This window comes from Nelumbo nucifera, chromosome 1 (genome assembly GCF_055504915.1).
Source record: "Nelumbo nucifera cultivar China Antique chromosome 1, China Antique-T2T, whole genome shotgun sequence".
Taxonomy (NCBI): Eukaryota; Viridiplantae; Streptophyta; class Magnoliopsida; order Proteales; family Nelumbonaceae; genus Nelumbo; species Nelumbo nucifera.
The window spans coordinates 167,646,638-167,718,726 of NC_142649.1; the positions used below are offsets into that span (position 1 = coordinate 167,646,638).

The 72,089-nt window shown below is 38.7% G+C and overlaps 2 protein-coding genes across 4 annotated transcripts; both read right to left on the reverse strand.

Annotated features, from left to right (window-relative positions):
- Positions 1 to 9,039: 9,039 nt before the first annotated feature.
- Positions 9,040 to 24,931, reverse strand: LOC104596611 (chlorophyllase-2). 3 transcript variants are annotated; one of them, XM_010257870.2, is made up of 4 exons: positions 24,110 to 24,931; positions 13,513 to 13,634; positions 10,706 to 10,943; positions 9,040 to 9,867 (listed from the first exon to the last, which is right to left on the reverse strand). In XM_010257870.2, the coding sequence occupies exons 2-4, from the start codon at positions 13,581 to 13,583 to the stop codon at positions 9,175 to 9,177; spliced, it is 1,002 nt and encodes a 333-aa protein (XP_010256172.1). In that variant the 5' UTR covers positions 13,584 to 13,634; positions 24,110 to 24,931; the 3' UTR covers positions 9,040 to 9,174. The 3 variants fall into 3 exon arrangements, with proteins under 3 accessions (XP_010256172.1, XP_010256170.1, XP_019053139.1); XM_010257868.3 differs by lacking the exon at positions 13,513 to 13,634; XM_019197594.2 differs by lacking the exons at positions 13,513 to 13,634; positions 24,110 to 24,931 and having other exon boundaries at positions 10,706 to 11,101.
- Positions 24,932 to 29,166: 4,235 nt separating this feature from the next.
- On the reverse strand, positions 29,167 to 30,780 carry LOC104596676 (chlorophyllase-1-like). Its single transcript, XM_019197626.2, has 2 exons — positions 30,099 to 30,780; positions 29,167 to 29,989 (listed from the first exon to the last, which is right to left on the reverse strand). Exons 1-2 carry the CDS (start codon positions 30,345 to 30,347, stop codon positions 29,327 to 29,329), a joined length of 912 nt encoding a protein of 303 aa, XP_019053171.1. The 5' UTR covers positions 30,348 to 30,780; the 3' UTR covers positions 29,167 to 29,326.
- Positions 30,781 to 72,089: the final 41,309 nt, after the last annotated feature.

Sequence of the window (72,089 nt, forward strand, 5' to 3'; positions counted from 1 at the left end):
TTCGCATCAACGGAAAAGGGAATGCCAAAGACAATCACCTAACACTTAATAATCGGGTCTCTTCACCTAAGGCAAGTGTCGAGATTTGCGTCAAACGGTGGAAGGTAGTAATAAAAATAAGTGTGCGTCTCAAAGTTTTAGGGTAGAAATCCATTGTTAGAAATGTAAGAAGAGTACCTGTCCGATTTTGAAATCAATCTCATATTTTCTTGACAAACTGCAAATGGAAGAGTATACAAGATTTTTAAGTTAAGTTTTTGAAATATTCAAATCAAGACAGTTTTAACCCTTAAGTCCAATACTGATCTACTATGGGAATGACTTCTTTCTTTACTCAATGTAATTTTAAGGTTGCATTGCTATGGGACTAGCAATGGTTAAGCTGGGGCGTGATAACTTTGTATTTTGATGCCTTAATGGACATCATTTTAGGGTTACCTAAGCCTTAGAATAGTCAAAATGTGCCATTTTCCCAGTTAAATTTAATATTGTGACATCTGATGGTCCCTGTGCAAATCCTAAGAAAACTGGGGAAGTTTCATGGCTGAAATGCAGTTTTTGGGAAGTTGGTGTGAATTCCAAATGAGAGAGGGGGTGTTTCTGTGAAAAACTAAGCACAGGAGGGCGCATCCTATCTACTAAACCCAGAATGGCGCCCCTCCTATTGTATTAACATACTCCCCTCTCCTTAGCAAACCCTAAGGCACCTCCCCACTCATTATTTTCACCTCTAACAAACCCTAGCTGCCCCTAATTACTAAATCCTCACCTTTCATTCCTTTTGATATCCACCCTCCATTTTAGGGCACCCTCTCTTTAGCATTCTAACCTTAGGGCGCCACCTAACTTCTAATCCCCACCATTCAGCCTTTAGCCACTAGATCTCAACTCTCTATTTCACTCTCTATCTCAGCCATTCACTCTAGGGTGGCACCCACTCCTTTTAATCTCCACCTTTCAGCCCTAAGCGCTTAAATCTCCACCATCCAATCTTAGGAGCCCAAATCTCAGCCATACATAATATTGGGTGCCCTCTCATTCTCTTCTCAGCCTTAGGATCATCTTAGAACAATCATGACCCTCCATTCTCAACCCTAGGGCACCCATACTTTTGCAAAAACTCAGCTACCGCCCCCCTCTTTCTCTCTAATCCCAATTACGACCACCCTTCTCTATAAAAAGGACCCTAGAGGCCTTGGAAAAGGGGTTGGTCAATTCACCCAATTCACAAGGCTAAGGTTTTCTGAGGAGTTCAAGGGTTGTAGAAGGGAAGGATGCCCATATCTTGTTAGGAGGGGTTCCTACAAGCAGTCCAACCAATCTGCAACTACCGCCATTGGATTTGATTAACAATCTCTTTCGTTTCTTTATTTTCTTTTATGTTATTTTTATTCTAGCAATCTTTTAGATTTAATTTCTGTTTGTTTGTGTGTTTTGCATATCTGAATTCGTTCGGTTCAAGGCTAAGGTGTCTCGAGGGGTTCGAGGGCTGAACAGAAGGAGAATGCTTGTATTTTTTCTTCTCAGATAGCTACCACCACTAGATCCAAATTTTTGATCATTTTTATTTATTTCTTTTGTTGATTTTAGTGTTCTTTAATTTCTGAATTTTAATAATTGCCTTGTTCATTTTAGAACATTTAATTTCATCATTAATCAATTTTATGTTCTTATTTTCTGCAAATCCCATATCTATTTTCCTTTTATCTGTCTGGAACGAAAATAATAATTTTTTCCTCGCTTCCCTGTGGATACGACCCCTTCCTCACCATGTACTAAGTTTTTTAAGGTTATATGAGGATTGAAAAAATTTATAAATCTCTAAATTGGTGTTCCAAATTGGTTAACGACACGTTTCCAGACACACCTTGGCCCCCCATGTCACCATTGTTCCCACTACAAGCACCAAAATTGTGAACCCCCATGACAAGATCAAGCTATTGATTAGTAAGATGCTATTGATGTGCTTGCATGACAAGATCAAGCTAGGAGAATATGCTACTTGAATAGAGGCACAAATTCAATCACATGCATCATAGGAGCAACCACATTCAATCTGTTATATCTCTGCCTACAAAAATGATGCACTGCAACGTGTTATATCTCTGACCCAAATAATGCTCGATCTCCAACCAGTCTTAAACTTTCAACAACAAATTGAATAACCCTTACACCGCTGTCGAGTTTATGACTTCCAAGGATGGCTTCCAATGACAAGACTTCAATGCAGATTCGTCAGCTCTAGCAATCGTCTCCATTCCAAAACCTAGCAGCGATCAAAGTTGTAAACAGTAGGGCAAGCGGAAGTGGGGAGTCGTGATTTTAATGTGAATTTATAAATATATGGTAGTCGTATGCAATAAGGAGTATGGGCTTCTTCGAAGTCTCCTCCTTGAAGGACGTCGACTCCGACATGGACTCTACAAAGCAAGCTTAACGGCTATTAATCCTTACCCAAGCGGAAACGGATGAAATGCTGATTGACCTCACCAATTGTAACAGTATGGTTTGTTAAACTGTCCATCATCATCAGATTAGAAAGCCTGCAAGAAAATGCAGGTGTTCCAAGAAATTACCAAAAGAATGATGTATGCAAATACGAAGCTCCATAGTAGAAGAGCCCTCATGTACCACAATTCTGAAACTTCAGTTTTCGTATGCTCGAAGCTTGTTAACTATGTGAAGCTCTTCCTAAGTCATCTGGAACAATCATCCAACATGGAAATCAACATCATCGAAGACATCGGCATCGTACAGAGCTCCGTCACCTCATCCTCGATGGGGCATTTGTAGACATGTGAATATTTAAGATAAATAAAATGGGCTTAATTTACATGATAGCCTTCGAATTAATATAGGTCCTCGTGGGCCCAAGGCCCAAATCTACATAAATATGTCTATGTGGCCTAAGGATCCAAGTGTATTAAGTCCAATCTGGCCCATCTCCTATTGTAATAGTGTGGTCCTATTGGCAAGACCACTAACTCCTACATAATGGTGCATGCATGGGAGTTAACCCTAATCCAATACCCCACTCACATGGGATTGGTTGGCTAAATGGGCTGAGGTGGCAGGTTTAATCCTTGGCTATAAATAGCCTTGCTTAGGAAGAAAGAGCCTTAGCAACCACAAGTTCCTACAAACTCCAACAACTGTAAGATCAAGATAGAAGAAAGAAGGGAAAAACTTCTCCATTCTCAACAATACACTTGGATTCAAGCTCTCCCAAGAAGATCAAGCCACCGCAAAAGGGCTCTTCTTAGAGAAGCATCCTTCATAGCTTATCAAGCACGAAAACCGGAGTGAAGAAATCTACATCAAATCTCCCAAAGCACCAAAATCAAGGAAATCTACATCAATACTTCAAGAAGTATGAGAAACATGCCCACATCCCTCGTCTTCACCGAATTCGACCGTTAATCAGAGGTTGCTCACATCATCGAGTAGAACTGAAAGAGAGTTCAACTCCCTTGTATTTTTTTTTTATTACAAATTCATTTTTGTAATTTGTCTCTATATTTGTATTAATCAAATACATGAAATTTGTGTCGACACTTAGCACTAGGAGTACGAATTTTGGAAATGAAGCTCCCATAAAAATCTAGGCTCAAATACCAAGCCTTTCATACCAGGGGAATTTATGTAGAGAGGATAATTACCAAGGGAACTCCAACCCAAGGCATTTCAAATTTAACTTCAAAGAGATAGTAGGGAAGCACCCCTCTGGTCAATGGCCAAATCGGTCTTGAGAAATAATAGCCAATAGCAATCTGTTTTTCAGCCCATAACATTTTGGGATGATTTGAGCAAACGCCCCAAGCATGGTCCTAGAAAACCACTCACTGTCCTTAAAGAGCAGTATCCTAAAAAATATTTGCCTCCTATCCTACTGGAGGACATGCATCCTACCAATGGCATTTTGTACAATAAATTTAGTATGTGTTTGGTTCTATTTGCATTTATTGAGTAAACGCTGCCACATAGACACCCCACCAGTAAATGCATCATTAATTGCATATATACGTATTTTGCAAACATCGATTTCTATGCATCTTTCTCATTTCAAGAAGCTTCATTTTGGAGCTTACTAAAACGGGTAGATGTTTATTGGCACTTTGCTGATGTGGTGCCTAATGACACCTATGTGTCATAACGCCCTCATTAATTGCTTTTCTCGATTTTACAGACACACAAGTATAAAACGTTTACTCAATAAATGTAAACCAAACACCCTCTTAAGGTTTAAGGTTAGGATTTAAAGGTTTAGGGATTTTGGCTTTGAAGTTTAAGGGTTTAGAGTTTATATTTTAAGGTTAGGGTTTAGGGGTTTAGGGATTTAGACTTTAAGGTTTAAAGGTTAAAAAAATTAGATTATATAGTTTATAAGTTTACAATTAGGATTTTTAAGGTTTAGGGTTTAGGATTCAGAGTTTAAATCTGAAAAATCAAGAGGTTGTAACCTCCAATGAGGTAGGAGACAAGTATTGACCCATGTAAAACATAGTGGCTAAAAAAACCACCCCTAGTAAGTAATAGTTTAGGAAACGGACTTTTAGGTAATTTGTGGATGGCAGAAAATCCCACACAAGGAAAATCGTTAGAGACAAAACAAGGCATGCAAGGAGAAGAATGGAAAGATGAAACAAAACAAAATTCATGTTGCAAACTCCATAGAATAAGGCTTGGATGATGATGTTGTGTGGCGGCCAATACTTTTATCTCTATTTTGACTTACATGTTAGTCAATTATGAAACTCACCCTTTTGAAGGGTGAAGAAAGTTAAAATTTACGTTAGTGTTTGGATGAATTACGAATTTATAAGAGCACTGGAATTCTGAATGCCGCTTCCCCCACTTGTGCAATTTGAGTAGTTTTAATTTTCTTGGTGGGTGTATTGTGGGTATACTGTAAATGTTTAATTTGGAGATCGATATATCTAACTATCAGTTACATCTAAATTGCAAATGTCTTTCAAAAACTCTAGAACTGAAGCCAAGTTTTGGGTGAGGAGTAAGACAACGCACTCTGTCAGCTTGTGGGCTGCCTTGTTACCTGATCTGGGAGTGAATGTAACTGATCAACAGTTACGAAGGTGGTTAAACGGATTCTTGCAGGAATAGATGAGTACGAAAAGGCTCTAAGGAGGATTTGGGTTGACCTTCAACAAAAAATCAATTAGAATTTTTGCATCACATTCAAAAATAATAGAATGAAGATCCAGTTGAAAGGCTAGTTTGATGCCTTCAAAGAGCGCTAAGGCTTCAGTAGTAGACGCCGAATTGGCCACAATAGAAATATCTCGAGCCACCTCTACTTCTCCTTTATCATCCCAAACAATCAGACCAATCCTAGACTTAGAATTAAATTTGGCCCCATCAAAATTAAGTTTCAGGAGTCCCGAACATGACTTTACCCAATGGTTCTGAGTTGATCGGGTAGATGCAGTTTGAGGGTTTGCATCTGAATTCTACAAATTAGGTAGACTCTGGCTTAAAAAGAGCAAGTTTGCGTTTAAGTGTCATTTTAGATGATAGGGGCCTAAATTGTTTCTTTGAAAGCCCATAGGGGGCCGTAATCATCTCAATTCCAATAATCGAATTTAGTGATGACAATTGGGTGGGTTGGGGTTTGGTTTGGGTTGAGTTTCAACCCAACCCATTTAACCCGCCAACCCGTTAATGACCCATTTATATAAAATTAAATGGGTTGGGTTCAACCCAAACCCACTTTAACCCTATCCAACCCGCCCAAACCCATTAATCTTATATTTATGTACTTAAAACAAAATCTAACTTCTTTTTAACAAATAAGTTAGTCATAGCTTAGTGGTAATAGTAGTTGTTATTTATACAAGTGGTGAAGGTTCAAATTACATTGCATGCATGTTATTTTTATACATTTAACTATGTTTGGATTTCGGATTTGACGAACCACATAGGCTCAAACCGGTCAGACCAACTTGAACTATCTAATTGGATTGTCTTCGAGGTAATCACATCAAGTTCAAGAGTGGTTGAACCGTTTAGATCCAAATCAGTCCGGTCGGACTAGACCCCACCTGAACTGGTTCAGTCCGGTCAAACAAAACCCGATCGGACCAGACCCCTGACCGGACCGGTTCAGTAAAAATGGTGGATTGACTTGGGTTGACTCATATCAGGTTTGTGCATGGGTTTGAGGCCGAACCGATTGGCCTGAAGCGGATCAAAAGAAGTAAATCGGATCGGGCCAGATTTGGGTCGTGTTGTATGGATATGAACCAAACTGGGCAAAGCAAGTGGGGCGGTTTAGGGTTGGACCACACCCGGTCCAACCCGTTTCAGATTCGGGTCGACCCAAATGACCCAAACCGGGCAAAGCAAGTGATATCGAGCCATCCCATTCGATGTCTATTTCGGATTCGGGTCAACCCGGATCAATATATGTTTGATTGGGTCAGATCGTATCGAACTGGTCTGGACTTGGGTCAAATTGATTTGGATTTATGTTGGATGAAGAGTGTTGATTAAGACAAAACTAAATTTAATCAATAATTAATAGAAAATTAATGCATTAATTATAAACTATTTAATTCAAATGAAGAAAATTAAAAAAAAAACTAAGGAATTAATACTAATGTCTGCAATGGTTAACCCAACAGTTATCCACAACCCAACCCAACCCAACCCATTTAAATGGGTGGGTTGGGTGATGGGTCGATCACACTACCCGCCAAGTAAATGAGCGGGTTAGATATTGGGTGGGTTAGGTGAAAAATTGCTACCCCTAATCGAATTTAAGTTCAGATACACTTCAGTTGTTCTAGGCGGTGTTTGGAATCGATGCCATTTTTTGAGAAAACAGCGCCACATCAAAAAAATTGGTGCTTCAAATAATTACCCCTTGTTTGTTATCGTTTTTCCAGAAAAAACGTTGCTCTAGACCACGCTTTGGAAATCGGGAAAATGTGGTCTAGAGCAACACCAAATTCAATGTTTTTCTGAGAAAATGTTGTGTTGCTGCAAGCAATGCAATGATGTGGCATCATCTTGAACGTTGGACAATATAGACCATGTTGAAAGCGTTGTTGCCAGCATTGGTACCAAACAAAACCACTAAGATGGTGTTTGGAAGCGTCTGGCATTTTTTGGGACAGATTTTCAAGAAAAAACGCCCATGCTTCCAAGACCTGTTTTTCATAAAAAGAAAAAAAGAAAAAAAAAAAAACGTTAAACGCTTTGATTTTGTTTGGGAGTGTTTCTGCCAGTTGGCAGTGAACAACACTATGTTGTTTGGTAAGGTGATTTTCATCATCGTTTTTAATCTATGTGCTGACACGTAAGCACCACATAGGATACACGTAATCACCAATCAGTCAACCATTGGGGGCAACGGTTCACTTGTGCATGAAACGTCAAACTTGGCGTTTCATGCATCAGTGGGGTTCCGATTTACGAGGCATGCCCATGGTTCAAGCGTTTTTTCAAAAAATGCGCATGAACCAAACAATCATATATATTGGCATTTGTTGAAACACCTATGTGGATCCGACGTGGCACCATTTTTCAGAAAAATGGCCATGGTTCCAAACATCCCCTAAATCAGTGCTGTTTTATCAGAAAACAGCCTATGGCAGCACCAATTCCAAACAAAAAATAAGCACCATTTTTTTTTTATAAAACAGTATTTACAACTCTACATGCCCAATACAAATTTTTGTGATATTTCCATCTCCGATGCCAAACACCTGTTTAATGGCCTGGAAAACATTGAGTTTGTTAAGATTTTAAATGTGGAAAAGGGAATGGAATGGCAAAGCAGGATTATGTTGCCGATCCAACTTTTTTAAGGATATAATATAATGATCCATCCAACTTCAGCTTCAGCTATTAAGAATCCCATATCCCCCATAAAAACTTATTCACCAAAAGAGAAAGCTTTTGAATTCATCAACTTCAGCTGTTCTCAGACGGCCCCTAAGATTATAAAGATGATGAAATAATGGTTTTCAGTTTCTAATTTATTTATTTCATGAACTTCTTTACTGGTAGATATTTTCAGTGAAGCAGTTAGAAACGCCACGTTTTAGGACATGCGATCCAACTAGCCAAGAGTTAACTTCACATATGTCCCTCTCTCTTGCTGGGGACTGGGAAGTAACAATGAAAATCCCAAGTTGAGAGAAGCGAAAACATTCGAGCACTAACTAGGGCTCGGTCCAATGGGTCGGGTAGGTTGGGCTGCCCTGTTTACACCCCTACTTTTGATTCAACAATGGGGATGAAAATATTAAATATGGATACTAGTTGGGCAATTTCTTACAGCGCAAACAATGATATTTTACCTTTCAAAAGAACCACAATTTTGACAATACTACGTAGAAACTTTTCAAGCTAGCTAGCATGTAATGAAGGTAGCATCGTCAGTGTTCAAATCCCGATGGGCTGAATAATTCGAAAGCCCCATTATTAGGATCATTGGGTTCTGTAGAACATGCTCAGTTCCCGGCTGGCTAGAGGCTAGTGCAGCGAAGCCTCTTCATAAGTCATAATTATGTGCCCATTCGCATGGGTTTCTTTCTGCCACACTCACATGGCTTCTGAGTTCTGACGTTCCAAGCTGGGCTTCATATGGGCCCCATACGGCTCAATTAACAATTTAACACAACGCATCCTATACGCAACCAAACCGGCTCGGGCTCCACATTTTAATGGGCCAGTGACAGGACACCACGCCTATCTGTCGTTAGAGACAGAAAATTGGAAATACCCAGCATTAGCTTTCTTTTTACTTGTTTCAGCGATATAGTGTTTGCCAATTGCCATCATACATTTCAGGTACATGATTGCTAAGGCTAGATTTGAGCAGGTAAGGATGATATGGGCCCTTTGAGGTTTAGAATGGCCGCCAAATGAATTGTGGAAGCAACCCAAATAAATAAGTTGAGCGTGAGGTTGCAGCACCACCAAATGTTTTGTTCAAGCCCAAGCCCAACACCAACGCTAAGTAGGCCTGGTTTGTCAGCCTGTCCATTAGTAGAAATAAGAGGGCTCTGATTCTTTTTGTAAATTTTCTTTTGGGTGATTTAATTCATAGTGAATAAGCCATGCCATACATCAACAGTTGAACATCTAGCTATAAGATAATTTACTCCTCGATCAGCTAGCTTAGCTACCAGGAAAAATGTATAATCTTCAAATAAGAAAATCAATGGTCTGAAGCTGTACTGGCGGAACTTGGCTGCCGTCCCCGATAGCAGTCAAGTCAGCGGCATTGCCTTCCAAATAGGCCCTCATGAATGCAACGACGATCCCGGCTACAAATCTTCTCATGGGTTCCCTGGACTTGCCATTTTTGCAGAGACAATAGGTGGCTTTTCCTCTGATTCCCTTGGTATCATCGTCCAGCATGTCTGCATGACCATAGTCTTTAACCACAAAATAGAATGCTGGTGGGCGGCATTCATTGAAGAAGTCCTCGTGGTTCACTCCCTTGGGAGCACAGGGAGGAAATAGAGGGTTCCTCTTCACTTGGCCCAACCCCGACCCCACCACCAACACTCCCATGTCCAAATTAAAAGAACGAGGGACATAAGTGAGGACTGGAGGTGGGGTCTGCTTTCCTTTGCCCATTCCATCCACTGGGTCAATGCCCATCAGGGCCGAAAATTTTAGACTACTACTAGTACTAGTACCACCCGTCACAAGTCCTAGAGCAAGCGCAAACGCGGCCTTGCCTCCACGACTGTGCCCAGCTAATCCTAGCTTGCTTAGACATGGCTGAACATGTTCAGGAAGTACACTTTGCAGTCCATCTGCCAACCAATCTGTTATTGCAGCAGCCGCTTTTATCTCTTCGCTTGTGTCGGGTCCGGCAGCAGTATATAGCTATACACATATTGTCCAAACAGGAAACCATTAATCATCAGGACCAATGGTATAAGCAAGCTTTCATTAATACACACAGCAATATGTAGCCCGAATATTTGAGGTGTCCTTACTACACTGCAAAAAATAACTTTCATGGGTTCAACACCCCAGTAGGAGTGTAGGACCCATTTCCGTCGTCATTCAGTCTCAGAGAATACAAAAAGCTCTCAGTCTCTTTCTCTTGGTGAAGAAGAAAAGGAGAAGAGACGAAATCTGGAGAAATTTATATGGTCACAAATCGCTCTTAGGGGTTGTGATGTTGAAGGTCCGTAATGCACATTGTTTATCTCTGTGTTGGTATCAATAAGTTCAGCGTGGTGGCGGGCCACCTCTCTGTTTGTCGACAGCTCAAAAAGAAAAAGTAACACAAATCGATCTGACCATCTCATCAATATATTTTCCCCGTTTCAGTGGTTCGTTATTAGGCCCATTTACTGACTTACCCTCGTCCGTGTTTTCTAAATTCCAACCTATACCAACAATAATGGCTATGTTATCAAGACTGAAGGACTCGTAGAAAAAGCAGAAATGGCTAAGACAACGTTTCCTAAGGCTGTGTTTGGTTTAGGGAAAGAAAGGAAAAGGCAGGCAAACCTGTACAAGGTTTGTAGAGGTTTCCCTACGTTTCCCTTCCTTTTCCTACTTTTTCCTTCAAATCAAACATACCCTAAAGGCTTGGGTTATCTAAAACAGTACTTTTAATGTCGCGAGAAGAGAGAAGAAATTAAAAGTGTCTCCGTGAGTGTTTGTGTTTGTGGATGATGAGTTAAAGACAGTGATAGTGAAGGTGACTGACCTGAGGAGCGACGACGATGAAGCCATGAGAGGCGATGTGTAGGATAAACTGAGAGTAGAAAGAGTTGTAGAGAAGATAACCGTGGAGGAACACAAGTATCGGGAATTCTCCTGCAGCAGATGGTGTAGCGATCAAAAGAGGCTTCGGCGGAGCAACAGACGGAGAACGAGTGGAGCTGGATATCCCTGGCTCGATCCTCAGAAGCGATGCCATGTATTTTCCAATTTCGAATACACTCCTTGAAGAAGAAGAAGGCGGCATGGTCAAGGCGGAGTTTTTCTACGCTAGCAATAACATGTACAAATTTGAACGCTCCTATATATAGTCTACTCTTCCACGAGTAAAGAGATAAGTCTCATTTATCTGTGCATTGTGTGGTCTTTGTGGTCTCAAAGTCCTCAAAGTATGAGATGAGAGCCGATATTTTACGTTTGGAAGTGCTTCTGCAGTTTATTGCTTGTTAGAAGTCAAAAACACCCAAAACATCCAAAAAAATGGCATATAATGGAAAAAGCCCCCAGAAAAAGCTTTTTGGCCCCAGAAAGCACATCCAGAATAAGCAAACAAAAAAAAAAGGGCTTTTGGCTTCTTACGTTTTGAAAAGCCATTTTATAAAGAAAAGTTTGTCCATGATGTCACACAAGCACTAAAAATTTGTTTATTTACTAAGCACTTGTTCAAAAATCCCATTTAAAAAGGAAAGCACCCCAAACACTGACTTATTAAAATGGATAGGCCCAGCAGAGACGTGGATTCTAATCCCGCTATTACCACCTTCGTTGAAAAGTTAGTGTGTATTGCGTTAAGTACAAAAAAAAGTTGGCGTTTGAATGGATATTAATTTTCAAATGTTAATAGTGATTTATAAATTTGTTTTACAATTTTAATTGCCAATATTTCTAAAACAGTTTTAAATTATTTAATATAATTAAAAAAGTGACGTGTTTATATTATTTTTAAATACTTGTTGAAGGACTTTACAATTAAAATAAATTTTAAAGTTTTAATTATTTTTATAATTTAAATCGTATATAAGTACTCTGTGAATTTTAACAAATTTTATTAATTAGTTTGAAACCTTATATTAATGTTATTCATTCAAAACTAATTAATAAAATTTATTAAAATTCACAGTCTACTTAAATTCGATTGTCTAGTTAATAGAAAGTTTATGTCAAGTTTATAATGTCTAGTTTCCAGAACTAACAAACATTGTTTGGTTTCAGAAAAATGAAGTAGAGAGAACAGTGGCATTTGGATTCTTTGTATGCAACAACTCGGCATTTTCATTTTTATTTTTTTTAATTAAATTTGTTCGACTGGACATTATAGACAAAATTGTCATTTCTAGGGGCGGCAATTTTTTACCCAACCCACTAACCCACCCATTAATTAACGGTTTGGGTTATAATCAATGTTTTCGATTTGCCACTGACCTAGATGATCGGATTGTTCTGACTGAAAATCATTCAAGCAACTGGTTCCGTTTTACCCCAAATCCGATCCCTAATAAAAAATCGTTGAGTTGGTCAATAAACCATTGATTTGAGTGGTCGAATCGTTCAACCCATTGAAGAGTTTTGATCATTTTTTTATTTTAATTAGACGGGTTATTCATTCAAACTAGACGGTTGAACCATCAACCCAGAAACCAGTGGCCAAAACGCTTCTGATTATAGATCAGTTTTTAAAACATTGGTTATAACCACTTGGCTTGGGTCACTAGTTGGAAGTGCTATTTAATGGGTTGGATTGGGCTGGGTCACGGTTATCCAATGGGTAACCACTATTCCCCTATCCCCCCCCCCCCCCCCAAATCTACTCTTTCTTTCCTATAATTAAGTCTTTTTTTTTTCCGTTCAACACTGAAAACAAGAGTAGAGGTGTAAATTGGGTCAAATTGTCATTTCTCTTCCTATAATCAATTTACTTTTCCTCTTATATTTTTATTATAGGAAAATTTCTTAAATTACTCCTAAGATTTAGAAAATTGACTAACCATACCCCTATTATTTCAATATTGTCTTAAAGTATTCTTATTGTTTCTGACAATAACTTTCTGTCACATATTTACACATGATTTCACATGTTTGATTTAATGTTAAATTATACCCAAAATACCCTTTAATATTAAGAACAATATTATCACACCAACTGAACAATACCTTTTAACTTTAAATCTGAATATCAAAAGGAGGATACGTAAATCAAAAACCATCACACCATAAATCATCCGCCACTTGAAGGCAAAGTACAAGAAGAGTAAACCAATAAGAGAACACCAACAACAGCAATAACTGCAACTAACCCATATCAGAATTCTTCATAGGGTCAAAAAGCTTCAATTCAAGAATACGGGAACTAATCAAGGATCAATCCAGTCCAGCTGCTTTACAAGAAGGGGGTTGAAAGAAGAAAATGAACAAACATTCCATATTTGCATCTTCTTCCATCCTTTTTTTCATCTTTTGTCTTCCTCTTTTTATTATTTAGCGGATTTTTTTTTTTTTGAATTATAGCTGATAAGGGAAACTTTTGGGCCCTAATATCAATAAAGATAATATTTTTAATAAAATTTTTAAAATAGGTTAATTTTTAAAAAATAATATTAAATAAGGACAAAAATACTGTTCATCTTCTTCCACTTGCAAACTATTCATCAGTGCCGCCGCCTCCAAAAACTTTCGACAATACCTCTATCTATCTCCGCCACCTCCGCCCACTTTAGACAACACAACCAAAAGGAAAATCGCCCTACCAAACTCTCTATCTCACGCACACACAAAACAAGAGTGCAGAGTGCTTACAAAAAGTGTATCACTGCACTCCAGAATTCCAGCTCCTCCCGAAGCAAAGCTGGCTCCACCCAGGTATGCATTGCTCTTTTTGGTGATACCAATGATTATTGTCGGCAATCCCAGCTTCTCAGCTGTCCAAACCAAATCAAGATGATAAGCTTCTACCTCTGTTACTCTGTACAGTGATACCAATGGTTATTGTTATAGTTACAGTTGAGTTTCTCAAATAATGGGACGCAGAGGCAGAGCTCCTGTTTGCCTGGGTAGGGTATCTCAAGTAAGTAATCTCATTGCTCTCACGTTTATAGCGCCAAGACTGTATAATGGGATGAAAACCAAAATATCTGATCTGATTTCCTCAGAAAAGACACGCCTACAGTTATATATATATATATATATATATATATATATGCCATTTAATCTGCTCTGCTTGCTCAGTAGATTTAGCTTAATTATTATGTTAGATAAGATACCCTATGAACGTCAAGAGTTCATCCAACTATCCAAGTTGATGATTAGACGCTTTTTAGTAATGTGAAAGAAATAAAAAGTAACCGAAAAGAAGAGTTAAGGTTGTCTACACTAGACACTCTGTATTGATGTAGTTTCACGTACCCAGAAAGTCTGCTGCATTCCTATCATTACTGAACCTGCCGGTGGGCTTCTCTCCGGGAAAATCAACGCCATTGTGAGGGAAATCGGCCTTGGCAAGTGAAAGTTTGAGGTGATTGTTGTTGCCCACATCTACTAGGGAGTCTCCAAACATGAATATGGCCGGGACAAGTTGAGCCTCCGTGTAAATGAAGCTGAAGATGAAAAGATACAGAAGAGAGATCCAACTGGCCATTGGACTCTCTTTCTCTTTCTCTTGGTGGTGGAGATAGGCGGAGGTGTTGCGGCGACGCTGATGAATAATTTACAAGAGGAGTGTTTTTGCTCTTATTTAATATTATTTTTGAAAAATTAATCTATTTTAAAAATTTTATTAAAAATATTCCTCCTACTCCTACTCCACCTTTTTTCTTCTATTTTTCCTTGGGTTATCAATTCTATTCTCTTCCATGGGGTTTTTCGGTCCTCTATGGATTGCTGTTCTTGTTGGAATTGTGGTTGGATGGTCTTGGAAGCCAAAATGGGCCAATTTTGGGAGAGACAAATTGGATTCTTCAATTTCAACTCTAGCGAACAGAAAATGCCACCATGTAGCAACTATATGCTTTACAAGAAGGGAAAAATAAACAAAGAAAGAATTTACAAGATTCCTGTCATGGATCAACCCAGTCCAGCTTCTTTTCATGCCTCCTCTTTTTTCAGCTTTTATTTACTTTTGGATAACATCTAAATTTAGGAGGTGCTGCTGCATCTCTTTTTTTCCCAATTTAGAACAGAGAATCAAGCATACCTGCTCAATATCAGTTCTGGAGCTCATTTCGAATACTGGGTGGGATTCAACTGCATGTACGGATCCTTCCGCATATTAGTCTTCTGCATACAAACGCAATAAAAGTCGCACTCATCCCAAACCTGATTATAGTTGTGATCAGGTTCATAGTAGTAGTCGACATCGCTATTAGCTAGGTTTAGCCCACTTCAGCAGACAAAAATCGTCTGCCACTTGAAGACGAAGAACAAGAAGATAGGGCCGACGGTGATGACTGGTAATATTGACAGTTAACAGTGTATAGACCATTCAAGGCTGGCAATATTGACGGCAGGATTTCTAAATTCTAAGAGATGATGGTGATAATTCATTCTTGCACTGCCGGACGGAAGTTGCAGTGGTTGTCGTTGCAGGCGACATGTTCTTCTCCACTTCCGCGGTGGGGGTAAAAACTCCTTTTCGTGTGTTTCTGTTAAGATTTAATGATCGCCACAATTGTTAAAAACGGGGTATTTTAAGATAATACTGAAATAGTAGGGGCATAGTTAGTCAATTTCTTAAACCTTAGGGATAGTTTAAAAAATTTTTCACTTGACTTATGGGAGAGTAGAGGTATAAATTGGGTATGCTGGGCCATCAAAGCACAACTTTATTGGCTACCAATGTTTAGTGGGTCTATGTGGGTTGTGCCTGCCTCCATTGGGATCCTTAAGAGGTTAGGCCTGACAGCCCATGGCATGAGCCCAAGCGGGCTTGGGCCGGGCTTTGGGTTTGGCCATAAGGGGCTTCTTTTTAAAGAATTGAAAAAATAGTGAAATTTTTTAAATAAATTAATAAAATAGACAAAAAAATGAAAAAAAAAATCTTAAAATTTTATTTTATATGAATTTGGATGTGTACTATTGTTTATATATGAAATAATAAAATGAAATTAAAAAATTACAATATAATTGGAATAAAATAGTATAGTAAAATTGAAAAAAAGATTATATAATAATATATTATATATTATTATATAATTATATTATATCTAATTATTATTACATACACACACTCACAAACAAATAAACACACATAAAAATATATATGTGGGTTGTGCTAGGCCATGTTGTGGGCTGGTTTGCGGGCCTATGGCAGCATGACCCACTTTTTCATGTCATGCCATGCCATCCTAGATGCCTGAAAATTGAAGCCCGACACAACTTGGAGGTACGGGCTGGGCTGCAGCATGGCCTGCGTGCTACACTAATGGGCTGGGCCCGACATGGCCTAATTTACACCCCTATGCAAGAGTCTTCATCAATTGGTGTTGAATAGACATATTCATGGGTTGTGTTTTGTCTGGTTTGGATCAAACTTTGCCTCTTTATAAATAGAAAATGTATAGCCCCGAGTTCAAGCCTAATCCTTATATAAAGCCCAAAGCCCAGTTTGAACATAAAAACTCTTGCATATGGTTTAATTTTTGTTATTTTTATTTTCTATGTTTGTTTATATTCTTTGTTATACTTTCCTATAATTTTTGTTATTCTTTTTTTCATTTTCTATGTTTATTTATAACTTTTGTTATATTTTGTTGTAATTTTGTTTTTATGTTTTTATAATTTTGTTATATTTTTGTAATTTATGTATGTAGGATTAATGGGTTGGGCAAGTTGGATTGGGTTGGGTTAAGGTGGTGTTGGGTTGAACCCAACCCACTTAAATTTTCCTAACTGGGTCATTTATAGGTTAGTGGATCAATGGGTTGGGTTGAAGCATAACCCAAACCGAATCCAACCTAACCCGCCCAATTTCCACCCCTAGTCATTTCCTCTACTTCATTACAATGAAAGGTCAATTAATTAAGTAAATAGGTATTATAAGGGGCATTTTAGTAAAATGAAAACTATAAGGTAGGTTTTAATAAATCTATAAAATTAAAGGGTTGTTTTATAGTAAATGACCCAATCAAATTGTTGGAACCAAGAGCACATTAATAAGAAACAAAATCTTTCATGTACATGTGTATCAAAAAATTAAAAATTTGTGACATGCATTTTATAAAATGGGTTAGTGGGATTCACTTTAAAGTAATGTTTTAAAAATCGATTTGGAAATGGAACTACTTTGGCCTTCAGTTTTTAGGTCAATGATTCAATTGTTCGGCTTGAACAGGTCAAACTAGTAAGATTTAAAATAATACAAAGATTTGCATTCTAATCATCATATTAGGAGGAGGAGGGGGAACGTGAGACTTTGAGAAGGGCAGCTGGTTAAAGTTGAAAAAGAAAAAGAAAAAGGAGGAAGCACTGACAGTGTGTCGTATTCACTGTTAATTATTAGTTGCAGCACGGTTTTCTTGAGAAGAAGAAGAAGAAGAGGGAAGCACCAATAACAACTGTTGCCATATTCATCATCAGCACTATTGAAACACTGTTTATCCTATTAAATCTCTCATCTCTCTAAATCTCTCTTAGATCTTAAATCATATTTGCTTCATTTGTATATCAGATTTTAAATCTCAGATGATCGATGTCTCATCTCTCATCGTTTGCATCAATGATTGATTTCATCTCTTCCATAGATGATAGATCAGTGTGTCAGATTTGCAATTTTTTTTGTCGTTTACAACCTAGAAAGCTCAAAATCAAAATGGAAAAACTAAAAACCTAACTAATTTTGGCCATTGGGAATAATCAAACAAGATTATGGGATATAAAAGTATTTTTTTCAATTTTTTTTTTATTTTAAAATAAATAAAAACTAGAATTAGTTTAAAAATAACCCAAAAACCATTAACTAGGATAAATGGTTTAACGAGGTCAAAATGGAACCAGTGACTTGACCTGTTCTCGGGCCAAACAGTTTGATCATCTGGTCTGATTCACTAATATTGAAACATCCTATATTGTATTGAAGGTTGTTTATGACTTCATAGCAGCCAATCTTGGTGGAATATTTATTCTATCTCCTTTAGTACCAAATTATATAGGCTTGGGGTTTGTTTGACGTGCAAATTTTATTTGCAATGGTGTAAAAGCATGGGAGTGCAAATAGGTAAAGTGTAAATTTTTATTTACTATTCATATTTGAATACTTATTTGTTTATGAGAAGTAAATAGGAAGAAAAAAAATGTAAAATGATGTAAACCCCATCTTATATAAAAGAGAATTAAGGAACTGCAAAGGATTATCTGAATTTGATAGCTGGGACCAATAATTTTACTCCATACCAGCCATAAAGTGTATATAGCCCACAATCACTCAATCTCACTTGCATTATTTTATTGGTGTGGAGCAAAATGATTGGTCCCATATAGCCAGTAAAACAGCTATCCACTCTTAGTAGGAAGAGCCAATGAAAGTTATTTGTTTGAGAGTGAGTTAGGAAGCAAGATGATGCATGTGATCCCCATTTTATATGAGAAAGGTGAGGTGAGGAAGGTGGTGCAAATTATACATCAGTTTTTGGAATACAAAATTTGCAATCAATGAATACAAATGAAAAACAAAAAAGTATAATTAATTATAGTTACAAACAGATTCAAAACAGGTGCAAAATTCGTATTCAATTTAGATTTCCACTACAAACAAACAGAGCCGTAACTGTTGACTTAAACACTTAAAGGAGCGATGTACAATTTGAAGTTATTATTCAATAATCTTTAATCTACCAAAAAATGTTCAGTAATTTTTAATCGACACCCAACTTATTTGGATTGGACCTAATTCGGTAAATGCTGGGTTATTCCGGATCTGTAAAAAAGTTACCTATTTGCTAGTTCCCTCGTTAGATACGTTAGTAGCAACAACACCAACAACATTAGAACGCTGGGCAAAGTGTCCACCAGAATCAATAGTCTGATGACCAAAGTCAGAACTACAGCAATGATTGGGATCGAAGCCGCTCAATCGAGGGGTCGTGGAGAAGGCGTCGTAGACGCATATGCTACGCCTTAGGAAGAAGTTGCCTCACCCCAAATGACAACGAGAAAGCAGAAAAGAAAGAAAAGAAGGAAGCCATCTCGTCTGCACAACTGGTGTCTCGAACTTTGCCACTAGTTGTCCCCACAACCGACCTAGTTGACCACCTCGACAGCTTCCAAGCCCTGATATAGCTATACGGGGCAAACGATGCGAGCCTTGGCATGGCCTTCCTAACCATTTTCTAGGGCACAACTCGGATGTGGTGTTCGGGACTGGTCGTGGACTCCATTAAGAGTTGAAACCAGTTCACTAACCTATCCACCACACATTTCGCCACAAGTAAGCGATGCCCGAAGTCCGTGGCTTGCCTACTCAATGTCATCCAATGACCCGATGACAATCTCTGAGACTACATCAAACGGTTCAACTTGGAGCAACTTTAGATTCCCAACCTCGACCTACTCATCCTGCTCACCGTAGAGGTCAATGGCGTCTAGCACCCTGACTTGCACTGGGAGGTCAAGTTGAACTCTCTGGCCTCCATGGAGGAGTTCCTCAACCAAGTAGCCAAGTTTACAAAGGTCGAGCAAGTGTTTGGATCCCAGTTGGAGTTGAAAGTCAAATGAAAGAGGTCAGAAGATGAGTCAGGGAGTAGCAAACAATGACGTAAGAGCAAGTCACCAAGGCATAGCATGTCCCCCCGCAACCATCGTAGGAGGTCACCGTGGGGAAGAAACAAGTCTCCATATAGAAGCATCAGATCCTCAGGCCAGCATTCTCGCACCCCACCCATCTAGAACTGTAACTACACTGTGCTGAATGCGAAGAAGGGAAAAATTCTGATGCAAATCAAGACGATCGAGTATGTCAGATGACCACCTTGGATGAGAGGAAACCTGTTAATAGGAACCCGAACAAATATTGCCACTTTCATCGGAACATTGGCCATGACACTAAGAATTGCTGTAACCTCAAAGAATAGATAGAGGAGCCAATCTACCGAGGTTACTTGAAGCAGTTCATCAAGCGGGAGGACCGAAGCCAACCTACCGATCAGCCAAGAGAAGTGCCACAATCGAGTAGGGACCAGAACAGAGACCAACATCCTCCAGACCCACCACCAACAGAGCATCCCATCCATGGTTCTATTAACATGATCACGGGAGGGTCCATAGTGGTAGGAAGCAACAACTTGGCGGGAAAGAACTCAGTTCGAGAGCTTGAGCATAGGGACGAGAACTCGTTGAAGTGCCCTCGTGTGGAGTAGGTGATTTACTTCACCAAGGATGACATTCGCGGGATCTAGTATCCGCACGATGACACCCTCATAGTCATGTTAGTCATAAATGACTTTGAGGTAAAGTGAATTCCAGACAACTTTGGAAGCTCAACTGATATTATCTTCTTGGAAGCGTTCAAGCGGATGGAGTTCGAGAAGAAGGACCTGCAGTTGGCCGACGTCCCTAAAGGAAATGAGAGATCCATTATATGGATGGCCTTACCCTACAGGTAGGTTGTGCGAAATTTCAAAAATTTCTCTCTCTCCCATATGGGAATCACATTCCCTGTTTTAGAAAATCTGCATTTTCAATGATCAATCTTGAACCTAAACTGAACCAGATCTGAAACCAAAAAGTAGGAGAGGGATATACCTGATACAGAGTAGCAGTAACTCCCAATGAAGGTGTTCACGCCCAAAGAAATCTCCAAAGACTGCTCCCACTAAAGATGATACAATGTAGGGTGGAGCAGAATCAGCAGTGTTCTTCCCAAAAACCGAACCCTTCAGCAAGAATTTGATGGAGGCTGTGAACACGACTTCAGAGAAAGACTGATATCAAGAACTATTCTTGATCGCTCCTACAAGAATGGAGATCGAACTGGCAATTAGCAGCAACTAGAGGAGAACACAAGGAGAAGATGGCACTGTCACACTATTGTTGTCTTCTTTCTTTGTGATCTAGGATCTGATGTCTGGGGTTTTTAGATCGTTTTGAATGGTTCCCCCCTCCTCCTTTTATAGACTAAAAGAGATCAGCTCCTAATCCCATTAGGAGTTTCCTGATTCAAAACCTTATTTAAATCTGGACTTTCTTTAAGTGATAAGGATAGATCCTTATCTTATCTGTAGATTAGATCAGCTCTCATAATCTCATTATGAGGTTTCCAGATCCAAATAGAGATTTGGATTTAGACTCTCTGAGTGAATAGGGATAACCCCCTATCCTATCTACTGATCCAAATCCCAAATCCGCCATTGTTTAACTAATCATATTAGACCAGTTCGAAATGAGCTTTAAGCCCAATAAGTCCATGTGCTCAGTAACCCTCCAAATTGCTGCCTAATTGGATTTCTTTGTATGGTGTGAGACCCAAACATTGATCTACACATCAGCCACATGGGTTCAGCATAGCCTCTGTTACAAGTCCTAGCCGAATACACTATTATGGACAGTGAACCCCTGAGCCCATCACCATGGGCTCTTAATGGGCCCAACACTTACACTAAGTGGTCCCTGGGCCAAGCCACCTTATAAAAACCCAAGGACTGTGAGCAGATGCAAGATTAGCCCATCAGGTATTACCCTCAATGGTCTTACACCTAACCTCTCAGCGCATAATGATCAAACACTGCCCAACAAGAGAGGACATATATATATGTCTATCCGTATATAAATATATTTTGCAAAACAAAATTCAACGATTGAAATCGGCTGTCGGCAGTCTTGGTTTCCATTAGAGAGAGTGCATCCCCGATCATTACCTTTGTTCGACAAAAGAGTTGATCCTGTCACTATGATCACCCACTCAGATGAATTCTCATACTGTCCCAACATACCCAGGTTTTGACCCCCTCTAAGAATCTCACTGATTGGGATATCAAAGACAGCCCAATCCGACACCTAGTGCAATATCATAATCAAGTCTAGGGGTCAGGTGTAACTTTTCAGTTTTGCCCATCAATCTCCAATGTCCAGTGCAATACTGGAAATCTGGTCTGGTTCAGGGTTTCAAGTAAACCTACACTACATGTACCTCGGGTCTCACCCTATCAGCTGAGACAGGCTACCCCAACCAACTTGGCGGTACATCAGTGTCAGCCTTGGCAAGATAAATCGTCCCAGACTTATCCAACGGCTGTGAACATTCTAAACTAATACGAGTCTCATAAGTGTCCAGTTTAAGGGTATTACACAGAAACACACCACAATAACATGAATCAAATATGTACTTTATTCGTTTACAATAAATGTCATAATGTACATCATTCTGATTGGAGGCGTTCGAACGGATGGAGCTCGAGAGGAAGGACCTACAACTGGTCGACGTCTCTTGATCGGCTTTAGCAGAGATGTGGTGCGGCCCCTAAGTCGGGTGAGAGTGCCAATAGCATTGGGCTTGGCACTGAACTCAGTACACTTCGATCACGACTTCCTAATGGTTACGACACCCTCGCCCTACAAACGCCATTTTTGGCTGACCTATCTTGCATGCCCTTTGAGTGGTAGTGTCAACTTATTATCTGTCGAAGTTTCCGACAGACTATGGAGTAGGAGTGGTGTGAGGTGATAAGCTCAAGTCTCGCAAGTGCTACGTGGCTGCACTAAAGGGGAAAGGAAAGCAAGTTGTTGACATTGACTTGGAGCCACCTTCGAAGAATGGTGACGAGAGAGCTCGCCCCATGGGGGACACCGTCCTAGTGCTAGTCTCAAATACTAATCCTGAGAAGATGATGCAGATCAGAGTTCAATAGAAATTCCCGAAATAGGCCCCTCTATCATAACTCAGGCTGAATGTTGACCCTTTAGTCAAATATGTCCGACAGATGAAGAGGAACCTTGCCCTGGAGTGGTGGAGGATAGTAGATGTGGAGGTTAGGAAGCACCTCGCAGTATACTTTGTTAGAGAGGTTCAATACTCGAGCTGGATTGCCAACTTAGTGCTCGTGAAGAAAGCCAACGACAAGTAGCACATGAGTTACGGACTAAGCTCAACATGGTGGAAGTAGTTTGTGACTTAGCCTATATCCGAACCGCAACATACCAGCAACGAGTAGCTCGGTATTATAGTGCCCGAGTTAAGAGACGCCAATTTCGAATTGGCAACCTAGTACTCAGGAAGGTTATGGTACTTGAGCTCGACGTGGGAAAGGTAGGTCCGAATTGGAAAGGCCCCACAGAGTTCTCAAGGTGATTGGTGAGGGTACGTACGAGCTCGAAACTTTGGATGGGAGGCAGGTACCCTGTGCGCGGAGCATTGATAACTTAAGGAGATATTATCTATGAAGAGTTCAAAAGTTTTAAACTATGTCCACACCAACCTCAGAGTACGTTAGCAATTTGACAACTCAGCATTGTTTTGACTTAGCCAAAATCATTAGTCTAGTCGCTTTGGCACCTAAACAATTGGTGCACCTCGATACCTTGGCACATCGGATTGCGTTTCTAAGACTTAGCCTACTTTATAAGGCAAAAAGATAAAGACATAGGATGTGCAAAAAGGTGGCTCCATTAAATAAAAGAAGAAAATAGTACATCGCTACTCAACAAAAAAATAATAAATAAAGGAAGCCGAGCTCGAAAGCTTGGCATATGTGAGCGTCGGAAAAACTGGCTCACTTGCCACTTGGGCTGGGAATGGAGTCACCAATTAAAAAATGGAGTCACCAATTAAAAAATGGAGTCACTTGCCATCAGTTAAAAAATGGACGTGATGGAACCTCCGAGAATGGCATCATCATTTTACTAAATAGTGACTCCAAAGTCAAAGGGACTGGTCTAACTAGTCTGGGTAAGACTCAGATGGGAGAGGGAAGGGGTTAGGTACCCCTATCCCAAGTCCGATAGGTGGGGCCCACATGGTAGCTCAAAAAAAAAGGAATAACTAATCTATGGACTAAAAGAATAAAAAAATAACAAGGAACATAACATCATAAAAAAATTCATTGCATGAAGCTTTTGATATTAAGAGATAATAAAGCTATAAAGAAAACAATACAAGAGAAAAGCATAGGATGAACATTATAGAACCAAAGAAAAGAAATTAATGATAACAGGAAAAACTGAAAACAGCCTATTCAATTAAAACAAACATGTGTAAAACCTAAGAAACTGACGATTAAGATCAAGAAGAAACAAACTGATTTTACAGAAACCTTTTGTAATAAACGAAGCAAAATCTGGACTGGTAGAGAGTTACTAGGGCTGAATCAGCCAGGTCTCTCTCCTCCCAGCTGAGATATAGTAAAACCAACAGGCACATGAGAGAGCACGAATGAAACCAAACAGATGAGCAGAAATGAGCATTGAGCGTTACCTAACTAAAATGTGGCTTGAATTTAGAATGCTGCAAGGGAAGATTTCGGCCTCGAGGTTTCTCTTCGGATGACACGATGAAAATGAGGGAGTGCGTATTCTGGCCCGAATTCGATCACTGAAACAGGGATGTCGTGGTTTATCTTCTAGCATCAAACAGACATGATGTTTGGTGCTTCCTGATCATGGTGTTCGGTACGTTCTACAGGAGGTGATCAGAGATTACGACAGTTGCGCGAACCCTCCCAACCTGGGGTTCGCCGGACTCTGGATGAGGTTTGTGAAACAAGTGAGGTCGCGGTTCGTTGCAGATGAATATGCGATAGCCCTCCCAAAAACAGAGAGATAACAGACTGTGTTGAAGATGACGAAACTCTCTCCGGATTTCGCAGAAGGAGGAGAGGAGTTAATGAGGGAAGCTGGCGCGGAGAGAAACGGGAGAACCCAAGAGTGGAAGAAATCTGAGAGAAGCCAAACTCTGGTCACCGTCGTCGCCTTCTCGTCTCCGAGATGGGGATGATGAACAGTAGGCTTCGGGGGATTGGAAGAAGAAGAATGTCGCCGCTGCTCTGGTTCGGACGGAAAAGAGTTCAGATCTACCGTTGCTACAACCTGCAGTGGCGATGACGAGAGGTGAACCGAGAGAGGGTGGGGTGAGAGCAAGGAGAGAAAAAGGAGGAGGAGAAGGAGAAGGAGAAGAAAATAAGAGAGAGGGATCAGTGGAGAGAGACTTCCGCCGATCTGCCGCTGTGTGTCGAAGGGTGAGGGAGAGTGAACAGTAGCTGAATATCCCCTCCCTCTCTGTTTTCCTTGGCTTAGGGTAAATTCAGTTTAAGGTTTGTTTTTATGAGGAGACCGGAGATATTTTGGTAATTTTAGAGGTTTTGGGGGTATTTTTATAATTTATAAAAAGGGTTAAACTGGGTTTAAGGGGTTGAACTGGGGTTCTGATTGAATGGCTAAGATTTTGGGTCAAAATTGGAAGGTTGAGATGGGTCTGACCGTAGATGGGGTTCTGTGTGTGAGGGCCAGTAAGATTGGTCGAAACGGAATCTTTATGGATTGAAGGGTTAACGAGGGAAATTTTGGCTAACATTTTGTAGGGTGGGGTTTTCGGACATTCTGGGTTGATTGGTGGGATCAATTTCGCCCGACTAGGCCGTATTGGGCAGATCTGGAAAGGATTCGATTCGGTTTAATTTGGGGGCTCAAAATAGAATCTTTGTTTAATCTAGGGTAAATGAAGGTATTTTGGGATGGAATTTCTCAGGGCAGGGTTATGGGTAGTCTAAGATGATTGGTAAAATCAGATTGAGCCAACTAGGCCTGGATCGGGCAGACTTGGAATTCGGTTAAACTAGAACCTCGAAATAGAATCTTTGTGTGATCGAGGGTAAATGAAGGTGTTTTGGGCTGGAATTTCATATGTAGGAGTTTTTAGGTATTCTGGGGTGATTGGAAAAGTTTGGTTGTCTTAGATGTGCTCGGATCAAGTGGATATGGGTTGTGGGTGCGAGAATGGTCTAAACGAAATCTTTGTTTAATGAGCAAGTGAACGAAGGAATCTTGATTTCAAATTTCATGGGTAGGTGTTTTGATATGTCCTTGGTCTGATGGTTGTGTCTGATCTAATGGTTGAGGTGTAAGTGAAGGTCGATTGGGGCCATCGTATAGGTACCAGACAGGTTTAATGGTGGATCTGCGGTTAGGGTAAAATTTGGGTTTTCTTGGTTTTTGGGTGTTTCAGAGAGATCAGAGGTGTCTGAGCGGGAGTTTGGGGTGAATTGGAGGTTCAGGCGGTGGATCGAGCAAAAATCGGGTGCTGACAGCATACAATGTATATACATGGACCTCGTGTTCCTCATTTGCCCCCACACCATCCACACCAGCACCTTCCACACCGGCATCAGACTCGCCGTCTGCATCCCCGCCGACCACATCGACCTCGTGTTCCTCCTCATTGAAGTTGGGATCTTGATCAACTTGACCCATCATCTCATCAATGCACGCCGAGGTCTTTAATTTATCAAGGTCGAACTCTAGGCACACTGAGGCCACTAGCATTCAGCACAGTTTGAATCCCTGACGAAAAGCGCCACACCTGGACTCCCTTTCCTTCAAGAAATTGGGCGAAGTCTTGAACTCTTTAATTGCACCGACCTCGACAGCATTAACATCATCGATAAACTTCGACCATTGCTTGGTGAGTTCAGCTTCTTTCTCCTACAACTTCCAGTTCTTGAGTCTGAGCTCCTCGATTAGCTTCTTAACCTCCCTCATCAGGTCTGTAATGCGACTCTACTCCTTAACGAGCTCGATCTTCAAGTCGCCGATGAGACAGACAACCCGTTTAATTCGGGACCTGTACTCCATCGCTTCTTCCTCAGAAACTTGGGCCCTCGCCAAACTTTCCTCAGCCTGCCCCAACACGGAATGCACTAAAGTGTTCGCCTACAAAAGAGAAAAAGGGATATAAGTCTAGAATGGATATTGGAATGAATACAATGGAAAGGTTGGGAACATACCACCATGAGGTAATAATAAGATTTCCATCAAGCTCACTTGAATGTGATTAGCAAAGCCCCACGACCTCTTCAGGAAAGACGACCTCCTTGTTCTTAACCAAGGAGGTCCAAATGTCCATGATGGTGTGTCTCTCCTTGGGAATGGCCTCGACGTTCGAACCACCGGGTTTCCTTGATCTCGAGTGGTGGAAGGGGCTCCTCGGATGTATGGGCGGATTTGAACTCTAGTATGGTCCTTTCTAGCTGGTCATCCTCGACCAAGTCAACTACCGGCATAGCCTCTCTAGAACTTCGTGCAGCAATTTCCGGAGCAATGACATAAGGTGCCTCTTGGTGAGCAACATTCCTCTTCTTCCTCTTCACAACCTTGAATAGCCTGGAAGTTGGCATGCCCAACATGTTTCTTGCACAAGAAATCTAAGAGTGAATCAAACTATAAAAAAAAAAGAGAGAGAGAGAAAGTAACGAATAAAAAGAAGGGAAATGCCCAAGCTTGAAACGATGACCTACGTAGAGGACTCAGCCCGGCCTAGATCAGCTTCTCCTTGGCCAAGTATTCACTCAACATTGATTTCCAGTCCACTAGGACCTACACCCTCATCTTCATCCACTCACTCAGAGTTTCATCCATGGTGTCCTTCATTCCCTCTCTCAATGTTGTCAAGAACAGCCATTCGCCACTTCGGTCAAGGAAGAAATACTTCCTCTTCCAGGCTGGTACTTTGGAGGGGTAGACATTCTACAATGTACGCCCAGGGTAGTAGGACAAGTAGTAATTGTACATCCCGGGAGTACTGAAAGGATTTTTCTTTATATGGCATATGCCGGCAAAGGTCTTAAGATCTAGGGGGGAAGCTGACGTGGTGACAAAAGGAGATGGTGTTGACCAGGGTCCTAATAAAGTTGGGATAAAACTAATCTAGGGTAATATTATAGTAGCTCAACACATCGGGAATAAGTGGATGAAGGGGGAATCGAAGACCCGCTTTTAGGGCCTCCTCGAAGACAGTGACATCATTTTCATCATGCTCCCACAAGGGTTGCCTAAGCGGAAGGGAATATCTGAACTGATTTGGAACCCTATATTGAGCTACGAGCTTGTAGATGTTCTCGATAGAGAGCTTGTTGGAACCAAATTGGTCCGATGCTTTAGCCCTAGATGGCTGTCGAGAAGATGAGGCCCTCTTAGGAGAACCTCGTCGGTCTTGAGCCGAGGTCCCTTACTCGGCCTAGTAGGACGAACCCCTCACTTCCCTGGACTCAATTAGGATGACTCACTTAGGATGAATAAACTGACCTCATCGGCAACATCGATAACTTTGACAACGCTGAGCTCCATGATCTTACTGTGCACCGGAACTCTAAAGTTTGGGACGAGAGAAATGGGCCCCCAAGGGTCCTATTTATAGATAGATGAATTGAACTATGGACAGTTGAGACTAGTTGGATCCAACGGTTCACAAGAATGCAACAATTCGTATTCCGAGGCAAAATCAATTTAATGTGTTTTAGACGTCTAAGCGACCTAATGGTTGCATGTCATTTGTGCGTCTCCGATATGCTACCTCGTGCCTAGGCCGGACCGACCAAACCAACCCGATCATGAGCCATTGGTCAGACCACAATCGAGGACAGAACTCAGACCAAATCACCTCAGCTTAAGACTACTCCCTCACTGGATTGATCATGCTAGACATGGGAGTGGGCGCAATTGATGAGGGGTAATTTGGTCCTCCAATGATATCACGACAAGTGGCATTGCAGAACGGCAGAGTGACACCTCGACACCATGTAATCAGACCTCAGAAGCACTTTCGACACTTTACAACTGCATTGATGACCTCGGCACCACCTTGGTAGGCCAAATTATGGACAACTAGGCAAGACCTCAAGTCAGCGTAAAAGGCGACTTACTTCCACCAGTCTGACTTGACTCCGGTTAGCGACCTGCCTGACTTGCCGAGCGACCTCCCCCTTAAGCGGACTATCACCTTTGAATTCCCCAGGATCACAACGCCACATTGGAAGAGCTGGTTATCACCTTGCCTGCTTCAGGTGGGATTGGATAAACATTACCCGCTTATGCGGAGTCCACATTCAGGCGTGAAACCACCTCCGAACGAGACGGGCCGGAGATCCCGGACACATTTTGTGAGGGTGAACGAACAACAACCTGTTTTGCTTGAAGTTCCTTTGTTTATAGCTAGTTGGGTCTTTGTGTTTCTTTTATCCTTGTTCTCTTCTTTACTTAAATGGGTGTCTGAATTTCTAAGCGTACTGCACTTACAATCTTGTGTTAAGAGGAGGAGCAAATTAAGGTGAAGATTTCCGTCGATCGAGGGTTTAATTTGCACAGTTGAACTTTCTCTCTCGCTCTAAGAGTCAGGTGCTCCAATGACAAGGAGTAAAATGGGCTTTCAATTTTTCAGGTTTTAGGCTCCACTTTGGAGTTGCAAATTAAAAGAGCTTCCAACTGTTGTTGGAGATGGAGAGTAGATCCATGAAGGGAGGTAATTAACAGTGGGGTGGGGGCAAAAATGACATGAAGAAGAAGAAATTAAGTGAGAACATATCAACATACATGCTTATTGTAATTAATTAATGCAAATGGAAAGTACATATATAAATATCCCAACATGGACAGTATACCAATCTTGGGTTAGACTGACATGACCATGCTTAATTATTAATTCTTATGCTTCATCATACTCAACTGGATCGAGCTTCACTGGTGCAATTTCAGGTGCATCAAGTATACCTTTGAGATCCCCAGTGGAGACTTCCAAATACTCTCTCATAAACGCCACAATAATCCCCCCAACGCATCTCCTCATGAGGTCCTTGTCACCATCTCCACTTTTACACAGACTACTTGATAATGTGCCTAGAATACCTTTGCAATTGTCATCTAACATGTCCATATGCCCGTAGTCCGCTGTAACCATGTGGTAACGAGGGTGCTTGCTTTCGTCGTAGAACTCTTGATGGCTCACTTGAGGTGGGGCACAAGGACAAAACAGTTTAATCTTCCTTTTCTCTCCCAGTCCAGTTCCTATCACCATAACTGGGATCCCGAGATTGAATGAGCGAGGTTGGTAAGTTAAGATTTTTGGTGGACATTCGCACCCTTTACATTTTCCTGCAACTGGGTCTAGTCCTATTAATACAGAGAATGCAAGTGAGGTAGGAGCGAGGCCAAGTGCAAGCGCAAAAGCGGCTTTGCCACCTCTACTATGGCCGACTAAGGCAAGCTTTTGAAGGTTTGGCTGGGCTTCCCCCGGGATCACAGATTTTAGGCCTTCAGAGAACCAGTTTGTCACCAGAGCTGCACAACAAATCTCCTCACCAAATGGTAACTGAAAATCCAAATGCTCCCGCCCATATTATCCATCACTATATAAGGCATGTAATAGCTAGTAATTCACAGGTCTAAACGGAAGAAAGAGATGAGAAAAGGAACCAAACCTGTGGGGCCACGCATATAAAGCCATGGGAAGCTATGTGTGTTAGGAGCTGGGTGTAGAAGACATTGGACAATGCAGTGCCATGAAGAAAGAGGAGAACCGGGTACTTGCCGCTTTCTGTTGGTGAGACGATTCTTAATGGCTTTGGAGAGCAAACAGTATCTTTTACTCCTACACTGAATTTTCCTGTTTCGAATACCCCTGTAGTAGTAGCAGCAGCAGTAGGAAGATTTACCTCCAAAAGTGCCATCTCTCTCTCTCTGAGCAGAGTACTGTATGTCTGTATGTGATCAGATCTGAGATGCCCGAAATTTATAAGTGAAACTTCAGCACTTTAAACGTTTTGAATGTTGGAAATTAAGGTCCACGGTGCAAATACAAAGTGGGGACCTTCTTTATGGCTTTTATTGAGTGAACGAGAGATAAATTGCCCAGAAAAAAAATGTTGATTGAAAGGAGATTGACAACCATGTCTTCGATATATGGTGATCCAACGCCCACCATACAAGACAAGTATCGATAATGATGGAAAACCTAACTCCGGGTGCAAAGCATAGAAATGGAAAAAATAAAATAATGGTGGCATAAACAAGGTCCATGATGTATATCCAAATTTTTGGGAAAAACAATTCCTTTCTTCTACAGCACTGGTGTGTCCGGAAACATGTCATTAATCACTTCGGAACACTAGTTTTAATATTTATAATTTTTTTTCCGATTCTCAAACAATTACAAATGCAGTAAATGGTGAGAACGGGTCGTATCCACAAGGAAGCAAGGGAAAAATTGTTATTTACTTAAATATGGGAAAGAAAACATATTAGAGAGTTGCAAAAACATAGAATTTAATTAATTAAACTAAAATTCATTAAAATAAAATTCCAATAGTGTTGGAAGTGAAAAGTGCAGAAAAATAAATAAATAAATAAAAGGATCGAAATAAAAAGTCTATAATCCGATCAGAGGTAACAGTCTCTAGAGCTCTCCTTTGACCCTCAAACTTCTCGAGTTAGGCCTTCCATCTTATCTGGTCGAATTCCAGATCTGCAGAAAAGAAAACAAAAATCAAACTAAATGAAAGTAAATTGCAAAAAGGAAAAAACAGAACTGGAAATGAAAGAACAAAAATTAAATCTAAGACTAATGGTTGGGATCCGAATCCAAAGGTGGCAGTAGTGGCTTAGGCGAACTACAAACAGGAACCCCTCTTCTTGCCTGGGCATCCTCCTCTTCCTCTACCCTTGAACTTCTCAAGATCAACCTTTTGTTTTACCTAGGGGCAGAATCCAACCCTTTCTCAGGAGCCCTTGGGTCATTTTTATAGAGAAAGATGGATACAACTGGGATTAAAGAGAAAGAGGGGGGTGGCAGTTGGGTTTTAGCAAAGATATGGGCACCCTAAAGTTTCTAATTATGGGTTAGGATGGTTATGGTTGATCCTAAGGCAGAAAAGAGAAGGAGAGGGCGTCCAATATTATGTAGGGCTGAGATTTAGGAACTCAGAAATGGAGGATGGAGATTAAGGTGCCTAGGGTTAAAAGGTGGAGATTAAAAGGAGTGGGTGGCGCCCTAGAGTGGATGGCTGAGATAGAAAATGGAATAGAGGGCTGAGATCTAATGACTAGGGGCTGAATGGTGAGGATTAGAAGTTTGGTGGCGCCCTAGGGTTAAAAAGCTAAAAAGACAGTGCCCTAAAATGAATGGTGGAGATTAGAAGGGATGGAAGGTGGAGATTGAGCAGCTAGGGGCGGCTAGGGTTTACTAAGGATGAAAAGAATGAGCTTGAAGGTGCCCTAGGGTTTGCTAATGAGAGGGGAGAATGCTAATACAGTAGGAGGGGCGTCATTCTGGGTTTAGCAGATAAGAGATGCCTCCTGTTCTTAGTTTTTCACAAAAACACCCCCTCTCTCAACTAGACTTCACACCAGATTCCCAAAAACTGCATTTCAGCCATGAAACTTCCCCAGTTTTTCACAAGATTTGCACAGAGACCCTCAGAGGTCACAATATTGAATTTAACTGGGAAAATGGACATTTTGATTATTCTAAGGCGTAAAATACCCCTAAAATGATGCCCTTAAGGCATCAAACTATAGAGTTATCACACCCCCCAATTTAACAATTGCTAGTCCCTTAGAAATGCAGCCTTAAAATTACACTGAGTAAAGAGATCATTCCCATTGCAAGATCATCTCTCACAAAATTAGCCAAATATCTTGATAAGCTGAGATTGATTTTTGCAGACTGTCTTGATAAGCGGAGATTTATTTTTGAAATCAAGTGGGTATTCTTCTTATAATTTTTGATAGTGGATTTCTACCCCTGAACTTGATATGCACACTTATTTTTATTGTTACCTTCCACCATTTTACGTGAATCTCGACACTTGCCTTAGGTGAAGAGACCCAGTTACTAAGTCTTAAGTAAGTGTCTTTGGCATTCCCTTTTCCATTTGATGTGAATCTCGACACTTGATTTAGGTGAAGAGACCCGGTTACTAAGTCTAGGGTGTCCATTGACCTTTTTTTTGTTGCAACATTGTTCAAGGCAGTCCATTGTTTCTAACAATTTGAAGAATTTTTGTCTAATTTCTCCATCTTTCTCTTCTTATCTTGGCAGGGGCAAACTATTTTCCAATTTCTAAACGGTTTCAACAATATTCAAATAAGACCAATTTTTACTCCTATCACTTGCTACCAATTTCTACAAACTTGAATATTCTTTTATCAGTTTCCTCAACTTTTTCTATTTGGGAATCTCTTTTAATGGAAATAAATTTTAAATTTTCTAATGAAATTTTAATTCTACATATTTAAAGGTTTAGCTTCTCTTTTTTTTTTTCAAAATTTCATTTTTTTCCTCTCTTTCCTCACCCCCAACTTAAGTGTCATTATCCCCAATAGCATGACTAGGCTGATGCAAAAAGGACTTGGGCCAAAGGGAACAATCAATAGGATTTTCCTAAGGGGTTCAAGGTCCGCCACCTAGTCTTGAATCAAAAAAAAAAAAAAAAAAAGAGAAAAAAACTCAAATCCTAACAGCAGAAACACTAAAAACTACGTTGGGTTGCCTCCCAACCAACGCTAAGTTTAATGTCTTCAGCCAGACACATCCATTCACTTCTTCCATCCAAACTCTCAGACTCACTTTCTTCTTCATACAAACAGGGCTCAGACTGGGCTAACCAAGGGGTAGACAAGTCATCCAAAAGATTGTCCACTATATCCACATTGCACTCATCTTCCCCTAGGTTTGGATACTTAGAGGCACTAAAAACATTTAACTGGACTTTCTGCTCCCCAAATGAAATGTCCATTTCTCCCGATTTACATTTGATGTTTGCATTGACCGTTGCTAGAAACGGTCGTCCTAAGATTATCAGGTTATGGTTCAGTTTCTCAGTTGGTGTTTTGTCTATGGCAACAAAATCTACTGTAAAATAACAGTCCTCTATCTTAACAATGACGTCCTCGATAATACCTCAAGGAGTTTTTACTGATCGATCAACGAGTTGCAGAATTATAGGTGTAGGTTTTAACTCACAGATCCTGAACCTTTCATAGATGATGAACGGAAGCAGATTTACAATGGCCCCAAGATCCAATAGGGCCCAACCGAAGGTGATTCCATAGATGACATATCTTATGAGAGGAGCACCCGGGTCTTTCATTTTTCGAGGAAGTTGGTTCAGGAGGACCACACTAATATCTACCAAGAGCATCACTTTTTATGGGGCTGATCGTGGCTCCCTCTTTTGAGTGCACAGCTCTTTTAGAAACTTGGTGTAGGGCGTGACTTGTTGGATCGCGTCGAGGAGAGGGATGTTAATATGGACTTGTTTGAATAATTCCTTGATCTCCTCGTTGTGCATCTCTTTCTTCTTTCGCAATGGCCCGACTGTGAGTTATATTGGAAAGGGGACTACAGGTTGGTTCACTATGGGCTCTTCTTCTAAAGTTTCCTTTCCTCCTTTTCCCCTCCCCCCCCGCAACTTAGGGTCTTCTTGCTCCTTTTCTTCTTCTTTGACTTTCTTTTTCTCATACAGGTCTTCTAAAATCCTCCCATTCCTTAAGGTTGTAACAGGTTTGGCATTTTCGAACTGAGGGTTCTTATGAGGTGGGGGAATTTGTTGTGGAGGAAAACCCAGTGGCTGATTTCTAGGATTTGCAACCGGTTGACTCGGTAATTGCCCTACTTCTCTCCTCGCATTGGCTTCAACTAGTTATCCTATTTGGATTTCTAATTTGGCAATGGACTGCTGTTGATTTAGGATAATCTATTAAAGTTGCAAGAATTGATCATCTACTGTACAGGTTTGAGGAGATTGTGGGTAAGCCTGATACGGTTGAACCGGTTGATTCCTAGGGTACATATGCTGGAATTGACTCTACACTTGTGGCCTCTAAAACTGTTGGGCCATGGAGTTAGATAGGTGGTACTACTGGGACTGTGTGTAGGTTTGACATGGTTGAGCCGGTTGAGTCCCAGGGTTATCATTATACTCATAGTGAGTCTGGGCTTCAGACCACTGAGAGTGTATATCTGGTAGGGTGGTTTCTTGGACTTGGGCCCTATAAGTGAAGTTGGGTTGGTTTTCCCACCCAGGGTTATATGGGCGAAAGAACGGGTTAGCATTGGGTTGGAAAAATCTGTTGGCTGCATGTACTTGGTCTGGAATGGCTGGTTGACATGGGCCCGCCGCAAGACACTAGTTAACATGATGGGCCGGTCTTGCATAGACGGAACATGTTGGATAGGATGACAAGGTTGGGTATAGGCCACTTTGTTGACGAAATGCAAGGACTTGATCAAGTATTTGGGCTATCCCATTAATCCTATTCAGTTGATGAGACACATGGTTCCAATCTATCCGTGACTCAGGTTGGAAGTAGTTTCCCGTTCCACAAACTCCGACCATTGAATTCATTTTATCTTATTTTGTTTTAACCACCCTTTTTCTTCTTTTTTGAAATTTAAAATTTAAATTTTGAATTTTAATTTCAAATTTAGATTTTGAAATTTAAATTCTACAATTTAAACTCAAATTTGATATTTTTCTTATTTTATTTTATGTTTTTATATTTTATATTTTCTCTTTTTTTTTGAAACTTGAAATTTAAATTCAAATTCAGATTTTGAAATTTAAATTCCTGAAATTTAAATTCAAATTTGAATTTTTATATTTAAAAAAAATGCAAGCAATTCACACAAATGACCTATAGGCTGACCTAGGGTTTCCTAAACTAGTGGTTCAATGAATGTGAATCCTCTTAGGGTCACTTGGAATTACACCACTTCCTTTGGTTAGCCAGGTAAGAGGTGAGGATGTGGGAGGCTCCCTTTACTCTCGCAAGGACCTAATTAAGTAACCACAAAACCCGCTTAGGCATAGCTATTTAACCTCTTTCCTTAGACACCTAGGGCTATTCAAAACAAGACCCAAACTGACCAAACCGACCAACCCGGTCCGATCCAACCCAAGTTGGCCGGTTTTTCTTCTACACCAGTCGGTTTCGGGTTACAAAAAAACATAAACCGATGGTTTGGTTTGGTTTCAGTTTTCATGTGTGAAAACCGAAACCGAACCGGCCCAAACCGACTTAGATATATATTATATATATAATATATTTCAGATATTATATATATTTGATATATTTCAGTTTTACTATATATATATATACATATTTCAGCTTTATTTCAGAAATATACATATTAAATATAAAATTTTTGATATATAAAATATTAGTTTTAACCCATCAAATCGTTTTTAATTTTCAAGCATCCAACCTTTGCTTTCTTAGACTTGAATCCTTTACCGTTCATATCGAGAGAATCATTCACAAAACAGATCCAAACCGACCCAACCCGATTCAAACGGACCAGGTCGGTTTTACTTAGTACTAGATCGGTTTCAGTTTCATTTCTAGGTAAACCGACCAGGTCGGGTCGGTTAGAAAATCGCCAGTAATTACAAGCTTCCCTAAAATTCAGCACACATTTGAACCAAATGTGAGGCACCCTAAAGGATCTTGGTATCCAAAATTTAAATTAGGGTTTAGCGTGAACCGCACATGAAGGGTGGTGATTTTTGGGCCAAGGAAGGGTGATGAAATCCCCACCTTATCTTATTTAAGTTGGATTGCCCTTAAATGGATTACCGAAAAAATACAATAAACAAAATAAATGCAACTAATTACAATGCATGAACAATTATCTCTAATATGCAATTCAACAATTTAACATAAAATAATAAAATAAAACTAATTCAGCAAAAGGAATAATTAAAATAATAAAAAAAAAACCTAATACATTCACAACTAATTCAGCAAAATTTTTTAAAATATTAATTAAAATTTTTTTAGTTTTATTTTATTTTTATTTTTATTATATATATATATATATTTTTTTTATTTTTTTATTTAATTTTTTTGAAATTAGAAATTAGAAATTTAAATTTTGAAATTTGAAATTCAAATTCAGATTTGAATTAAAATTAAAATTTAAATTCAGATTTGAAATTTAAACTCAAAATAAAAAATTTGAACAATTTCCTATTTAAAAATTAATTATTCAATTAAATAACTAATTAAAGGGAAACCAAATAAAGCAACAAATAATTATTGCAAAGAGAAAATAAAAAATTAATTAACAACTACCAAAGTAAATTCTAACAAGAAAGATTATGTGGCAATAAAAAATAAAAAAAGTAAACGAACAATTGTTTTATTTGAAAATTAAAAACAAACAAAACGAAAGAAATATAATACTAAAAAAATATAAATCAGATCTAGAAAAAATTTAATTAAAAATTCGAAAATCATTTTAGTAGCAGCTTAAATCTTAAGCCAAGTCCAACCATTTTAGTAGCAGATTAAATCTTCTATATGGAGTGCAGGAGTGGGATCGTCTATCCTCTTATAGTGTACCCCTTAGGTGTCTTCCCATTCAAGGAAGGATACCTGTCCATTTACAAAATTTAAATTAAATGGATTGTAACCTCCGTAACCCTATAATAATTAGAAAAATAAAAAACAAATCCCACTCTAAAAAGGAAATTGAATATTGACCCCTAATATATCCACCACCTCTCTCTCTCTCTCCCTCAAACAAACTGTTAGGTCCCAATCAGATTCAAGGCAACCAGAAAATAATACTTTCTTTTGGTGAAAGATGAACCAATTGAGAGAGAATAATTCAGCTTGCCCATTCCAGCTAGAGTGGTTACATAAATATTAGTTCCTATAACAACTTACTCCTAATTGTTAGCTAACTGACCTGAACTCTAGGAAACAAACTCAAAGCAAATCCATGTAACAACTTTCCTAATTACTAGCTAACTGACCTGAATTCTAAGAAACAGAATGTAACAACTTTCCTAATGACTAGCTCTGACCTTGACAATTTCAAATCATAATAGATAACAGAAAATGAAATAACAGAACTTCAACAAATAGCTAGTTGACCAAGTCAATCCAGGAACTTGGGATTTTTCTTTGGAGTGCGCAATGACCTTCTGGGTTTATCAGTACTTTCCCCGCCCGGAAGAACCTTGTCCTCAAGGTTCAGTGCAGGAATCTGATTTTGGAGAAGCGCTGCAATTTCCCAAGTGGCATCTTCAATGGGCAATCGCTTCCATTTAACTAAATATTCTTGTAGGAACTTAGAGCCATGCTTTATCTAGTGTACGTCTAATATCTTCTCTGGTTCAATCTGGAGAGATCCTCCATCAGAAAGTGGTGGCAACTCAACAGTAGTAGGTGAGGGGGTCCCAACAAATTTCTTTAAGAGTGAAACATGAAAAACAGGGTGTATTTTGGCTTCCGAAGGTAAAGATAGTTTATAAGCCACTTTGCCCAGTTTTTGTTCAATCTGAAAAGGGCCAAAGAACCGACTAGCAAGCTTGTGATGTGCACGCTTAAATACTGTGTGTTGGCGGTAGGGATGTAATTTTAGTAGCACAAAGTCACCTACCTCGAAGTCCACATCTCTCCTCTTATGATCAGCAATAAGCTTCATTCTTGTGGCTGCCCTTTCTAGATTCTTCTTTAATTGTTGGAGCACTTTGTCCCGATGAAGAATCTGATCTACCTCATTGACACGTGACAAACCGTTTGTGTACAACGGAATTGAAGGGGGAAGTCGACCATATAAAGCCTGAAATGGAGTCATTCCTATAGAACAATGGAAGGTGGTGTTGTACCAATACTCAGCCCATGATAGATAGTTGTACCATCTACGAGGCCATTGATGGACATAGCAGCAAAAGTATTGCTCGATACAACGGTTTACCACCTCTGTTTGGTCATCCGTCTGTGGGTGATAGGATGAGCTCAACTTCAATTTAGTACCTAACATGGTGAAAAATTCGTGCCAAAACTTGCTAATAAAAATAGGGTCTCTATCGCTGATTATAGACTTTGGCATTCCATGGAGTTTGATGACATTCTCCACAAACTTTTCAGCAATAATTTTTTCCGAAAAGGGATGGGACAAGGCAATAAAATGGGCATATTTACTTAGCCTATCCACAACCACCATTATGCTATCTTTCCCACATGAAGTCGGCAAGCCTTCAATAAAATCTAAGGAAATATCATCCCATACCTAGTAAGGCATTGGAAGTGGTTGGAGCAACCCCGCGGGTGCCAGTGTGTCAGATTTAATTTTCTGACAGGTTGTACACTGCGCAATATAATCCTGGACAGATTTGTACATTGATGGCCAGTAGAACTGTTGAGCCAACCGCTTGTAAGTTCTTAACACTCCCGAATGGCCTGCCATCTTGCTATCATGGAATTCCTGTAGAAGTTATCCTCGTAGTGCATTAGGAACGACCACACTGTTTTTGTAAAAGCATAATCCATTTTTCACAGAGAAATTTCCCGGTAGATCGCTCGATGCCTGTAGGAATAATTTTTGCAAATATGCGTCATCTTTTGCTGCCTTTTGTATATCATCCCATAGAGACACCTGTGAAACAACTAATGGATTCAGCAGAGGACTGTCAGCTCGGCAAGATAAGGCATCAGCCGCTGAGTTCTCACGTCCAGGCCGGTAGATAATCTCATAATCATACCCAAGAAGTTTGGCAACCCATTTTTGCTGTTCGGGGGTGGCCACACGTTGATCCAAAAAGTATTTGAGGCTTCTTTGATCTGTTTGAATAAAGAACTTCCAGTCTTGGATGTATGGTCTCCAAGTTCGAATTGCCTCTACTATGGCTAACATTTCTTTAGCATAAATAGACCACGACCGCTTGGAAACCCCCAATGCTCTACTTAGGAATGCTATCGGCCTTCCTTGTTGAGTTAAAACAGCCCCGATTCCATCTCCTGAAGCATCGGTTTCAATGATGAATGGATCGGAGAAATTTGGCATGGCAAGGATAGGCGTGGTCGTCATGGCTTGTTTGAGCCGTGTGAATGCCTCCTTCGCCTCTTCATTCCACTTGAAACAGCCTTTTTTGAGAAGGTTAGTGAGAGGGCGCGCTATCAAACCATAATTTCGAACAAACTTCCTGTAGTAGCCTGTCAAACCCAAGAATCCACGTAGCTCAGTCACATTAGTGGGTTGCGGCCAGGCTATCATGGCCTCTATTTTCTTGTTATCAACTTTTACTCCCTGGGATGTCACCACGTGGCCCAAATACTCCAGCTCCTGCTTGCCAAAGTTACATTTGCCTGCTTTGACAAAAAAGCTATGATGTTTCAAAATGTCTAAGGTGGTGCGAACATGACTCAAATGTAAGTCCCAGGTAGGACTATAGATCAATATATCATCGAAGAAAACCAATATGAATTTGCGGAGGTGTGGTCGAAATATAGAGTTCATAACAACTTGGAAAGTGGAAGGGGCGTTACATAAGCCGAAAGGCATAACTAGATACTCAAAATGCCCATTATGAGTTCTAAAAGCAGTTTTCGAAATATCAGGGGCGTGGACTCTTACCTGGTGATAACCCACTCGAAGGTCCAGTTTTGTGAAGTAAGCTGCTCCATGTAATTCATCCAGCATGTCGTCTACTGATGGAATTGGAAACCAATCCTTGACAGTGGCTGCGTTGAGTGCCATGTGATCTGTGCAAAACCTCCAGAACCCATCTTTTTTCTTCACCAGCAGAACGAGAGAGGAGAATGGACTGGTACTTGGTCGAATGATTCCCATATCCAACATTGCTTGCACTTGCTTCTCGATCTCTGCCTTTTGAAAATAAGCATACCGGTATGGGCGAACATTGATGGGTTGTGTCCCTTCTTTCAAAGGAATGTGATGGTTGATTTCCCTTAAGGGCGGTAGCTTGGTGGGCTCTTGGAAGATGTCTTCATACTCTCTTAATAGTTGCAACATATCTATTGGAATGTCATCCCACTGAAACTCTTCTACGGCTTGAGCATAAATTGCAAAAACCATCTGACCTTGACGGTGTTCCTTTGTAGTAGTTTTTAAGGAAGTGGCTTGAAGCCCCCTTTGAATTACTTGTAGCCTGTGTGCTTGATTTTTCCATTTGAAATCCATAGTCAATTGCTTCCAGTTACAAACTACGGATCCCAACATTTCCAACCATTGAATTCCTAAAACCATATCCAATCTAGCCAATGGTAGTGAATAAAATGTAAGTGAAAATGGAATTCCTTGTAAGACTACTGGTACCTTATCAAACCACCCCTGGCAGAGGAATCACTCTCCATTAGCTACATGGACTGTAAATGCCTTGATTGGGACTACTGGCAGTCATAAGGAATCAGCTATCCTGTCACTCACAAAGTTGTGCGTGGAGCCACTGTCAATTAATATTGTTACCTCTTGCGTCCCAATTGTAGCTGTGATCCGCATAGTCCGTGGTGACGTCCACCCTGTTGTCGCATACATGGATATTTCTGGCTCCTCTTCCCCGGTTAGCAGCGATCCGTCACCCCCACAGCTATCATCATGAGTTTGATTGTCGGTGTGGCATTCGTGGAGAAGGAGTTGCGGGCCTTGACATTTATGGCCAGCAGTGAACCTCTCGTTGCAACCGAAACAGAGACCTTGAGCTCGTCTCTTTTGCATTTCTTCCCAACTCAAGCGTTTAGGGGTCACCGGTGAAGTTCGCGGTGCTTGAGGGGCCTTTGCAGGAGAGAAGTACTAGGGAATTGGTCGGGCAAACCTCCGCTATCATGCGAGTTGTTCGTCCTTCATCCGTGCCAGTCCGATTGCCTCCTTTAAAGTCTTTGGTCTGAACATGCGAATACCATCGGCGATTTCTGATTTCAAGCCTCCCATGAACGTTCCAACGAGAACTTTTTGAGTCCAGCCTTGTACCCGATTGCCCAATTTCTCAAATTCCCGTTGATAGTCCCGAAGTGACCCAGTCTGCCTTACACGAGAGAGAGCCTCGTCAAAGTCTTCTCCATTTGTTGGTCCGAATCGAGCCCAAAGCTCTTCAGAAAACATGGACCACGTCACCGACTAGTTTTCCTCTTTGTATGTCCGATTCAGCCATTGCCACCACTGGTTTGCTTCACCCTCCAAGTGAAAAGCCACCAAGCTCACCTTCTGCTCTTCCGGAGTTCTCTGAAATTCAAATTACTGAACTACACGATTGAACCATTATGTTGGATCATCCCCTACTTCATCCTGTTGGTGCCGGTGCGACTGACCCCGCTCTACTGAGTGCGAAGTTGGAGATGCCTTTGAGGAGAGAACCGCGTCAGAAAGAGCCCTCAAAGACTCCTCAATCCGCTGCATTCAATCGCCCATTCCAAGGCCAAGCCGCTGTACTTCATCCTGTAAGCCTCCCAACCCTTGCTCTAGTATTTCAATTCGCTCTTTGTTGGATGCCATTGTAGCTCTGATACCAATTGTTAGGTCCCAATCAGATTCAAGGCAACCAAAAAATAATACTTTCTTTTGGTGAAAGATGGACCAACTGAGAGAGAATAATTCAGCTTGCCCATTCCAGCTAGAGTGGTTACATAAATATTAGTTCCTATAACAACTTATTCCTAATTGTTAGCTAACCGACCTGAACTCTAGGAAACAAACTCAAAGCAAATCCATGTAACAACTTTCCTAATTACTAGCTAACTGACCTGAATTCTAGGAAATAGAATGTAACAACTTTCCTAATGACTAGCTCTGACCTTGACAATTTCAAATCATAACAAATAACAGAAACTGAAATAATAGAACTTCAACAAATAGCTAGCTGACCAAGTCAATCCAGGAACTTGGGATTTTTCTTTGGAGTGCGCAATGACCTTCTGGGTTTATCACAAACCCCCTCTTTCAGATTAAACCCAATGAAGATAGGCATATCTACAAGGGTTTTTGTGGCCGGAAGACCAAAACTTGAAACCATGTAATAATTCTTCTACAAAACCTTTTTTCTCCCTAAGCATTGATGATTAAAATGGCTAATCAGAATTACTAAAGCATCTTCTCGTAAGAGGTGCAATTGCTTTCGTTGCCTTGGTTGTCTCATGTCGATAGGCCCTGGGCTAGTTGCCTAAATTGTTTCATATATGGGTTGTATCTATATTTAAATGTCCAAGTATGGCTTCTATCTTCGGTCATGAATCAAATGATCTATTTAGGTGTTTGTCCAATTTTTCACCAATTTGAAAAGCCAACCGTCTTATCCAGGTGTGAGAGAGAATTTATGTAAAAATGACAAAAAAAAAGTGATTAACTTTATTATATACATGCTTGGTGCTCAAGTTTACTTAATAGCTTTGAAATTCAAAATTAGCACAATTAATTTTGTTACATATTTTAGTTTGATTCAAGATTATTTAGAATTGGAGCTTATCAAGTGTGGATATTTTGTATTTCAAATACCTCCATTAACTGTTTCAGGTAAATTGGACAGGGAAAGAAACCTTGAATTGAAGGATTGCTGCCAGGAAAAATAACAGTTCAGAGAGAGAGGCAAGAAGAAGAAGATAGTTCGTTCATATGGAGAGAGAGAGTGGGAGAGGGAGAGACAACATTCAGATTCCTTTTTAGAGTTGGATTTCTTTCTTTTTGTTCTAATTATTAGTGGTTACGAGGTTTCATTCCATTTAATTTAAATTTTAACCGTCATTCTTCCTTTTATAAATGGACAGGTGTCCTTCCTTAAATGGGAGGTAAGAAAGTACACTTAAGACGTATATAATAAGAGGACAAATCATATGTTACTCATTTTTCCATTGTTATGAAATTGGTTGCGATTTCTAGGTAGAGGTCATATTGGGCAATAATGTCCATATGTTATGGAGAGAGATCAGATTCAGATTCAGTCCTCATAAGACCGTGATCATATATTCAGTGGTTTGGTGTTGATGAACAATTAAAAGTTAAGACTCGTTTATTTTTTACACATTAAAACACAAATCATATATTACTCATTTCTCCATTGTTATGAAATTCGTTGGAATTTTTAGGTAGAGGTCTTATTGTGCAATAAGGAGAGCAATAATGTCCATATGTTAAAGAGATAGATCAGATTCAGTTCTCACAAGACACCATACTTACAGCCATTCGCAACTGCATTCTCAATGCAAAACTGCTGCAAGTGGGTGTGAAGACAGTGTGAACACAGTCTTGTGAGGACTGAATCTGAGTTTGATGGGGCCACATTTAATGTGCACCAAGCTCTGTCCTCTTCTTTCTCTGTTCATGCCAACTGGCTCGATTGTATTTGATAAGGCCAACGGTTAATCATAGAAAATATTGGGAATTGATTCTCACCTTCATCGGGGCAAGGGTAGAGGCTTGGGTATCGAACCGTTTCAACCATTACCTAGCTTTATTTTCATTTTTTATTTTTCTGTTCAAAACGTGCTATTTTGTCAAAAATCATTAGTTTGGTCCATCTGACAGGGTCACCATGGGTTATAAATTACAATATATTGAAAATTTTTAGAGGCCATAAATTTGCAATTGATTGTCAATAAGGGTGATATTTTTTGTTTTGGGCTACCTTTTGTCATTTATGCATCGCAAGTAGTTGTAGACATGTGAATTTTTTTAAGCTAAATAAGTGAACTTAATTTACATGATAGCCTTTTCAAATTAATATGGGACTTCATGGGCCCAAGGCCCAAGTCTACATAAATATGTCTTGGTGGCCTAAGGATCCAAATGTATTAAGTCCAATTTGGCCCATCTCCTATTGTAATAGGGTGGTCCTATTGGTAAGACCACTAACTCACATAATGGTGCATGTATAGGAGTTAATGTTAATTCAACACCCCACTCACATGGATTGGTTAGCTAAGTAGACTGAGGTACTAGCCTTAATCCTTGCCTATAAATAGCCTTGCCTAGGAAGAAGGAGGGTTCATTTTCTTCCTTTCGAGAGAATCACACTGCAAGAAGCTCTCAGACATCAACGCTGAAGATTGCAAGCAACCACACACTCCTACAACCTCCAACAACTGCAAGATCAAGAGAGAAGAAATAAGGGAAAAGCTTCTTCTTTCTCTACAACACTTGGATTCAAGCTCTCCAAAGAAGATCAAGCCACAACAAAAGGGCCCTTCTTAGAGAAGCATCCTTTACAGCCGATCAAGTGCAAAGCCCGGAGTGAAGAAATCTACATCAAATCTCCCAAAGCATCAAAATCAAGGAAATCTACATCAACACTTCAAGAAGTATGAGAAGCACGCCAATGGCCCTCGTCTTCACCAAATTCGACCGTCAATCAGAGGTTGCTCACGTCATCGAGCATTAATCAAAGAGGGTGCAATTCCCTTGTATTTTCATTATTACAAATTCATTTTTGAAATTTGTGTCGACAAATTTCTGGCACACCCGGTGGGTCACTCTCTTCCTCTCATCTTTTGAGTCGACAACTGCAACAGTCATCCAATGGCTACCAAGAAGGCTGCAACTTCCTTCCACAAGTCCTCTGGCGCTTTTGGTTCTTCCTACAACCGCTCTGTCACACGTGCCATGGCGAAATCCAACAAAGCGCAGCTACCGTCTCTAATGGAGCTTCCTACACGGAAAATCACCAAGGCGACTACTCTGCAGAAGGAAAGCCTCTTCAACTCTCCAAACATTGATGTGAAAGGAAAGAAACACTTTCTCCCAGATTACGAATCCAGCACTGCGTCGAGGACGGAGTCTTACTCCTCTCCATCACACAACTCCTACTCTACTTCTAGTGGCGTCATAGCAGTGATGTTGACAAAAGCCGCGACGATGAAAGAACAACTCCAGAATATGGCTGAAGCCATTGACAACCTCAAGAGCTCCAACGCTGAGAAGGATCTCCAAATTATCATCCTAATTAACAAACTGGAGATACAAGAGGAGTAGAAGTAGCAACAAGAGGAGCATGATCAGGTCACATGCTGAACATGATTTAAGACACCACCCAAGTTTTCGTTGCTTCTCTGACGATGCAACAACTCCAGTACATGATCGCTGACACCATAAGGGCCCAATATGGAGGAGTTCCACAGACCTCTCTAGTGTATGCCAAACCATACACTCGCTGCATTGATGAGATGCGCATGTCATTCAGATACCAACCTCCTAAGTTCCAACAGTTCGACGGGAAGGGCAATCCGAAGCAACACATAGCCCACTTCATCAAGTCTTGCAACAACGCGGGAACCTACGGTGACCAAATGGTGAAGCAGTTTGTTTGCTCCCTCAAGTCTACAATGTTTGATTGGTACACAGACCTCCAGCCAGGTTCCATTGACAATTGGGACCAGTTTGAGAGAGAATTCCTCACTCACTTCTAATATACATGTCGAACGGTTGGAGAGAATTGAGAGACAATTGGGACCAGTTTGAGAGAGAATTCCTCACCCTTCAATGCAAGGAACAAATTAGCCAATCCTCTACCATAGACACATGCGTCCAAGGGACGCATTGGGGACTACTCTACAGCCTCAAAGGGAACATGCCTACCACCTTCGAAGAATTAGCTACTCGAACTCATGACTTGGAGATCCAAATAGCCAAGCATGGAAATCCCCAACTAAGTGATCCTCGTGAACAGAGGAAAGGTAAGAAAGAAGTCAAGAAGGACCTTAAGACCTCCTCCTCCAAAGGAAAGGAAGTCATGAATACTACCACTGCACCAGTTAAGATCTCTAGCAAGAAGAAGAAGATAGAGATCAAAGGGAAGTCTTTTGCAAACCAAGGCCAAAAGAAATCTAGGCCTACTCTGAAGGAACTAGAATAGAAGGAATATCCATTTCCTGACTCTAACATTCTAGAAATGCTCAGCCAGCTACTCCAATCAAAGTTGATTGAGCTGCCACCGCCCAAGCGACCTGAAGAGAAAGGACGTGTGACTGACCCCAAGTATTATCAGTACCATCGGATGATAAGTCATCCAACTGAAAAGTGTTTTGTCCTGAAGGACAAAATACTTCGTCTCACAAAACAAGGAAAGATCGAGTTAGATCTTGGTGATAATTTTGTTGCTATTAACGTCATTATGATGACTTTGGGTCTTTTGACCCCATACCTCTACAACCCTCTACAGGTTCTTCCTCCTCTACTCAATCTATAGTGAGTGTCCAAACCTCAAGGAACTATGCACCTGTAAAAGAGAAGTCAACACCACAACACAACTCAATGGATTCTCCTCAAATTACGAAGATTGGAGGCAAGGTAGATGGACCCCCAACAATGTATTTTCCTACAATGTCCCTCCCACAAGGGGCAGTTCCTATCCAGTTTAATGTTGATCAAGAGGTGACTACGATTTATGCCTATCCTGACATGCCAAGGTTCGGCAATCCTGACATCCCAACTCTCTATGAGCTAATGACTGATGACTTGGACTATTGGGAAGAGCTGTCTATTTCGAAAGATGAGATAGAAGATGGGTGGTCCACCTTCACCAGCAAAAAACCTAAGGAGAAGGTACAACACCAACCAGAAGGAATCATTTCGAATGGGGGCAAGACTATCTCCATCTACTCTAGTGACTCAGAAATATCTTCTCAGGACAAGATCGGATGGACTGTCATCTCTCAGCGTAAGAACAAGGCTCCCCGTCCCGTTGTCCCTACATCAACCAGACCAAAGCGGATTAGAAAACGGCGAGTGCACAACGCCTCCAAGAAGAAGAAAGTGCCAAAGAAGAAAGCACCTCAGGTACCACCAGCTAGTGAGGAGGGAGTGCTTTAACAACCTCTTCCAACTCCAGTAACCCTTTGGGAGTTCATGCCAAGAGAACTTTTTCTAGAGGAATGTGTAGCGACATACATGGTGACAATTGACGAAGAGGAAACATCACCATCAGTAGAAGAGGCTTCATCCGACGAGGACGAAGACATGGCAAGACAAGGCTTCTTAAAGAGCACCCCATGTGTGATGAAGAAGTAGCAAAGCAAATAGAGGAAGTGCCATCCACTTGAGCCTTACTTAAGCGCTACAACTACCACATAAGGTTCGCTTTGCAATGGCGAAGACCTTGATTCTCCCCAACAAGTACCAAAGAAAGGTACCAAAAGGGGACAACTGTGTGGATTGCTTGGTGACAATTACCTTTATAGATGAGGATTTACAGCTTGGGTCACGTCCACACAATAGACCCTTGTATGTTAATATGTATATTCATGAACAGAAGATGTCATGCATCCTCATTGATTGTGGATCTATTGTCAACATCATGCCAGCCTCCACTATGAAACAACTTGGAATTAACAAGGATGAATTGCTAAAGAGCATGTTGACAATCCAAGGCTTCAATCAAAAGGGATAACGTGTTGTTGGCATGGTGCGTCTCAAGATAGAAATAGGGGACTTAACATCTCCAGCCCTTCTACATGTCATCGATGCCAAAACATCCTACCAACTACTTTTGGAACGCCCTTAGTTGCATGAGACAGGAGTGTTTCCTTCAACATGGCATCAATGTTTCAAATACTACCATAATGGAACACAAAGGAAAGTAGTCGCTGGGCCAGAGCCTTTCAACAAAATCGAAGCACATTTTGCTAACGCAAAGTTCTATGCTGACAAGGTCATTTCAGAAGCTCTTCCGATCTCCGTGCCGAAGCCTTTCATGATGAAGGTTTGGAAGGAAAAGGAAGACACGATGCATGAAGAAGAAAATGCATCTTCAAGTGGTGATAAGGAGCATCTACAAAACCAGCATGCATATGCTACCTTGCCAACAACTCCACCATCGACTTCCTCTTCTTGTAACCAGTCAACTCAAGTGCTTCGTTACACACCAAAGTCAAGGAGAAGGAAAGAGCAAGTACCTTTTGAGGTCATGATTGCATCAATCACTAAACCAATACCAAGGAGTGACATTGGAGTTCTTGAGAAGGATCTTGTACTTCCAATCTCCACGGCATCGAAGTCATCAGTCTTTAAACCACCTCTAAAAGGATTTGTTATAGCTTCATCAACCAGTAAAGTAGGGCAGCATCAAGAAGGGTGGTTTGACCCCAACGCTAAGAAGCTCCTTGAGAAAGTAGGTTACAAAGAAGGTGAAAATCGTTAGTTAGGGAACCTTGAGCCGGAGTGTTGTTCCTTCTCATATGAAGAGGGTGGCGAACTTGGAAGCTTCCTCTAATGAGACATTGATAGTTAGACAATAGACAATTTTCATCACATCTCCATCATCTTCTCAATCAAAGTTCAACCTTCAACCAGGACAAGACATGGAAGAACAAAGTGAAGGGCTAACTGAGGATGAAGACATTGTCTCGGTTAATCACATCACTATTGAGGAGAAAGAGGACGAAGATTTGTCAAGCACTTCTTCATATGAAGAACTTGAGCCTAGTCCACCTACCTTTGAAGAAGGAGGCCAAGCAACAGTGATGACCTGAAGGATTTGAACCTTGGCACTAAAGAGGAACCTAGACCTATCTACATCAGTGCACTCCTTAGCCTTAAAGAAGAAGCCAAATACTTCAAATTACTTCAGGAGCACAAGGATGTCTTTGCTTGGACATACAAGGAAATGCCCGGTTAGATCCAAAGGTTGTTGTCCACCACCTATCTATTAGGCACGAGGTACGACCAATCAAACAAGCACAACGTCAATTTCAGCCCGAGTTGATCCCACAAATTGAAGTCGAAATCAACAAGCTCATTGAAGTTGGTTTCATTCGGGAGGTGGAGTATCCAACTTGGATCACAAACAATGTTCTTATGAGGAAGAAGAATGGCCAAATCCGGGTCTGTGTTGACTTCCGATACCTAAATCAAGCTTGCCCAAAAGACGAATTTCCTTTACCTATCACTGAACTCATGGTAAATGCAACTATAGGCCACGAGGCATTATCCTTCATGGATGGTTCATCTGGATACAATCAAATTCACATGGCGCCTAAGGATGAGGAACTCACGGCCTTCCGAACACCAAAGGGGATCTACTATCACAAAGTAATGCCTTTTGGTCTTAAGAATGCCGGTGCTATGTACCAACGTGATGCAACGGATCTTCGATGACATTCTTCACAAGAAGGTTGAATGCTACGTCGATGACTTGGTTGCTAAGTCTAAGAAGAGAGAAGATCATCTCGATGATTTGTGTAACATCTTCAATAAGCTAAGGAGGTATCAACTAAAGATGAACCCTCTCAAGTGTGCATTTGGAGTCACCTCAAGCAAGTTCCTCGAATTCATTGTTCGCCATCGGGGGATTGAAATTGAACAATCAAAGATTGACGCCATCCAAAACATATCGGAGCCGCGGAACCTACAAGAGTTGAAGAGTCTCCAAGGACGACTGGCTTACATTCGACGGTTCATCTCCAACCTGGTAGGACGTTCTCAACCATTCAACAAGCTGATGAAAAAGGATGTCCCGTTTGAATGGGATGAGGCCTGCAAAAATGCCTTAGAGAGCATAAAGCAATACCTCCTCAAACCCTCAGTACTTACCACACCAATTCCTAAGAAGTCGCTTATCCTATACATCGCTGCACAAGAACAGTCATTGCGAGCCTTGTTGGCACAAGTCAATGAATAAGGGAAAGAGAATGCACTCTACTACCTCAATCAGACACTAATAAGAGCCCAGTTGAACTATTCACCCATGGAGAAGACTTGTCTTGCTCTCATCTTTGCCACGAAAAAGTTACGTCATTACATGTTGGCGCATACTATCCACCTTATCCCAAGAGCAGACCCCCTCAAGTACATCATGACACAACCCATACTTTCAAGGAGACTAGCTAAATGGGCTCTATTCTTGTCAGAATTTGACATCACCTATATCCCACAGAAGGCTGTAAAAGGATAGGCACTGGCAGACTTCCTTGCAGGTCACCCTATTCCAGCAAGTTGGGAACTCTCGAAGACCTTCCTAATGAAGAAGTGTTCTACATAGACATCTTACCAGCATGGATGATGTTTTTCGATGGAGTAGCATGCAAAGATGGTGCGGGTGCTGGTGTTGTATTTGTCTAACCACAAAGAGAAATCTTCACATACTCATTTGTCTTAATTGAGCTTTGCTCTAACAACATGGCTGAGTATCAAGCTTTAATCATTGGCTTAAAAATGGCCATTGACTTGGAAATCCACCACCTCACGGTATATGGGGATTCGAAGTTGGTAATCAACCAATTGAAGACAGAGTAAGAGGTGCGCAAGGATGACTTAGTTCCCTATCACCACTATGCAATCCAATTACTAAAGGAGTTTGAGCATGCTACCATTGAACATGTACCTAGAAGCGAAAACAAGCAAGCAGATGCCCTTGCCAATCTAGCGGTAGTCTTAGCACTCACGGGTGATGAAGCAACAACAATACTCATTTGTGTGAAGTGGGTTCTTCCCCCTAAGTCACCTCAAGAAGAGATAGAGCAAGAAAGCAATGTGACTTCTGTATTCACTATAGATGTTGAGGATTGGAGACAACCCTTCATCGACTACTTGCAGCATGGGAAGTTGCCCGAAGATCCCAAGCGTAGAGCTGACATACGACATCGAGCACCTCGTTTCCTATACTACAATGACAACCTCTACAGACGCTCCTTCAATGATGTCTACATGAGGTGTATCCACGGAGACGAAGTCCAAAGTGCACTCGACCAAGCACACTCTGGAGTTTGTGGTGCTCATCAATCAGGACCTAAGCTCCACGATCGCCTTAAGCGAATGGGTTTCTATTGGCCAACAATGGTACAAGACACAATTGAATATGCCAAAAGATGTTAGGTATGTCAAATTCATGGGGATTTTATTCGCCAACCACCAGAACCTCTACATCCTATAGTTGCATCATGGCCATTTGATGCATGGGAACTTGATGTGGTTGGTCCCTTGCCTAAGTCTTCTCGCCTGTACCTCTTCATTCTAGCAGCAACGGATTACTTTTCCAAATGGGCTAAAGCAGTTCCTCTTCAAGAAGTAAAGAAAGAAAATGTTATTAACTTCCTCCGGACTCGCATTGTCTACCACTACGGTGTTCCACATTACATAATCACAGATAATGGGAAGCCATTCTCAGCAGCATTGGTGACACAGTTTTGTGACAAGTTTGGCAATAAGTAGAGGCCTTCAACAAAACTCTCTATATGTTACTTGAGAAGATTGTGTCCAAGTCCAAGAAAGATTGGCATGAACGCTTGGATGAGGCCTTATGGGCTTATCGGACATCTTACCGCACCACTACAAATGCAACTCCTTTTGCTTTAGTATATGGTGTAGAAATTGTACTTCCCCTAGAGAGACAAATGAACTCCCTAAGGATGGCTATCCAGGAGGGAATTACAGATGATGAGAATGCAAAGCTACGACTAGCTAAGCTCGAAGCGCTAGATGAGAAGAGATTAGAACCTCAACAAAGAATAGAGTGCTACCAAGCTTGTTTGGCTCGTTCGTTCAACAAAAATGTTTGTCTTTGATCATTTCAGAAAGGAGATCTTGTCCTTGTTGTTTGACAACCTATCGTTCTCTCACACCGTTCAGGGAGAAAATTTGACCCTAAATGGGATGGGCCTCACATGGTGGAAGAAGTCTACACTAGTGGTGCTTATCTCCTTATCACACCAAAGGGTCTACGTCTTGGGCCCATTAATGGAAAGTACCTTAAGAGGTACTGCCCCTAGTCCTTTGCATTGTAATGCTCCTAGCCCACATGAGCCTAAACTGTGAATGGCAAAAAAAAAAGGTCTCTTTGCATTGTAATGCTCCTGGCCCACATGAGCCTAAATTGTGAACAACAAAACAAAAGTCAAATATGAGAATTTCTCTCTTAGTAGAAAAAGAATGAAATATCAAGTCATTTCCAACATCATTTGACTACAATGTAGAAGTTATTTCATTTACAAGAGAAATGTCACTTCTTGGAGTTTCACATAATTAATATACTTTTACAAAGAGCAATGTATGACTCGACAAGTTGTGTTTGTCACTTAACATTGACTTGCATCTCTTGTTTGTTGGTTGCCTTCAATTGTTTCAACTCGCCTTGTTGAGCTTTTCCACTACATGTGCTTTACTATCTTTCTATTGCTTCTTGCTAGAGTATTGTCTTTGGAGGTTAAGGAGAAGTGTTTTTCCACTTGCTTTTATTGCTTCTCTGTTCCATGTTGTTCCTCCCTAAAGGTACAAGACATTACATCAATGTAGGGTTTCTTGTTGTCAACGGAAGTCATGTGAACCATGACAACTCCTCTATGTTGGAGAGATTGAAATGAATCTAGAGAAATTAAAAAGCTGATACTATGAGATTAGCAAAGGATTGTTCCTCAACATGACACATGCCCAAGCATCACATCATCATGGAGAGAAATCAGCGTTGTTGTCTTCCAACACATCTTTTATGCCTTCATCAGGTTCAAAGAGCTACTCCTACTCAACTTTGTGTTGACAACAAGAACTTGTCAAAAGTTCATCAATAACAACCATAAGTGTGTTGATCATTCTACAAGGAAATCAGAAATATCACCCCTTCAAAGTTAGGTCTTCAGGCTTTGCTAAAACTTCTTTCTTGAGGTAATTTCTTCTTTGGTGGAGGCTGTATCAAAGACGACGATGAAGCTTCAAGACCAAATGAACCAGAAGAAGACATCACCTATATAAGCAAAAGAGAAATGTTGATACAATAAAAAAATAAATAAAAGTACATTGCCTTGAAGAGGAGCAAGCTTTGTGCATTAAGTCCTCTAGGAAAGAAGCTCCTTGCAAGCTAATCCCTATACCCAAGAGACCTTAGACTCAAGGGTCTATGAAGCCCTAGACCTAGGGACCTCAAACCATTGAAGGTCTGCGAGGGCATACTTCTAATGAATCTTTGCATGTTGGGATCTCTAGTGAAGAAGGAAGCTCTGTACATCATGTTCTCTAGTGAAGAGGCTCTCCACAAGCTAATCCCTAAACCCAAGAGACCTCAGACACAAAAGCCTATGAAGTTCTGGACCTAGGGACCTCAGACCATTGAAGGTCTGCGAGGGCTTGCTGCTGATGAAGCTTCACATGTTGTGCTCTTTAGTGAAGAAAGAAGCTCTGTGCATCATGCTCTCTGGTGAAGAAACTCTATGTAGACTAATCCCTAAATCCAAGAGACCTCGAACCCGAAAGTCTACGAAGCTTTAGACCTAGGGACCCCAGACCATTGAAGGTCTGCGAGGGCTTATTGCTGATGAAGCTCCGCATGTTGTGACTCTCTAGTGGATAAACTCTATGCAAGCTAATCTCTAAATCCAAGAGACCTCAGACCCGAAAGTCTATGAAGCTCTGGACCTAGGGACCCCAAACCATTGAAGGTCTGGGAGGGCCTGCTGCTAATGAAACTCCGCATTCTATGACTCTCTGGTGAAGAAGCTCTATGCAAGATAATCCCTAAATCCAAGAGACCTTGAACCCGAAAGTCTACGAAGCTCTGGACCTACGGACCCTGGACCATTGAAGGTCTGCGAGGGCTTGCTACTAATAAAACTCCGCATGCTGTGACTCTCTGGTGAAGAAGCTTTATGCAAGCTAATCTCTAAATCCAAGAGACCTCGAACCCGAAAGTCTATGAAGCTCTGGACCTAGGGACCCCGAACCATTGAAGGTTTGCGAGGGCTTGCTGTTGATGAAACTCCGCATGTTGTGACTCTCTGGTGAAGAAGCTCTATGCAAGCTAATCCCTAAATCTAAGAGACCTCAAACCCGAAAGTCTATGAAACTCTAGACCTAGGGACCCCGGACCATTGAAGGTCTACGAGGGCCTGTTGCTGATGAAGGAATATATCAAGTGGTGAAGATCTGACTCAACACGTACTATAAAAGCAAATGGATGCTATGATACCTCAAGACAATGAAATCCTGCAGCAAGGAAGCAATACAATTCACGGGCCCTGCATACAGAAAGAACTTGAGAGGTCAAGTTCATAGTCTTGTTTTAGATCAAGAACTTGAGAGGTTATAAGTTCAACATGATTACAACCATTTCCAGTAATTTCATGATAAAGGAAGGTTGCAGTTTTGGCGCTCAATGGCATTCGAGTCGAGTTCAAGTCTGATATATGGGCTTGTTTGCTAATCAAGCTGAGCTTGAGCCCTATAAAACTTGGCTCGGGAGGTTCGTGAGCCTAGTATAATAAATAAAAATGTTTTTATTATATACATGCATACATATACATATAAGTATATAAATATATAAAATAATTTTTATAATTCGTAATATTTTGCATGTAAAATATAAAAAAAAAATATTTTTATATGTATAATTTTTCTTTAAAAACAACATGACTTACAGTCGAGCTTGAGGCGAGGTGAGCTTGAACTTACAAGCTTTGAACCAAGCCAAATTTGAACTCAAGTCTCTAACTCGAATCGAACTCGAGCCTAACACAGTTTCAACAAGCCAAGCTCGAATAATCAAGTATTTGATTCAGCTCGGCTCGAATCCATCCCTACCTACGACCATTCCACTTACGACCGTCCTTCTCATCTCATCTATTCTCTCACATTTTATCTTCCCTACCATTGCTCAAGCATGTTTTTTTACTCTTCGTTCTCATATATTTTATTTTTATTTTGTATTTTTCTTTACGCACTACAAATGCATCTCGTAACACTGATGCAGCAACAAAATCGCAAAGCCGAAAACAACCAAGAACACAAGGAACGTCGTATTTTATATTGTGGTTTTACTTATTAGTTTAGACTACAGATTTCGAATTCAGTTATGGTATGAGTCAGTAATTAATTCTGTCTCTTAATGGGTGTGTTTAGATTACAGATGGGAAACTGGAAGGCAAGAAACAGGATGCCGGTGGAGGACCTATGGTGCCTAGACAATTTATGGATTTAGGACCGGCTGCAACAGCTCATACCGGTGAGCCTTCTGAGTCATTGTCTGAGGGTCGAAGCCATGATCGCTATAGATCCCCTCATAATAAGGCAGAAATGGTGTCAAAGAATATAGGCAGCAAAAGAATATAACAACAGCAACGAGATTGTTTCATTTGATTAGGACAAGGGCAATTTTGGAGACGACGGAACAGTAGTCGGCCTCGGCATCGGTGCCGAGGATAGAGGAGGAGGTACATGGTTCAGGCATAACAGGGTAGGTCGAATATTGAGATGGAATGGGGGAAACATTTTCGTTTTGGTATTTTGGTGTTAAAGAGATGAGTTAACGAGTTCACATCTATCCCACAAGGAGCCGCCCCACAACGCCCAACAGCACATCCCCGCCATGTATTGGGAACATCTCCCGATGATAGTATCAGTCCTGATGATGTCATCATCGGGAGATATTCTCAATACACGACGGGGATGTTCTGTGGAGCGATTCCTTATAGAGAGGAGATGTGATCTGAGTTAACGGATGTCCCGTTAGCTCTGCATGGGTTCAAAGAGGATGCATGTGGGGGGAGGACATGCGGCGAAATGCTATTGTCTGTGATGTTTTTGGGGCGCCAGCCTGTGGGGTGCAGTTTTGAACTCCTGATCCACACCATCTGACGTAATCAACGTTTATCTATATATTTTGATCCTTGATCCTTGTGAGGAAGATCTCATCTCTGCCCCACAGCACATTCCCGCCGTGTACTGAGAATATCTCCCAATGATGACATTATCGGTTCTGATATTATTATCGGGAGATATTCTCAATACACGGCAGAGATATGCTGTGGGGCAGATGTGAACTCCTTGTGAGGATAGTAAAAGTCAAAATCTTGGAAATCAAAGACGGGGAATAGAGGGCAATCAACCTTACCCTTAGGGATCTATTGTATTTTGTGCTTCAGATTTGAGGGGCAGGTCTACCCCTAGGTCAGCCTAGGCGGGGTTTTTCTTCCAATCACAATAGTTAGAAAAAAAAATAGGGATAAGTATACTGGACTCTGCTTCGGATTTGAGGGGCAGGTCTACCCTTAGGTCAGCCTAGGCCGAGTTTTTCTTCCAATCACAATAGTTAGAAAAAAATAGGGATAAGTAGACTGCATTCTACTTCAGAATTCTGAATTTTATTGCAGACCTACCAATACCTCTTCCTAAATAATTCAAAATTTCAAATACCTCCACTTAAACACCAATACCCCACCTGTGTATTAACATAAATTTCGAACTAATACTTACCCCAATTATATAGTGAAGCTAGAAATTATATAATAGATCCCAAATCTAAAACACAAAAAATTTTATGGTCGAGCTCTATTGGGATTTATTGTCTATCCCACCTCTGAATCCTATCAGTGGTGGACTGATGTAAAATATTATTAGTTCCACAGCGCAAGAAACAGCCATTTTATTCAGCTAATCCAATTTAGTGCACCACCCAATCCAACCATTCAATTGCCTTGTTTTTTCTTCATGAAAGGGAAGAGAGAAAGCTGCGGAGGTTAATATCTCCTTCCTGTTTTCTTTTCAATCTGATGTTATGAAAGAACCCTTATTAAATAACAACCACACATAAAAATCTCTCCCATTCAATGCTGGGTGGTGAAGGCATTGAATTGTTTGGCAAAATTCATTAAAGCCCCAAAACAATTCGGACCAGATTGACGAGGCTCATCAAAGGCATAAACACACCTTATCACTCGGTTCACTTGTATTGATAAGATTTTGAGCGAAGTCCGCCATTCAATCTTTAAAATTATTCTTTTTCTCAATCAATTCACGTACAGTTTAAGGTTAATTATGATGTGATTTACGCAATCAACAACTTATGATCAATTCCAGAACAACCTCCTACACCCCGCCCCCCAAAAAATATTTACTCGTAAATACATATAAATTACATATTTGTATTTGTATTTCTTTTAAATTGAGTCTTATATTTAAAAATTAACATGTTTTTCTTTTCTTTTTTTTGAATAATTTACCTATATATAATCGCAAGCAAAAAGATTTTTAATTAAAACACTGAATACGCAATGCTTTTTTGGCTCACATGCTGATTGAAACAAAAACAAGGGATAAATCAGCAAAAAGAAATTGATTTTGTTGATCTGGCAGTTTATGTTTTGAAAAATAAAATCATAACATCCCCCAAATGTAAAAAGAAAAATCGAAGATGAATAAACATTTATGCTTTATCGGTGTTAAAGAAAACCGATTACCTAAAAATTGGATTAGAGATATTCCTCATAAAGTTATGAATCACTGATGGAAATTGGTTCATATATTTAGAGGGTTCGGCTGTGGTACTAGAAAGGCATGATATTGGAAAAATATGTAACCAATCAATCGGTATCATAAATGTTAACCAATTAGATAGTATTTAATTAGCAAAATTCATAGGTGAGTTTTGATCAGCAAAGCTCTTCCAATACCATATCTTTCCGGTATGATAGATTTTCCCATGTTTAGAAGGTCGTATGCAGCATATTGACCCAGGGTCTCTCATAAAAAGCAACATATGCCTTACGTGTAAATTTGGTGCTTAGTTCAATTGACTCAGAGTCTGTAACTCGACAGCTCACATGCATGTAAAATACTTAAACATACCTTGAGTATTCATAAATTGACTTAAATGTACCCGATTTCTTAAAGATATCTTGTGACTCTTTTGTCCTTCATTTTTTTTTTCAAAATTTCAAAATCTACCCTTAAAGAAAAACATCTACTGAGCCACACAACTTATGGAGTTGTATTGAACTATTCAAGTATATTGAGTTCTTTTGCTTTTAAGATCGAACTGGATAATGAATCGTTTAGGGGTCTGGTTCTTGGGTCAAATGGTCTGACCGTTCGAACCAAATGAACGTTTTGACAAAAAAATAAAAAATAAAAATGGCGAAAAACTGTTGGATGGTTCAAACAGTTTGACTGCCCAGGTCAATGGTTTGTTGACCAAATCATTAGTTTTTGACTTTTTGGCCAAAAGACGATTCTAAGATAAAATGGAACCTGTCAGTTGATTGATTCTCGATTTTTCTGGTCCAACCATCCAGTCTAGTCCAGTTTTGAAAACACTGTTGCTAAGCACTTAGTTTCCTACTTGACTCAACACATTGACAAGGATCGCACCGTATATTGGAGATTATAAAGAATTTAATTATTAAATAGTTAATTAGAGGTCACACCAAAGGGAACCGGCATGCCTGTGGTGGGGAAGTGATGCGGCACCCAAGAGAAACAAATTCATGAACCTCCTCTTACCCATGTCAGGAATGTGATAATCAGTTGGAATGCTCGTCGCTAGGCAAATTATACTTGTCATCTTTTCTTTCCCTACCAACTAGGTCTTTATGGGTTTCACTAATAGAGCTTGGGATGGAGTGAACACCCTGCTCTTGCTAGAGTAGATCTGAAAATTTATATCTATATTTATACTACTTTAAAAAGTATGAATGATCTCAAGAATATTTCTGGGATTTTCTAAGGACAACACTTACCCCTCTATATTTAAATTTAATGATAAAAAAATAAGGGCAAATAGGGTAATTAGTTCTTGATATTAAATCAGTTGAAAAGAGGTAATTTAAAGATATTCAATGCATTCAATCCTCTCTCATTAAATCCAACATTTAAGTTATTAACATGCATTCATGTTCATCCAATCATATAATTAAGTCATTTTTATTTCTTCTCATCATTAAGTTTTATTAATTAAATCCATACTTAATAAATTAATAACTCCAATAACATAAAAGCTTATACCTTTAAAATCTACCTAGCAAAAATAGTGTTTTCATCTAAGTGGGGGTAAAAAATTAAATCATTTTGGGTCACATGGGTTAATCCATGCTGCCATGATTAAATAATAAAATAAAAAATAGATAAAATGAAAAAAATAAAAATTAAAAAAAATGGGAACACTTTTAACATACATATTAAACAATAATAAGTATGGTAAATAAGAAATGTTTTATTAATGATGAAAATGGAATGCAAAATTTAAAACCAATTGGAAATAAAAATATTTTCCTATTCTCTCTCATTAAATCCAATATTTAAAATATATTTTTCTCATCATTAAATTCATAATATTAATTTTAATAGTATAAAAATAAATATTTTGAAAAGTAATTTAAAAACAAAACCATTTTCTTCCCTTCCGGTGGTGGGCAAGCAATTTAACCATTTGGGGTCAAATAGATTAATAAATAATGCCATAGTTAAATAATAAAAAATTAAAATAAATAACTATAAAATGTAAAAAGTATTTTTAATAATGATGAAAATGGAAAGCCAATTTCAAAATCTACCTAGAAATTAAATGATGTCAAAGTCAAATAATAAAATTTTTAATAATAGAAAATGCAAAAAGAAAAATCACAAAAATAAAAAAATAAGAGAAAATTTTGGGTTATGATGTTATATATTTACAAAAAATAAAATATTGGGTACATCTCTAATATTGTACATTCATTATATTGAACAAAAATAAGTTTTATACATAAGAAATAATTTTATCAATGATGGAAATGTAATACAAAATTTAATGTCAGCCTAGAAATCAAACAATTTTTATTTTTAGATGGTGGGTTAGTGGTTTGGGTAAAATGATATCATAGACAAACAAAATTTAAGTGTGATAAGTAAAAAAACATTTTATATAATGTAAATGAAATATATAATTTAAAGGGAAAATTATAATCAAAGTCGGTTGTACATTTAAAATTAGGTTGAAGGTTGGTCTAGAAACCAACCAAACTCTGAAAACTGGCTCTACATTTCAAATTATAAAAACCCTTGCCATGTCATTAGAGGCTTATGTGGTTGTTACCAACATGGGACTCTTATTTCATGTTGGACACAACAGAAAACTTATATCGAAAATAGGTTTTCACTTTCTCTCCCACTCTCTCTGTCTCTCGATCTCCCTCCCTTCTCTCTCACTCTAATAGTCATCTCTCGATCTCCCGCTCCCTTTGTTTCTCTCACTCTCTTTGCTTCGGTTTGTAGCCAAATCAAAACCTCTCTCTCTATTGTTGTTCTCCCTCAATCTTTCTCATTCTTCTCCTTCACTCTCCCTCTCGGTCAAAATCTCCTTCTTCCTCAATCTCTATCATTCTCCAATTGTTGTAAATTTCATAGCCAAGAATTTCTTGTGAATTTTATCAAATTGGTGTAATAATTTTTTTAACCATACCAAGTTGGTCTCATGTTCTTTTATACGATTTAGTTAATACCATATAAGTGTGTAAAAAAAATTAAGAAAATAAAAAAAATGAGGGAGTGAGAGGGAGAGAAACTGAGGGAGAACGATAGAAATTAAGGGAGAAGGAGAGATCGACCGAGAAAGAGAATGAGAGATATTGAGGGAGAACGATAGGTAGAGAGAGAGAATGAGAGAAATTGATATAGAGAACATAAATACAAAAACCAAAAACCATTTTTATTTATTTTCAAATCACATAGTCGTTGAAAGAGTGTGAGGGAGATTGAGAGAGAGAGAGAGAAACTAAAAACCCTTTTTTTATTTTCCAGTCACCCAACATTAAAGGGCAATTTCAGTATAAGCTTTTTATTATGTCCAATATGGATTAAGAGTCCCATGTTGGCAATAGCCACATAACCCTCCGATGACATGGCGAGAGATTTTATAACTTGAAATGTAGAGTCGTTTGTTAAAGTTTTGTTGGTTTATGGACCAACTTGTAACCAAATTTTAAATGTACAGCTGGCTCTGACTATAATTTCCCCTAATTTAAAACTAATCCAAAAGCAACGCTATTTCTTATCTAGATGGTGGGTCAATGATCCAACCTTTCAAAAAAAACACATGATGTCATAATTGAATAATAAATATTTAAGTTTATTTTTAATCATATTGTTACTTTTTTTAATTTTCAATTTCTATCTTAACTATGATATATCTAAAATTCAAGTAATTAATATGAAGAAAAATTTCTCACATGCAACACATGTGTTTAATTACTAGTGAAATTAAATGAAAGAAAACAACATCAGTTGTAAATGTCTCAATAGTTAAAATGAAAGTGGGAGAGGAATTACGTGTAGATTACCTAAGAATAGGTTGTGGAGGGATAGAGTGGAGGTAGTCATAGCAGAGAATCCTTGAGGGAATAGATATAGTGAGAGGGGAAAACTTTGATTGACAAATAAATTCTTATCTGAACCTTTTCTTCTGGTTTAGATAAGAATTCCAACTTAATTTTCTTCTTCTTCCACCTCACTTTTTTTCTTCTCTTTCCTGCTTGAAAGGATAAAATAGGATTTTTAAAATTTTAAATGAGTTGTTTTATCAATAGAGGTATGTTTAAATTTGGTGACACTTGGTCAACCCACAAGGTATATTTAAATCTATTTGAAGAACTTAGGGTATGTTTAAAGTCAATTTATGAGAACTCTGGGTATGCTTAAGTCTTTTACCCATCACGGTCATATGTTTGTGACTTCAACTTTCTTGTATTCACTCTTGTTAGTTGATATATAATCAAAACTTGATCTTTTTGAGTTGAACGGAATCAATTTTAGAGCTTTAAAATTTAAGGTAAATTGCATATGAGTATTCTGTACTTTGGGGGTAGTCTCATTTTAGGAACTAAACTTTCAAATGTGTCACTTTAGTACCTAAACTTCAAGAAATATACATCACAAATGCATATTTTTCTACCTTTAGACTTTAAATGCAAACCAGCAGCAGCGAAGTAAGCTCACCTCAATCTATTAATTGAATGCTTACTTTGCCGCTGCTAGTTTGCATCTGAAGTCCAAAGATAGAAGAAAGGCGAACAATGAAAAAAAGACAATCAAAACATGAGCATTTTCATAATTCTATCCTTCATCATTACAAGATACCTATATGGAATTTACCCAAAAAAAAATATGCCTTGTGTTCATCTAATTTAGGGAGAATGATGGTTCAGCCTAGGGTCAGAATTTGTAGGTCCAAAGTACTGTTGGGGTAGGTGCCAGCCTTTAGAAAATTAGGCCTAGAAACAACAAATCTAACTATTGTCTTAGAAAATAAAATCTGGTTGAGTGAGCAAACCATTACAGAGAGACCTAAAAACTAATTCTGATTCCAAGAGCAAGCCTTTAGAGAGAGAACAATCTAACTGTTGTCTTAGAGAGGTCCAACCTAAATAGAAAACCTTACTAAAAAAATTAGAAACAGAGTCATATCTAGTTATTGACCCCTATTCCCTTTTCACTCTCTCCTTGTCTTCTCTTTTTTCTTTCTTTTCCTTTTTTTTTTTCACACTTCATAGCCGTAATAAAAATTTGCAATATTTGATTTTATATCATGGATTTTCTACTATTGTATAGCCACATGAATATTCTTGTTGATGCAAGAAATGAATAAAAGTTTAGGACTGATTTGGTATTTTATCTTTTATTGTAAAGATCATTTTTTTCCTATCATGGACATAGAGAAAAGGTTGATCGATAATATACTATTTTTTTTGTATTTTTTACTCATAGGTAGGGTAAAGATTGAAACCAACAAATAAACCCTCTTTGATTTTTGATTGTTGATTAAAAGAATATATACATATATGATACATGAAAAAGATTTTATTTAATATATAAAATTGTTATGCTTTACAAAAAACAAATAAAATTTTCAAAATTTCTTTGTATTGGTATTATGTTTATTGTTATATTATTATTATATATTTCTCATATCTATAAATATTTAATAAATTATGCACATGTTTTTTTGCTATTTTAATCTAGGCTAGAAAACAGAAATGTACTTTGGCAATTTGGCTTTATATAAAAGTACAGAAACAAAAACAAATCACCTCAGTTTTGATAGAGTTATTGGCCATTGAATTTCTAAAACCTTTTCAAAAATAGCTATGCAGAAGTTTAATACAAAAGAGGACTTAATTGATATAAGTTGAGTTCCAGAAAAAAATTACATCATTTTAGAATCTGAAAATGCAGACTTTTCTTCTTAAAATCTAAAATGATCTCCTTTAAATTCATCCTTATATTCAATAGAAAATGCACAATAGGATCATTTCATTGCAGGTTGCATCTTAACATTCCATTAGATGTATATAAGTTAATCATATCTAAGCTATATCAGTCACCTAATGGTAATTTTTTATGATTAATTACCACCTGAGCATTCATCAGGATTTTCTCCATTTTAGTTTCAAAAATTCCCTAAAAGGACCTTCTTTTGGCATGTAGTCCGGGTGATGGTGCCAACTTGAAATCTCAATTTTTAATTACTGCATGTAATTGATTCACTAAATTTAGTGAAATATATATAAATTATGAATTTTATATTGTATTTGTTATTACAATAGGAATGAGTTTCAATCCATATGTTATATACTTGTCAAGATGATTTATATCATCATTTGTTGTCCTAACTTGCATTTTTGTGTATGTAGGAAAAACAAAATCAATGCAAATATTTTGAATGGATTGTTTCAAACAATGATTCAGATGAAGCTACTTCGTTGCAAACTATGAAAAAAATCCAAGAAAATTGTTGTGTTTGAAGTTTTGTGATCAATTATTTGTTGAAGGGTTGAAACCATGTTCATATTAAAAATTATAGATGTAATTGGTTTTTTGCTATTGTTTGGACCTCCTAATTCTTGTTCTCATTTACTATAAAAAAATAGTACTAAGGGTGCCCCTCAAGATGGCAAGTTACAATAAAAGTTCAACAACTCAACCTATTATCAATGTAGGAATATTATTATGTTCCTTCCCAAAACTACTAAACCCCCAACTCTTTAGTATTCATTGATTCATTCCTATTATTATTAGGGAGACATAGGTATGAGTAATATTTGCAATAATAAATGATTAACAAAGCTTGGTCCAACATGAACAGGACCATATACACCATGGGCTATTTCCAAGCAAATTGTAAAGATAACACTTTTCCCGTTGAGGTTGTATTTGTGTAAGAAGTTAAGAAATTGCAAGTGGGTCCATTCAAACCACTTAAACAATGTATGCTTGAGCCATTTGAGGAGACCATGCTTCAATGGTGCATACTTTCATATGTGGTCCTACATTTTTGCATATCATGATGTTTAAAAGGGGAATAGTAACCTTTTAAGTTTGAGCCAATAGCTGAGTAACAATGCAATCTATTCAACCTTAGCAAAATTTTGTTTTGAGAGGTTGTAACCCAACATTTGCAGAATATTGTTCCAAAATTTCATTTAAATGTATAATTATGTGTAAGGAAACATTGTTCTCCAGTATAGATAAAAGTCAACAAAAAGAATACTAACATCCAAATCTTTTCCACTTAAGCAACTCCCTTAGAAAAAAAAAAAAAAAAAAAGATGTATGAAAGCACCCTAACTCGTTCTCAGTTGACCAAATTGTGGGTGAATTTGCAACTAATAGCTATAAGAAATTGAATATCCAATCCATTGATGAGTTCAGCCCTACCCTTACCATGACTTGACACTAGCATCGGTGATTATGTCATTTTTTTTGTCACAAATTCCTGATTCGAATATTTTTTTATATTAGAAATATCTCAGGTGTTGAATTGATCCAATCTTACAGAATTTATTATCAATCATCATGTTGATATCGATCTCTTTATTAGACGTTTGTGCTGCTTTTCATTCAATGTTAGATATCGACTGTCGATTGTTAGAAATCGATAGTCAACCGCCGGTGCTGGATTCAACTCTTCGTTTTTAAGTTGCCCTTAGAAAGATTTATAGCAAAAAAAAATGAGAGGGTTTGGTGTTGGCAAACCGGGTTGGATTCAGTCATCGGTCGACAGTCGTTGTCAACAACTTCAAATCTTCGTTTTTCACATTAGGTTTAAAAAGGGTTTTGTCTCGTTAGAAAAATAAGTTAATAACCGAGAACAGGGAAGAAGAGGAAGTGGGGTTACTTGTTTATTGATTTTTAATTAATTTAAAATAGGTAGTAAAAGTAACGGAGAGGGGAGCTTCTCTTCCGTTAACTTCAAGCATTAAAGTGGGGTGCTTACGTGTTACAACACGGTTGGATGACCAGCCCACGTTGTAAATCGTTGTCTTTCAGCTCATCCGGACCCTTCAAATTTTGGCAAAAAGCCCAACACGAGCCCACCCATGTTGCGTTCCAATTGTTGGGCAACTGAACATTGAAAACTTGTATCATGTCTCTCGAATGCTGTATGCAAGGATAAAATTGTATACGTAATTTGATAAAATAAAAAAGACAAAAAGAAAGTAAAAGGAAAAAAGAAAAAACTACTTTCTGTAATGCTCTTCACAAAAGAGAAACCCTAGAACCTACTTGTTACTATTAGCTGTGGGTCCCCATTAAGTTGATGGAGACGACTCACCAGTCACCACCTAGATCCCATGGTTCGATGCTTTTGATAGCAAAGGAACAAAAGTGACTTGCATTCATGGGCGCATTGATACCATGCACTGATTATGGTAGATATTAGTTCGTGTAAGGGTTCTCATGATAAGCTGAAGGATCGTGAGACTTGTATCACTTCGATTTTATAACAAAATCTCCATTGGTGCTTTGGCCTCCATCATGAGGCATCTAATATAAAAGGAAGCACTAGCTCATAGCCACATAGGAGGACTTGTGCAAATACAAAAGCTAAGGGGGTACTGTTTAATAACAGCTGAAGTTGCTGAATGAAAATACTTATTGTCTTGTTATTTTCGTATAAAATAATTAACTTCAATTTCAGATTTTTACCCAAATATACAGTATAAATACATATAAAATATAAAGTTTTGCTTATATATATTATTTGTCTTTGATCAACTAGAGTTGGAGTTCTATCAATGTGAAATCTGCAGTGCCAATTAACCCAATTGATATAAAGCATCTAGTTTGCAATGGGGACTTGGGGTCAATTCCTATTGTCACTAGTAGGTAGAGCTATAAAGTGGGTTGTGCCATTCACGGGCCGTGCCAGGCATAGTTCGACCTATACCCCTGAGCTGTGTTGAACTTGGGTTTTGAGGTTTGTAAACTGACACAATATGGAATGACAAAGTGGGCCATGTTGGCACAACATGACACAAAGTCAGCCCACTTCAAATGTACCCCACAATGGATAGCTTTTTCTTTTTGGGATTATTTACATAAATACCCTTGAATAGTTATAAATAACTAGTTTGATGGAGCATTTGTGTATTTTGGCTTTGGGGAGGAAAAATGACAATAATTTTTCCCTAACAACTAGTTTGGGAGGGCATTTTGGTAATATGATAATTAACCTTTTAAAAAACCAAAATACCTTTCCCAACAACTATAAAATGGCTACTTTTTAAGAATATCTTGGTCAATTTAATTAATTCCAACTCCAAAAAATAACTCTACCTCTCTCTCATTCTCATTACACTAATTCCCATACTCTATTATACTCCCATATTTAGGGGTGAGCATTCGGTTTATTCGGTTAAAATTCGAACCGAATAAACCAGAATTTTAAAAACCAAACTAAAAAAATAAAAACTGAAACTGAAATCGAAACCTAAATTTAGAAAAACCGAAATTTTTTGTTCGATTTTCAGTTATTTCGAATAAAACTGAATTTTAATAATATACTCTATTATATATTATAACAATAATATATATTATATATTATAAAATATATATTATGAATTCAAATTTCAGTATATTATATATTAATATATAAATATATACTATATTATATATTACAAGTTACATATTATATATTATATATTACATATAATAATAAAAAGTTTGGTTAATTCGGTTAGCCGGAATTCTAATTCTAAAAATCGAAACTAAAAACCAAAAACTGAAAAAACTGAATCAAAAAAATTGAAACCAAAATTTTCGGTTCAATTTTTCAGTTTTAACCGAATTGTGCTCACCCCTACTCATATTCTCATATGCTATGTTATACACTCATACTCTCTTAAATTCTTGCTCTCTAGTCCTAATTCTCAACTTTATTTAAGATTTAATAAGAAGAAAGGTTTGCTCAAGTATCTCAAGTTAGCAATTTTGGAGGCTTAGAAACTTTATCATTTGAAATTAAGCTAGAATTCTGGATTAGTAGACCAAGTAAGTCGTAATTAATTTTCACTTTTTTAGGTTTTAATACTACAAATTTTTTAAATTGGTAGATACCTCTCAAAATCCCTTTGCCAACACATTTGACTTTAAGTATGTCTAGTCATAATATGACAACACCAATATAGGTGCTAGTGGTTCTATGGCTGATGTTGCCAAAGCCACTCCTAGTACTACTACAAGGGTAAAAAGAAAAAACTAGCCTAATTTAGATATTTAATATAAAAACTCTTGAGGGGAAGGGAAAAAGTTGTTTACATAAAATGTACGAGTGATTTTAGTTATAGCAGCAAGGGTGGTATTGGCCATTTGACTAAATATATGGCCAGTCATCTAAAAATAAAAATAATCAAAATCAATGACAAATTGGGCATGGGATTTTTGGGTAATTTTGAATATTCCTAAGAAAAAATGAGATAAGAATTAGCTAAATATATTATACATACTGAATAACCATTTATATTAATTGAAGATCCTAGTCTAAAAAGATTTTTACAACAATTAGTAAATTCTCAATTTAAAAAAAGTTTTTAGAAATACAATTATAGTAGATGTTTTAAAAAACTTTTATTCATATAAAAAATAATCTTTACTTTGTCAAATTTTAACTCTATAATTTCACTTACATCTAATATTTAGACCTTCAAATATAATATTAGTTATATTTGTGTCATAAGACATTTTATTGATGAAAATTAGTATTTACAAAAAAAATAGTTTTACAAGACTTAAATGGCCACATACTAGCCCATCAATTGTTGCTAGCATATTAAATACTTTACATACCTATGAAATTGAAAATAAAGTTTTTCTATTAGTTTTGATAATGCTAGTAATAATGATTTAGCAATAAATATTTTAAAATCTCATTAAAACCATGCTTAAATGGTAAATTATTTCTTATTATATGTGCATGTCACATCTTAAATTTATGTGTACAAAATGCTTTAAATATAATTTCTCCCCATATTTCTAAAATTAAAAATTGTATTATGCATATTGAAAGTTCTAGAATAAGAAAACAAGAATGTAAATATTTATGTCAAAAATATGGTCTAAAATATAGAAATTTTGTATCAGATGTTCAACATAAGTGGAATTCCAACTATTCTACGTTAAAGAGTTGTATTTCATATAAAGACATTATTACTACTCTTTATAATCAGAAAATGCTCCGAAGTGGTGATGATTGGGAAATGCAACTTCTATAAAAGATTTTTTACAATTTTTTATGATAGAACTAATGAATCTTTGGGTATTTATTATCAAACTTCTTGTATTCTAGTTAATCAATTATTTATAATTAGTGAATATTTTTGAAAATATAAAAATAATTTACAATTTCAAGATATTATTGATATAATGGAAATGAAATTTAAAAAAATATCGAAAAAATATTTCTCATTTATATTACGTAGCTATAGTATTAGATCCTAGGATTAGAAAAAATTGGTTTAAATGTTTTACTTGAATCTTATCATGAAAATATGAAAAGTGAAATTGAAACAAAAAGAAGAAAAATATGAAGTTAATAATTTATTATTTGAAATGTATAATGTATAGTAATCTCAATTATTGGGACATAGGAGAATTTATATGACTTCCACTACTAGAAATGTAAGAGATAGAATTTGTTCACTAAGGCAACAATTTGTTGGCACTTCATCATTAAGTTTATTTACTAAACTTTATTTTTATTTATAAGCTAAGTTTAATAATTTAATAGATTTCGTTAGCCATGGGGAATTAAATAATTTTGATATTTTAACCTGATGGAAAGAACATGAAAAAATTGTATAGTTCTTGTCACCATGGCACGTGATTTGCTAACCCCTTCGGTGTCCATAGTTCAATCGGAGTATTGTTTTAGTGTAGGTACTAGGGTATTGAATGACAAGAGAAGTTGCATAAACGATGAAATCTTGAAAATGTATATATGCTTAAAGGATTGATTGGATGCTAAAGGCAGACAACAAGATTAAGGAGGGCATGATACTTCAAATAACGGTTCACCAAAAGTAGATGATGTAAATAAAGATCAAGGAGGTGGAACTTGAAGTGGAGAAAATAATGAAGTCAATATTTTTTGTATACTCAATAATTGTACAACATTTTCAAAACTATAGTAAATTTTGTTTTCCAATTTAATTTAAAATTTATTTGTGATTTTTTACAATTTTTATTATATTATTTTTATATTTTGTTCCAATTCCATCATAATTTTTCAATTTATTTTTTACGTTGTATTCATTAAATTCAAATGAAATAAATTTTCTAAAATTTTAATTTCAATTTGTTGTCTATTTTGCATTTTGTTAAAGTTTAATTTTTTTCCTGAAAAATTTTGTCATTTTTATTTAACAAAAATGGTAAAATGATGAAATAAAATAAAAAACTGGCCCAGGTTGGCTCATGCCCATGGCACAACCTAGCCTGGCATAGGCCCACTTGGGCTCATATTGTGGACTGTGCCAGGCTTGACCTTTGAGAGGTCTTGAGCCAGTGGGCATGGCCGCTACAGCAAGGGTGGCCTGCAAAAGTAGTCCATGCTGGCCTGGCACGACCCACATTGCACCCCTACTAGTGGGTCTATCAATGGGTTGGGAGTATCTAATAGAACCAAACTAACCAAATTGATTATGTTGGTTCTAGTTCTGTGGTTTTTGGTCCCAATTAAAATTGGGTCAGGATTGGTTATAACTAATCTAAATCGATTCAAAGTTTTCAAACCTAAACTGATTGTGTAGTTAATAATATATAAAAGGTCTACTTTTTTATAATTTTTGTTATACTTTATGCCCAAAAGGGCAAATTTCATAAATTATAGGGTAAATCTCTTAAACTACCCTAGTGTTCAAGAAATTGATAAATTGTACCCTTACTGTTTAGATATTGTTTTGCGGTATCCTTAAGTTTTCTGACAATTGACATTATCATTAAGTGCTAATTGAAGGAAATGAAATATCAAATTTGCCCTTATTATTTATCAAATTTTCAAAATAAAATCCAACTGATGAAAAATCCCTGGTTTCCAATTTTTTCAAAGCTTTGCTTAAAAAAAAAGAACAAAAAGCTTACTGGAGATGAAGCTGTGGGGTAGTTTAAGCCAAAATGTTGAAATGCCGCTGGGACCTGGAGATGAAGAAAGAAAATGGAATGGTCTCTTGAGCCAACACGAAAAAAGCTTACCGGTTATAGAGGTATTTTAAGCCAGAAACTGTGGGGTAGTTTATGTAGCCGGAACATGGGAGAATCCAGCATGGAAAAGGTGTTGGGTCCAGCTAAACCTGTTCATGGGCCGGGCCGGGTCGAGCCGGGTTCGGGACGGACTTTCACTTGGCACTAATGAAATATACTAGGCCCGAGCCCGAGCCCGGCCCGACCAACAGGCCTATAAATTGGGCCCAAGCCCGGCCCTAATAAAAAGCCCGAAGCCCGACCTAATTGAAAAAAAAATAATTTTTCTTATTCAAATTAGAATTAAAAATTCATATAGTATTTTTTTCTATTTAAATGAACAATGGGCCTACAAGATGGTATTTTTTCCCTTTCTTTTATATTTTAAAACACAATTTCACATTATTAAATCAAAAAAATTATTCAAATGGACATAATCACATAACTCATTTTAAGTTTAATATTAGGTCGGGTCAGGCCAGGCCGGGCTATTTTGGCAAAGCCCGAGCCCGGCTCGAATTTTATGCGGGCTGGGCTTTTTGGCCCGAGGTTAAGCCCACAGGCCAAAAAGCCTGTTCAAGCCCGTCCGGGAGCCGGGCCGGGCCGGGCCGGCCCGTTGGGCCACCCAGCCCATGAACAGGTCTAGGTCCAGCCCATTATGGGATATTGACCCATGTTACAGCCCATTCTCCTTCAGCCCACTGTTTTTTTTGTCTTCAAAAGGAAAAAAAACTAGGGTTACATCAGATTTGCACGCGGCGTGTTGAAGAGAGAGAGCAAAAAGAGAGAAATTGAAATATTGTGCAGATTTCTCAGTGCGTAGAGTTCATCAAATGGCCGTAACTTTCCTATCCTCCGTCCGATCAAGCTGAAATGTTGATAGTAGGTGGACTCATTTTTCCTCATTTTGAATGGTTGGATCTTTGATCGGAGCTCTTAATCGCTGGTTATTTGAGGTCGAACAGAAGCAACTCGCAGCTGGTCGGGGAAAGAAAACATCTCACGGCAGTCTTCATCAATCACTCTGATCAAGGGTCATTTGTAGTCCGATTTGGCTGAACTTTTGTGGGCTTGTTCGAAACTCATAGACCTACGATCTGAACGGTGGAGATCTAATTTGGAGCACTGGAGGTCTTCATGTTGTGGCCTAAACAGTAGCCGCGTTTGTGAGTTTTTCTGATTGTTCCTTTCATAGCTTTTGGTATTCTCATGTGTATATTTGAGAATCTGTATTTGCTCTAAGTTTGTGAGCATATTGTGGTGTTTGAGTTGCTGTAATTGTTACCTCAAGTTATTAGTGGAGATTTTGGTTGGGTCTCCTTGGCCCCGTGGTTTTTACCCTTTACATTGGAGGGGTTTTTCACGTTAAATATCGTGTGTCTCTCTTTGCTTGGCTTATGATTGTTTTTGGTTGATATCTTGCTTGGAATTATGGTAGCTGAATATCTACAAGTTTTTATTTTTTATTTTTGGGAGAAATAGTTTGTAGATAAAC

Coding starts and splice junctions, on each gene's coding strand:
- LOC104596611 (XM_010257868.3), bottom strand. CDS start 24,261: ATGCTAGAAGATAAACCACGACATCCCTGTTTCAGTGATCGAATTCGG. Junction 10,944..24,109: donor TCAAGCCACATTTTAGTTAG/GTAACGCTCAAT, acceptor TTCTTCTTCAAG/GAGTGTATTCGAAATTGGAA. Junction 9,868..10,705: donor TCATCGTCGTCGCTCCTCAG/GTCAGTCACCTT, acceptor ATATGTGTATAG/CTATATACTGCTGCCGGACC.
- LOC104596676 (XM_019197626.2), bottom strand. CDS start 30,347: ATGGCACTTTTGGAGGTAAATCTTCCTACTGCTGCTGCTACTACTACA. Junction 29,990..30,098: donor TTATATGCGTGGCCCCACAG/GTTTGGTTCCTT, acceptor TTGGATTTTCAG/TTACCATTTGGTGAGGAGAT.